The sequence below is a fragment of the Parambassis ranga genome, chromosome 4, assembly GCF_900634625.1.
Source record: "Parambassis ranga chromosome 4, fParRan2.1, whole genome shotgun sequence".
NCBI classification, from domain to species: Eukaryota; Metazoa; Chordata; class Actinopteri; family Ambassidae; genus Parambassis; species Parambassis ranga.
In genome coordinates, this window is record NC_041025.1 from 5,349,013 (window position 1) to 5,421,101 (window position 72,089).

Consider the following 72,089-nt stretch of genomic DNA (forward strand, 5'->3'; position numbering starts at 1 on the left):
TCTGAGACAGGCAGCCTCTCCTTGTGTCCATGGCCACAAAGCGTCAAATGTGGGTTGGGGCCTTTGTGCTTGTCTCTGTGTAGACCCAGGAACAGGCTGTGGACTGCTGGAGCGTGCTCTCTCCCCTCCCTGCTGTCTCTTCTCCCATCAGAGAGAAGGCGAGGAGTCGGTGATACAGCTGACTTCAGCAGATCATCCCGTCCCAGTCTGTTATTTCACGGTTTCGGTGGTTAAGTACTCCCTGTGGAGTAAGATATAGCGAGGCAATTATTCTGTAATTATGGAGCCAAAAGACGAGGAATGGAGTCAAGAGTTACTGGGCTCGTGCACATCACAGCAAGAGGCCGCAAAAACAGGCTGAATAGTTCACATATGTGTACATACAGTCTAGATATAAGTTTTTTTTTTTCATCAATTGAGCCAGCTCTAATTTATGAACTAATAATAACACACAGCTGCCCTTCAAGTGTCCAACTACTTTCCAGCCCTAACAATTTTGACAACAAAAGTATGTCCCAGACGTTGATGCAAACCAATTTAAGGTGATATTTAGCTTCTGTTAATGTGTATTTAATTATTAAAGTAAAATAAGGAATCACCAGTCAACAATGAGGGCTTTTTCCCCGATGCATGTTTACAGTTTACTACATTTTTATATTAGATTATTTGTTCTGCATTAATTGTCTATACATCTGCATTCATACCTCTGCAGTACCGAAGCAGAGCTGCTCAAAGCTTGATGTTTTACTGCTTTTTAATTACTGTTTAAATACAAATGACAGCCAGAGTAGGACTTTAAACTGCTTATTGACAGAAACTGAATGTATGATTATTTTGATAATTATATATAGTCTGTCACCACGGTCACTGCACTCCGCTCAATGCAAAATGAACTCCCATAGGTTTTGCAGACATCTATTGTCCCCAAATGATCTTCTGACTTCAGTCATAATTGGACATTTACCATTTTGGTGAAATGATTCATTGACGTTGGACAGACTCTGAATCATTCTGTCAAAACTGGTATGTAATTATAAAAATGATGTTCTTTATGTGCTAAGTAAATGTGTGGTATCTGAAGATAAATTATGAGTTGTATATTTTACAAAACATTAACTGAACTCATACCAGACTGTCCTGGTACAGATGCAGCAGAACAATCCTAAACCATGATACCACCACGTTCCAAACATGGAATGCAGTGTTTTCTGCAGATATGTTGCAGGTATGTAGCTCATTTGATAAGAACAGATGCAATAAACATCGATCATCTTCACAAAATGATCCAATGTCAGTATCAGTGTTAATAGCCAAAGGCTAATTTGCAACGCCGATCCCTAGATGGGCTTTTAAAAGTTACACCAGTATAAAATGATTTGGAATTATCCTTCAAAATAAGAGCTAACTAAAGGACTATGTACTAATAATATATAATATAATAATAATAATACATATTAGATATATTTAAACATGTCCTAGATTCAGTGCACACACAGAATACATTCAGAAACACATGACAATCAAAGAAACCCAGTCATTTTCAGTCATATATTTCATGTTAACATGTGAAACAGAAAACTTGTCCAACAGAATGAGTGGAAATGCGACTGTGTGATAAATACAAAAAACGTCCTGTACATTACAATAAAGGCACTATCTGCAGAAAAACACCCTGTACTCACACATTCTACTCATCACCTTAGTCCAGCATGTGGTCGTCTTACAGACTAAAAACAGCAGCTGTCTGTTGTATGGAAAATGCACATCACCGTCTGTGATGACACACTGACACTGTGTAAAAATTGAGAACATCTCAGTGGGATAAAAAATTACTGGTCACGCACCAAAGGATGCAATGGTCCAATCTGTGATCTTTTGCTACCATTTGGTCCAAAAATATGCTCAATGCCTGTTAGTACAGTATGTAAAAATGCAGCCATCATAATTTAAATTGTAAACAAGTTTGATGTGTGTTATTAACTAAAATACATTAACCAGATAAAAATGTATTTACGGGTTTCAACTTAACTAATTCAATTTGCACCTTTATTTTGAAATCCAAACACAGAGCAGAGGAAACAAAGGCTTCCTGTGTTTGAATTGTCAGATGAGACACTTTCAGATTGTTTGGTTTGTTGCTGCACCAAGAGCAAACAAAAGTACGACGTATTCCTCAAAGATCCAGCATCAGGTATAGGCTCTTCTTTTTCCAGTGTATATGACTTCTTTCAAAGCTCCAATGTGACGCTGTCAGTTGACTTTGGGGTAGATCTTTTCATAGAAGAAGTTCTGGGCGAGCACGTAAAGCTCTCCGTCCTTTTCCCTGACGGCGTGGGCACGCACAAACTGAAACTGTTCAAGTGCAAACTCGTAAAACTCATTTTCAATTTTCCAGATGTTGGACTGCTGCAGCTTGGTGATTGTCTCTTTGGTGGGCGGCTTTTTCTCCGTGGTCTTTCGTAGATGGGACCTCTTTCCTGGGGGACCACAAAAAACCGTTAAAGGAGTCTGTCCGTGCAACACTCATTCTCATATGAGTTTGAATTTAGAGCTAATAAAGTCACCACAAACGGACATTTAGAGCTGCACAGGGAGTGCCGTGAGCTATGTTGCTACCTGTTCTGTAGAGCTCCGTGGCGCCTTTAAAGAAGCGCGGGAGTGTTGCCTCCAGGATCATGATGAAGTCTTCCAGCTCCTCAGTGACTCCAACCAACAGGTACTCATTCACCAGATTGTACTTGGCTTGTTCCAGAGCCCACCTGCTGCCCACATTCCTGCATGAAAAAATGATATAAAATGGTATATATATCACAATATACAAGACCAGTAAACCCCATCACTGTGTGCATCCAAGCAACTGTGTTAAAGCTAGCTAGCAAAGGCTCAAGGGTCTAAAACTGCAGTCACACAGTAAACATGTCTTAGTTCTTATCCTCAGGCTGACATGGTCAGGTCTTTTTGTTAGTTGCGTCCAACAAAGGACATTGGTCATACTTTGATAATACTTCAGTACTACAAGTGCTATATCGTGGATAAGCTAGAAGTCTAGAATGATGCTTCATGTGGGCAAGTGACAAAAAGTGGGCGTAGCCTCCACACCAGCACTCTGAGTGGTGTCCGCAGAAGAAGGGGATCTGCAGCCAGAGTTTCTCAGGAGCACAGTCAGACCCTCCTGATGACACACATTCATCAAAGGTCTGAAACACAACAGAAGCACCCGTTATCTTAACATCCAAGACAAAAGCACAAAATACCAGCTGAGCTGTAAAAACCTTTTTGTCTCCTTGTTTCCTCCGTCGGAGGCCTGGTCTGTAGTCATCACCAAAACGCAGGAAGTAGTAGTACGACACCAGGCGCTCGACAGGATCCCGCACCACATTGATGTACATGGGTTTACCCTTCACACCATATCTAAACACAAAGAACAGGAGGTTTTCTTCAACAGAAGAAGCCGCCTTTATACACCCACAGTAATCTATACCATAGTTATTGTGTCCACACCTCCACCCGTGAAAACAGGCAGCACCAGAGAGAGTGAGAGTTACCAGGGTCTCTCTCACTGAGAAACACTTAGGATAATTACCTGTAATCACTTAGATGATAGTGTCAAGGAAGATAAGGACAACAATGCTATTAATCAACACTAAAACACGTGTTAGCAATCTATACATGACCTTCCCTCTATTGGATATTAATGGTGTCAGAGGAAATGAAGGGCCTTACTTGGAGAAGTCGAGATAAGCCACATGGCCGTGGTAGAAGGCGGGCTTCATCTGTCTCCACGAGGTGACGTTTCGCACAAAGCGCGCCTGGAGACAAAAAAAAGTAAATACAGAAGACCAGCAAAACAAATGTCAGTTTACTTAACGGAGGAATACCTGCCTCTGTGGTGTGCTTTTTTTTTTTTTTTTTTTTTTTTTTCCCCCACACGCACGTTCCAATCTGTTTTAGCCGTTAAGTGAAATCTGACTCCAGATGCCAGGAGAGGCAACACTGGACACACCCTCTACAGCATCACTAAGGATAAAAGAATCAAACAGCAAATAGCACTGGAACAATGTCCAGTGAAATAAACCACAATTGTCCTTTACATGTGACCAAAGTGGTTCTCATGACAACCCACTTCTTAAACGTTTTCTTTCCTTCATGTTATAGAAGGAGACTTTGTGCTAACTGTGGAAGAACAAATTAAGGCATCCTGGCATCTAATTAAGTTTGATTACAGAGAACACAGCCGGGAACAAATTACAGCATCCAAGCCTTTATACAAATGTCACCTCATGTGCTGACAATCTTTTTATTTACAGCCAACCCAGCAGTGTTTTTTTCAGAGTAATGCCTCCATCAGAAAGAATCAGAGAAAGGGAAGAGTGACAGGAACAGAAAGGTGATCAATGAGTTTATCAAACCAGTCATAGTATGAGCATGGACTCACTGTCCCCTTTTTCTGAGTGCTGCATTTATTCTTTATTAATTGTTGGACAAATAATTACATAGCTTTGAACAGAAGCTTGTGCTTTTTAATTCCAGATTTTCAGTTGTAACAAATTTGTCACATGTTCAGCATCTGTCATACCAACAAAGGATTCTTCTGTCCGAGCTTCTTTGTTGTATATAATACTGTATTATTAGGATCATGAGAACAGTGACAGCTCTCACATGAGCTTAATTGTCTGGATTCCAAGATAAAATGGTTCTCCTTCTTTTCTCTGTTTAAACATGATAAACGTCTCACCTGGTCCTGCAGAGACATGACAGGGTTGTTCTTGGTGGTGTTGATGTGCAGCACGTGAAAGCGATTCTTTCCACACAGGTCATAGGCGATGTTAGTGAAGGATGTGCTGGCCGTCTTGGGCACCCTGTTGTAGATGATGACCATGTCATCTTTTTCTGCCAGAGGCTGCTGTTCCCACCCCCTGCTGTCTTCGCTGTGACGCTGCTCCACTTCAGCCACCTCGTGTCTTGCAATGGTGCGTTCTGAGGGGACAGATAAAAAAAAAATCACAGTCAAATAGTTTCCAGTGTGTGGTTGTGTAGCTTTATTACAATGACAGACATTTAAAAAAAAACTGGAATGAAGCAGAAAACTGAGGCGAATCCTTGATCATTCGAAGTGAACACTCACAAGTCGTAAACATGGCAATCTTCCCTCCCACATGAACGTGGTATAAGGCCAGCACATTTTGTTAGTGCTTTAATTAAAGAAAACAACACAGTCCTCAAAACACAATAACATTCAAATAACTAATTAAGCCTTTGATGATAATATTGACAGGAGGCATAATTAAATGTCTTGTCTCCCTCTTCTTTTCTGCACTGTAATGTTAATTAAAGCCAATTACTGGGTGGCCTGTGAGTGTCTCTTAGCCTGGATTCGTGACTGTCAGCGTATCGCAGCATCCTGCTGTCGAGCCATTGATGTCTGACAATGAGAGGAGAGATGCAGCTGGTGTGATCTGTTTGAGGGCGGAGGGACGAGCATATACAGCTTCGCTAAGTATTATGATTAAACAGCAAGCCTGCTGATACAGCTTAGTGCATGTATGTAGCCTGTGCAGGTATATATTTAAACTATGTGGACAGGAGGTAAGATAGAACATTTACCTTTTATCCATGTATCTGTTTGAAACAAATGACATAAAGGTCCATAAAGGGGGGGGGGGGGCTTACACACATACATAGACTATGCACTGCACATGTTATTGTTCTCAGCTAACACATAGTACCATCAAAGATTCAGATTGATTCCAAAGTCATTCTCCAGCAAGTCCAGACACGCAGTCAGACTCATAAACTGTCTTCAGCCGCAAGCAGTCCAGCAACAGATGGTCTGGCAGCAAACTTTACTTTTTAGGAAGTAAACTTTACACAAAGCACACTGCACAAAAACTGAGCTCATTTACCATGTCGATTTATCCAGCATGAGGATCTAATCTGTACCCGATTATGGCTTTAACTCCACGGACTGTGTTTGCATACAGATGTGAAACTATGCTGCATTGTCAGAACACTCATGCGTACAGCCCACCATCACTGTGGTCTTACCGAGTTTAGCTCTTGACTCGTCCAGTTTCTGGATCTGATTCTCTATCAGGAGCATCACCACTCCAAATGCTAGAACAGCCAGAAGCTGGATCCTGGGCGGCATCATGATCCGTGTAAGCCCCATCAAACAACCAGATGAATCATACCGAGGATACAATAACTGAACACTGACCGCTCTCTGGTCCACTGCTAATGGCTAAGCCAGGAAAGGACCTTATTGCTAGCAGCGACTCTAAACTAATTCAATTATTGGACTAATGGAAATGATGTCGCTAACGCTAGCTCCATCAGCTGATCTAGAGCTCAAAGCAGCTAGGGCTAACAGCTTCCCGTTTGCGAAACAAAAAATAGCTAGTCTCCGCGCTAACAGTAACAAACATTAGAGCCACGTAAAGCTCATACGAACATCATTCTTAAAAGCCGTACGGTGTTAAAGTCCGCGTTTTTAGTTCGTGCTTGGTTTCGTTGAAACGTATCCAAAGCATGCTGAGACCGCGGACATTCATTCATAAAGCTGAAAGAAAAACAAAAGGAACCAAAAGTACAGAGTAAAGTCTTGTAGCTCGTAGCATCGCCGGACTCTTCTTCGTCTTGTTTTTACTGAACGTAACTAAGGTGCATGTCGCCACCTGCTGGCTCACAGAGTGTATCACGGTGAAAAGAAAAGAAAAAAAGAAAAGTCTTTCAAGACGTAAAATCAGTTACTGACTGGTAAAACTTTTTACGGCATTTAATACTAACTGTTTCAATCAGAGGGCCTTAGTTATGCAGTTTATCTTTACATTTAAATGACATGTGAAAGATGTGACAAACAAATTCTTTGACAACTTATTGTTATATTGCAGCCATTTACTAAAATCATTTAGGGTCATTTTTTCCTCATTATTGTACACACAGCACCTCATATTGACCGAAAAACACAGAATTGTGATTTATCTTTATCTTTATATCACATGGTCCTAAGTATTCAGAGCCTTTGCTGTGACAGTCATCTATTGAACTCAGGTGCGTCCATTTCTCCTGATCATCCTTAATGGTTCTATGATACTGATTGGACTTGATTAGGAAAGACACACACCTGTCTGTATAACCTTACAGCTCACAGTGCATGTTAGAGCACATGAGGATCAAGAGGTCAAAGGAACTGCCTGAAGAGCTCAGGGACAGAACTGTGAAGCTGATGTGATGCAGGTTTTATTCATTTTTGTTTTACCATTTGATGAACTCTCAGTGCACTCAAAAATATCTCATTGGATGAACTCTAATTTTAAATTTAATTAATTTTTATATAGCGTCTTATATTTGGAACTGTCTCACTGAGACCCAGTGCCTGACCCGTTCAGTACGACCCCGCTCATAAGGGGGGAGCTTCATGCTGATAGTCAGCTGGGTGGAGGAGAAGAAGATGACAGGACAGAGAGGATGAAAGAGAGAGAGATTTGTTGGAAGATATTGTTGGTATAATACTGGAAAACTATTTATTTGTGTTTTAGCTGATATATTTTAAGTTAATTATTCTAGCCCTAACAGGACACACGCACACAGTTAGTGACATGAAATGCTGGATCACAAATTTGGGTCAGCTTGATGAGGGGAGAGGAAAGAATAGGGGATGGAGGGGTAGAGGGTGGTGGTGGTGTTGAGGGAGTGGAACTGCTCACTGGACCATGTTTTTGTTCTCTGACAGCCTTGTATAGCAGCATAGCTATGATGAAGGCTAAGAGTTTAAAGAGGGTTATAGCAGGGCATCTGGACTTGTAGCGTTGGCTTGAAGACGTTTCGCTGCTCCTCGAAGCAGCTTCACCAGTTCTAACTGTTTGGTGGGGAAACAGGTTTGTGGTAGAAATGTGGTAGAAAGATGATAATTATTTGTTATTTGGTTACTGATATATTTTTTCAATTTGATGGTCTATAGGCTATTTCATCAAACATAACCTTTATATAAGTTTGTATACTGAGAGCTTTTTGGTGGTTTTGTCATAATGCTAAGAGTCTGCGGTGATCACAGAGAATAGCATGATTAAAAACAGATCCTTATGTATCCAAACATATGTTCCTCTGAACCATACGTGTCACAGTTGTTGTACTAAGGTCTGGTAATGAAAGTGTTATGTAAACACAGGGCTGTAATCTGTAATCTGAATTGTGTGCTAGGAAGTTTGCTTCCTCACTGTGTGGGTGGAACAGTGAACACAATGCTGCTCAGACAAAGGATGATGTATCAGAAGTTCTCTGTTTAAGTTTGTTCTGACTCTGACAGCTACTGCTTTATAATGTGACCTTTAACCCCAAAGGAAGCTGTGCTCTATGGCTGAACTGATGTTGCGTTAGATGTTAAAGGACTAAGCACTAGGTTACAGTAACAACACATCTTGTAGATAATGGCGGCTCCCACCCGCAAGCCACATCCATCAGAGGCCCTCGGGAGACAACACTAAGCAAGGCTTGACATCCGCAGATGCACACATCTAGGTCTGTGTAATGTCTTCCATGTGTCCGCTAAAGGCGGTACAGATTAAACCTTGGCATCACATCATCAGTCCATACAGACTGATCACATCCCCCACACGTCCATGGGAGGTGCACTCAAGCATCAGGTTTATAGATCAACCCAACTTGGTGAAAGATAAGAGGCATTGAACATTCTACTGGGTAATATGGTCACTGTTAGGGGCAGAGAAAGTCTGTGAGAGACAATATGGTGCACAGAGGGAAGGCAGGTGTAATGTAAAATCACATGAGTCTGGTCAGGTGACCTAAAAGTGTTTTAAAAGAGTCTGATAAGAAGCGCTGCATACATGGCCTGGGTGTGTAGGTGAGCCAGTAAATGTAACTTGATCACAATGTAGTTGCCACTTCTGAGAGTGATAGGGACTGACTAATGTTTATATAATATTCTTGTATGATAACTGTTTATAGATCCTCGGCAGGAGCATTGAGGAGAAAGGAGGAGCTGAAGATGACATTCAAAACTAAGCTCCAAATGTCCAAGTCACCAAAAATACACCACAAAGCACCAAAGCTATTTAAATATTAATATTATAATAATAATATCAATATTATTATTATTAAAAAAACAGATTTTAAAGTGAAACCTCTGACAATGTGGACACTCTCTGTGTTAACAGAGCAGTGATGCATATCTTAACCAGTAGGTGGAGCCAGAGCTTCAAGGATGAAGCTGTTTTTTTTCCAGCATGTTATAACCTCTTCAAGATGATGTGTTTTTTTCATGTGAATAACTGGAACTAAAAGTCTGTGACAACTGCAGGTATACACAATCCCCATGACTGCCAGATATGAGACACAGAGCCATCAGGGACCAGACGCATGAAAAATACTCACAACACTGCTCAAAACAAGCAAATTAAGTACAGTACACCAAAGTAGTTACAAATTACAAACACAGGTACAAGGTATTACATAGAGCAGGTAACATCAGGCTCGTTTCCAGGGGGACCCAGAAAAGTGATGGACCACCTGACTGGGACACTGTTGTTGTTGCTTTATAGGTGAAATGAAAGCCTGGTCACATGATTCCTTACCTTGTAATCAGTGCTGTGTTGGTCCGGCCAGACAACTTTCATCATATTTTGGGGTCCTCTGGAGGCACTTTGCTTGTGCTACAAATATTTTCTGCTGCTGTGTTCTCAATGTGATGTTTTCTTTGGTTGGTTTGTCTCAGTGTCTTCACTTGCAGTGAGTTAAACTGTCTCAGCTTACCATCCACAGTTTGCACCAATATCTGTGAAGATTTTCTGTCCAAGCTTTCTTTCTCATAAGAGGCAGGTTAGTGTTTGGATATTGAAATTATTATCTACTTTGTGAGCCATAAAACCAAAGATTTTATGTACTCATGAAACTGTATGCCATGAGAAACATAAAATATTTAGTACTGATGTCAGCTTATAAAATGTAGACATTTATTTTTGTTGGAGTTCGTTCTAGATTCATTATTAAAATCCTCTTAATGCCTAAATTAAAATGTTGGTTTCATATATAATTTTTAGATATTATCAGTGAGATGAGCTCAGACCTTTCACAGTCTGTGATAGTTAATAGACGAGGGACTGTCTGCACATGTGCAGGGCAGATTCTACTACAAATAAATTACAACAGTGAATGAGACACTTTTTACTGTAATTATTATTATAATTCATTTACCATACATACGTCACAATGTGTGACTGTCAAGCCCTTTGCAGTCTGTGAAACAGGAACATATCTCTAGGAGTAACAGATCTCTCCGTCTTCTTATTGAGAGATTATCGATGACCGCACAGAGCACAGAGCCCGGTCAGTCAACAATGCGGCTTACATCAAAGATTGCAGCATCTATCTGAGAGGAGGAATTTACTTTATTCAATTTCCCCTCCCAAAAAAATGTGCCGCTGGAGGGCAGGAGATAACAGGTAACTACCAGGGATACACTGATGACCACTGCAATTCAGTTGATAACACTAATAGGATAAACAACAACACAATAATCAATATGAGTGTTTCATATTGAATCAGGTTTTTGGAGTTCTGTTCATTGTGTGTACACGCCTTTAGATTGTAGTGGTCACTGACTGAAACTCCTGTTGATAGTAGTTCAGAGTTCTATTATTATGTTTTATTTTGTGTCAAAAAAATAAAAAATAATCACATTTTAAACACAAAAACAACAAAAATCACAAGAAGCATCCAGAATTTATGATTACATGATGCAACGCAAACATTTCTACCAAATGCACACACTGTTCACATGATTAAAATCACACAACTGCAGAATATAAAAGAGAGGTACTGAGGGAGCTTCTACACGTAGTCAAACTTCTGGTTGGACTGCCTTCCATCCACACTCGGGGCTCTGTAGGAGTCATTGTAGACGGGCCGGGCTCTGCTGTCTGGTTTGTACATAGTGTGCTGAGAGGCAGCCTTGTAGGCCATCCCATCATACCTGAGAAACACAATGACAGCACAGCAATGACACACTGTAGATACACTGATCCCATTCAAAGCATGCAGTGGTCATTGACTACCGTTGTTTGCGATCTGGAGCCAACCCACGGCAGGCCAAGCACATCATGATGCCTCCAACCACCAGGAGGCCTGCACCGACCCAGCCCACAAACAGAGCAGGGCCGAACGTATACCTGCAGACGATGGGTATTAATGTAAACCATAACTAAGATTATTTTTGAAAATAAGTTCATTTGACTGGATGTTTACCTCGGAGTTAGAGCTCCTGTTAAACCACCGACCCCACCCATGCCCAAGCCATTATCAGCATATGTTGTGAACCGAAAGCTCTGCACAATCAGGTTAGCGAAGGCAGAAACTCCAGCGATCCCACAGACACCTGAAACACAGTCAGATGATAGAATCTTTCCAAGATGTTTCAGCTGTAAGACCAGAGCTGAACACCGACAACAAACCACACCTGCAAGGAGAAACATGATCCCAGCCGTCAGAGTCATGGTGGCTTTGATGTTGTCCTCCATGTTCCCCATTTTCAGGCACTTGAGCGCGAATATGGCGATCAGGCAGCCGATAGCTCCCAGAACAACGCCAACGATCATCAGGGCCCGGACGGCCTGGAGCAGGGCTGAGAGGCAAAGTGAATCATTTTAGTTTTATTCCCTTAAGTTTCCATTAAAGTTTTTCCTAATGACATAGTGTAGCTGCACCATGTATGACTTTATTCTCTATAAATTACATGTACCAAACTTATATTTAAGTAAATCTAGTGTTGTGTACACTTGAAAAGTTAAGAAACCATCCATTACTCAATAATTGAATAATAAAATAATTTAATATTTATTCACCCAGCAGTATATGAGATATATTCAAATAAACTTTAGCTCAGTATGACCTATAATAATGCAAGTATTTGACCTTTAAAATGATTTTCATCTATTGAAACACTAGATGTTTCACACAACTACAGAAATGACTCTGATACAAACTTTTACTGAAGATACCGGCTGACCTAAAAAAGGACTTTTTACTTTACGTGTCTAATCCTTTGTGATGAGAAAGCAAATCTAATTGCAGTGAATTCTTTATATTTACTAAGTTCACCTTTCCTTCAAGGTGTTTTACAAGATAATAAACCCAGAAAATACACAGGTCCATGGACACACAGCTCGTAGATACAGAGGAGGAACACTTTAGGCTCTCTTTAAAAGAATGTCTCTTAAAATGACTGGGTCAATTCTCCAGTGATAATAAAATAATATTATTTATACTCACTTTCACTTTCAATTAAAATAAAAGAGTAAAGAAAAAAAGCAGATTCCAGTCCAGCAGCAGTGATCTAAAAACTCATAAATCAAAGCCCCGTGTGGTGAAACATGTTCAACTAAATTCCATCTTTCAGTGTCCTCAGATATTGTACCTGTATTATTCTAGGTTTAAGCCTTTAAGACCTTATGTACAATGTGCTCTACACTACATTCAGCTGTTAAGTACAGAGTGTGGAAATGTACTTTACATTGTGAGACACTCTGGTAAAGCTTGTGCTTGCTCAGCTAAGCTTTGGATGTCTCATCAAATTTCCATTTGATTCTGGAGAGACACCATCTTTTCTGCAGTCGACTGCATTTTTTATGCGAGAGGGGCGGGTGTGGAGAAAATCTGCCCTAAAACCTCCCAAATATTCTACAGCACCTTCCCGGGTCCTTTGGAAAAATGTTCCCCTTAATCTGACGTCTGGAGGAATATTTGATAAATGCACTTTTCTCTCTGAGCGCCTTACCTGGCAGACCCAGGATGGTAAAATAAGGCCTGCACTGTGTGGTGCCGTACGCCGTCCCTACACACGACCTCCATAGACCAGAGTAGGTGTAGACGTTTGTTACCACGGTGAAAGACCGGTCCTGTAAGCTCCACATGTCCATTGCTGTTGCAGCTGATATTAAGAATTGCCCGAGCGCGGACAACATGAATCCTATTAACTGAAGCATTGAGGCAGCCATTTTAGGTGTCAAACTAAGTCACAGTCGGTGTCACGGAGTCATGAAATGGCTGCTCGTTGCTGCTGCTCAATATGTATGCTTGTATGTGGAACAGTCCTTATCAGATGTTTACCGAAAACTTTCCTCCTGGTTTCGATGAGCTTCCCCTTCTTTGAGAGAGAGGGTGTGGCCTGTTCATTAATTTCCCATCACCACAAAGAAACAGCCCCTTCTCTCTAACAACTTGAAGAATAAGCTGCAGTAACACCACCACCATCACCACCACCTATTTCCTCCTATATGATAAATAATGTGGTACCTGGCAGGCCTAGTATGGTGAAGTACGGCCTGCACTCTGTGAAGCCAGAGCTCTGCCTGACGCAGGACCTCCACAGGCCCGAGTACGAGTACACGGCTGTCACCGGGCTGTCGAAGAGGTCCTCCGTGGCCCACGGGTCCATCCCTGTCGCCGCGATTATTCCTGCCATCCCTAACAAACCCAAGAGGAAGCCCATCACTTGACATAATGTGGCTGCCATGGTGCTGTCCTTTCTCTGCAGCAGGAAACTAGCCCTCTTCAGCACTGTGACTATGTTTGAGTATGATATGGGCAGGCGTGAAGTCAAAAAGGACTTCACCAGTGACCCTGTCTGTTTGCACACAGCCCAGTCATGTACAGAGGAGTAGGGTGGAGCGTATCAGTACAAGTGGCCTACTAATACCAGACGGGATATGATATGATGCTATGACTAAGCATCATTCAAAGTGTTTTGCAAGTAGTTTCTAAAATGACGATGACAGAACATTTAGTTAGTTAAAAACATCAGAGGGTTGTGCATCAGTCTGGGTGCTGGTCTGTGTCGTCAGTTTTACATGCAGCATTCTGGCTTGCACTGCATGTGTTACATGTGTAAAAAGGGTTCAATGTTTTGTCTGTAGATTTTTTACATCCTTTGTGACTAAATTTAATTTACTGCTATTAAATCCTGTATGATCAGCAGCCAATCATCAACCAGTGAGACAACAGAAATCCTTGAAAAGAAACAGACCATGTCCACAGCATATGAAGAACTGTAGATTGCTGTGGTGGTGTGCTGTAGGCATAACATTTTCCATTTATTGGTGTTTTTTGTTATCACTGCCTAAAACACATTAGCATGAAGTTATTATTAGTTAGTCCTAAAACACCAACTTAATGTATCTTAGTGATGAGGCAGCTACGTCTATGGTGACACTGAGCTCAAGATACGGCAAACTTTTTTGTGATCTTCAACTTTCTCTTCAGGTCCAAAGGGATTAAATAACAACTTCAATATGAAACCTTGTTAAGATGAGAAACTGAGAGAACTTACTTTGTTCATGGTGGCAATAAGATCATGTAATGAAAAATGTAAACACTTTAATAAGAGTGTGGTTGAGGTGAGCATGACCTTGGTTGAGGTCATGCCCTGATGTTGGTGGGTTGGTTTGTTGTAAAAATTATTCTCATAAAGTGTATCATTTGTTCTTCTGGATTAAAACAGAACCAGTCTTTCTAAAATAAAGCATTAAAATGTCTTCACACATATTTTATCAGCTCAGATAATTCACATTAACACAGAACACTGATACATTAGTCTCCACAAAACAGTATCTTTAGACTTGTTGAAGTACTTCTATCTAAAACACAGCATTTGCAGATTAACCATTGTTCTGTGCCTCTGCCAGGCTGTTCCACCAGCCCGCCGTGGATGACAGAGTCGTCGGGGTGGGTGCTGCGTATCGTTCTGGCACCAGCAGCCAGTCAGGCTAAAGTAAATACTGATATGATTGTAGTGAACTGAAACCAATTTGCCTGTGGCTGATACGTGGAGGGGAACATATGAGACACCAGGACTGCATCGAAACTGGGTTGGAGCTTTGTTCAGAGGAAAACATGGTGCACATTGTGTACATACAGCGCTGTATAATACACACACACACACACACAAGAAGCAATGTCAAGTGTATCAAATCTGATATACCTTTCAATACATACTTTACATTAGACAGTTACTTCAAACAGCTGTATACCATTCGATAGATCAGGAACATGTATATTATGTCACAGGTTCTGCAGGAAGTCCCAGAACAAAGTGTGGAACATAGAGACCTGATTTGATTACTGTCCACAGAAATAACAGTAGCCCACGATGTGCAGTGCTAATGATTTTTGCTGTCTGCTGCGCAAAGCCATTGGTCCCCCAGCAGGACAAGCCTTAAGCAAACACCTTTCCCTGCATCTGAAGGAGCCACTGTTTACTTATCATAAGCTGCTCACACAAATGCACATGAAAAGAGATTTGTTCCTTGAGATCTTTGTTCCTTGTTGCGGCTACAACTGCTTTCTGAAGTAATGTAAGAAATGATCATTCAATGCTGAGTATGTGCCATATGTGGCTGCAGTGAAACACTGGTGAAGGTGTTTTGACACATTCTTTTCAGGTGCCCACCAATGAACGGATACATTTCCTGATACTTGTGCAGGTAACACATGACTGCAAGTCTGTCTCATAGACAGTATACAGTAACTATGGATGAAGCTTCCCTCACAGCAGAAACCTGCAGCATCACAGCTGAAGTGTGAGTAGATCAGCGGGCAGGTGGGATGTTGCAGAAGCAGGGAATTTGAGATTCTCCCTCAAAGTGGTTACGCCCATAATTACGCGTAATTTTAAGTCTTCATATAGTTAAATTGAAACTGTGCTGCCTTACAGTTTGTACAGGCTGTAAACATGTTTGTTTCTGCTGTTGGCCATTTTAACATGGTATATTGGGACTGATTCACTTTTAGAGCCAGCCCCTAGAGGCTGAGTGGTGAACTGCAGTTTAACGCTTACGCAAGTTTTTCATTTCTCAGCCTCAGAGTCTGCTGCTCGGTTTGTCTCACAAAATCACACAGATAAAAAAACAGTGCAGGACTAAGAAACAATGAACCAACCAACCAATTTGAGGAGGGCTAAAAACAAACCAATCAGAGAACAGCTAAGATACAACCAATCAAATTATGGCAAAAAACTCCCCAAAAACCCCAATGAATTAAAGGAAGGCTATGATAATTACGAAACAACCAATCAGATCCAGGTTTAGGTAGACAGGTTTGAAATAATGATAGTGTTAATCCTTCCTAAATGTGAAGGATAATCCATCTTGTGTTGACCTCCTTTAGTTTTTCATGTCCTCTTAAAGAGTCTCACACCATATCCACCAGTGTATCTGTCCACTATATTGCTGCTTTACTGAGAGAACAGGGCAACACCCTGTTCTAGTTCCTGGTCCACAGCTTCCCTCTATGATGGCAGATACAATGTCAGGTGGTCAATGTGTGCATGCAGCTAATGTCGTGGAGATCTGTCCAATCTTTGTTGAAACATAAAAGTGACTTACTGATGGCGCTAAAAGACAATTCCCTTTAGTTACAAGGACTCAGCCTCTGGAAACTTTGAACATTTGTTGTTGACATATTAAGGAGGCCATCTTTAAATTGTGATCACTGATACAGTTCTGTAAACAGCCTGTCATATAGCAGGGCCTGCAGCAAGATGTTTTGCTATCATCTTCTCTGACTTTTAAAAAAAAAAAAAAAGTTTGGGTGACAGACCTTGAAAGAAAATTTCCACACCTATTTTGAACTCCAGTCAAGAGCTCCATTAACACTCGGGCTACAATAAGAAAACACTAGAAAGAGATGTGTTGAAATGATGAAAGGCTGTCTCAGAAAATGGTAGAAAAATGGCCCATTTACTTTCTGCCACCTTTTGGGACTCCAAATGGATTTTGATTCAGTGATCAGAGCACTGCTGCCTGACAGACACTAGAGGGCAGAGCGAGTGCAGAGAAGGGAGGCGGCCGGCCAGTCGCAGCAGGGAGCAAATTTGTGAAGTATGATAAGGAGGCCTTTCACGTAACAGGGCCTGCAGTGAGTGCTGTTTCTCTGAGGGCATCAGGAACTTCCACTAAACTGAAACAGGTCAGGAGGAGGACAGTCTGGACTTCAGTCAATTTCTCCTCCTGTGAATTAGGCAGCATGTGAACGCAATCAGTATGAATTAGCAGTGTGTAACATTTGGCTTAAAAAAACAGTTTAATGTGAGCCAGAAGCCTGTCATAGTGGTCCAGCTGTGGTAAATGAGTCACACTACTTCAAACCTCCAAACAATGAGCGCTACCTGGACGGCAGGGGAGGAGAAGACAGCCCCTGCAGAGTGCTACGTTTTGAAGAATGAGAGAAAACTTTGAAAATCCCTGAGCAATTAACCAATCACAGTCCAGCAGGACAGTGTGACAGAGTGCACACATCATTGGTCGACAGGCTCGCATCCGTTATGCTTTCAGTGGGGCGAGATCTAAATTAGAGAGCCAATTAACTCTGCTAATAGCCCTCTCCTATTTAATCTGGAAGACAATGGGGATTGAAGAAGAAGCTTTTACAATATCCTCTTTCTGCCACGATTCTGAGGGTCTGCGTTTGCCTCCTTGTTTTCACTTCAATTAGCCCAGTGCTTTCTATGATTAAGTACCTATAATTATTTTTCAATTAAGGCTTTGATCTGGTGTGTACTGTATACAGCTGCTTAGCGTGCCTGGAAGAATGAGGATGAAACAGTAAATTTGTTCCCTTCTGTGTTGTGTTGATGAGGGTGCAAGTGAGATTAAGCTCACACAGCAGCCGGGGGAGCGGCTCAGACACAACTTGATCAAGATTCTTTTCAGCATGAAACTTTTTTCATTTGCTAAAATTTCCTCTGCAATATATACACAGTCTGTGCTGTTAATGGCATCTTGTTTTCAGTTGCTCATGTTTACTGTGGGTGCTGCGGTTACACCAAATCAAAACTACTAAAAACTCACTGTTTTGATAACAAAACATTGAGTTTTTGTGCTGTTGATGGACAGCACCCATTCTCCCATAGTGCATAACATGCGCTATGTGCATGCTAATCCCTGAAACATAGTGTTGTTTTCTGTGTCACCCAAAAAAAGTTACAATAGCAACTTTTTCACCATCTGGTGCAAAAGAACAAAACGAGCCTTAAATGAGTTGAATTAATTGTATACATTTGACTAATAGAATTAACATGAGATGATGTAAACCCAGACATATCCATGCTGTCAGATTGCCGTGATGCCCAGGTCTTCACACACACACTGTGGCATACACCTGTCAGCAGCAGGAAGGTTGGTGAACATTAGCTGCCAGAATAATAGAATATATAACTTTGCACTAGTTGATCTGCAGTGTCATTATATATTTGAAGAGAGCACAGTGCATCCTGGGTAGTGCACCAATAAAGATCAGCAAAAGATGTCAGTAAAACAAACAAAACAAGCAAACATGCCCGATCCTCTCATGCGTAACAAGGTACTTAATAACACTTATGATAATACCTCTGTTTACCTGTACCTACCTGACCTGGGGGGGAGATCAAAAGCAGCCTGACGTGCAGGGTAAAATGACAGTCTGGGTTAATTATCTGTAAAGCTGCTGGGATTAGGAGCATTCACAGTAAAATGCAACACGGGGGTGGTGGAGTGGAAAACATGTTTTCTGGAGGAAGACGCCCCAGATCTACTACTAACACTCTGCTGAACAGAGGGGCCGGGGTAAAAGTCCATCTACTCATGCTGCATTGCCTTTAAAGCCAAAAGTACAGACTGTATGTGAGAACAACATGTGACTTTTTGACCTTTGCCAGTAATGTTTTTTCTCCAAAACTAGAAACAAACCTGCTTAAACTAGAATAATAGTTGATGAGATTTAGCTTTAGCTAAAGCTAGGTTTTCCAGCTGCTTCCCTCTTTATTACTGAGTAGTTAATATTATCTAATGATCTAGCAACAAAGGTCATAGAGCTGCTAAATGACTACGACATAATTTAGCAAAATAACTTTAGAATCAACCCTTAGTTTGAATGTGTTTTAGGAAAATAGTGTAAACTTATCTGCATTATATTCACATTAAAGAACTAAATTTGGCTATTTAACTGTCACACAGCTGACAGCATCTACAATTTGAATTGCCTAAAGTGTCAAGAATTGAAAACATTTTATACAATGTCGACAAAAAAAATACATTTCTTACATTTATAAGCACGTCAGCCTTATATTTAGGCCCTCTTCACTCCTGGCTTATGGAAGGAGAGAATCTGAAATCCACCGAGAGGCCAGTAATTAACTCCTTTACTGTAATTAAAACACTTAAGTCTCTAAAGGGTGTCAGGCTCCTAATGAGTTGTGACATTTTTAGAGGCTCTGTGTACCCAAAACTGTACTGTCACCCTGCTCAGGAAAAGTAAGCGTTCACAGTCGTGCTAGGAAGGAAAAAGAAAAAGAAGAAAAAAATAAGGGGAGAGGGGAAGAAAGAGGAAGATGGGACGCTTTCATTGCCCTAGAAGGGTGGAGAGAGGAGGAAATAATGAAATATTGAGGCTTTGTGAAAAATAGAAAAATAAAAATGGGAGGTGCAGGTAGCGAGGAGGAGGGGGAGAAAGTGGGGGAGGTAGGAATTGTGTCTGAAACATTTTGTATGACCTCCTCCCTCGCCCATCCATCAGGCAGGCTGGCTCATTATTCTAACTAGCCAGTTCTTTTCTTCTGTTGCGGGACGCCATCAGCTGCAATCTGCATGCCAATTATCGGCCAGACCCCCTGATACCCCTGAATGGAAAATGATCTGTCAAGGAAAAAAAAAAAAGAAAACGAAAAAGCGAGAAGGCTTGTGCACTGTAGCCCCAATCTCTCCATACCACCCGCCCACCCCAACCCCCCCGTCTCCCTCCTTTTTACACTCTATTCCTCTCTCTCCGCTTTCCTGTACAGCAGTGACAGGGCTTCCTAGAAAATTAATCTATGGAAAGAGAAGAAAAAAAATTATAAATGTAGCTATTCTCCCACTCCGGCCGCTCAGTTCTCTGGGCTCCGGAGGGCAGGGGAAGTGGAGTTTGTGATAATTGCCAGGGAGAGGGGGGTGATAACAAAGGGACACTCTTCCCCTGAATGTTACACTAAGGGCAAGAGGAGCGGTCATGAAGCAACCATCATGCTTTCTATGCTCCCAGGTATGCTCCCTTTTTTTTCTTCCTCTTTCATTCCCACCTATTTCATCATCAAATTACAGATGGGATGAGCTGCCATTTCTGATCACTCTCTTGATCTCTTAACTGTGCTCCATAACAGGAATAAAGACATTTGATGTCAACGGGCCACGAGGTAATCACTGAAACCAGGTGACCTTTGAACCTGATCATAAACAAAGCACTAACACCATTAAAACCAACCCTCTTTTAGACACCGCTACTCTGACATGTCAGTTAAGCAGCGCCAGATTTACTCACAAAATTCTTGGATCATTCGTGCCAGTAAAGTCGCGGCTACTACAGCAATGCATACACCAGGTCACAAGTTCACATTTATATATTAAAGATACACAACAGCAATTTGTAAGCATCAGCATCTAATGTTTTATATTCTATTTCCAGACAAAATGTTTGATATATGAGCCCTTCAGTGCTATAGTATCAGTCTAAAGCTGCTTACAGCACTCTGCTGGATAACTTTCCACAGCACACTATGAACCTGACTTATTTTGGTAACCTCAGGTACCATGTGTTTCAAACATGGTGTCAAATATTTAATATAAATATAAATGTGTAATAAGTGTCCTCTCATAGCACACTAATGGTCAGTTTAGTTTAATCATACCTGTATTTCCTTCTATTCTGCTGCTACCTTCTGGGACATGATTAAGCAAAATTCATCTTCTGAATGGATCAAGCCATCCAACACTGGCAACAAAAAGTTTGCCGTCTCGTCTTAAAGCCAAATCCCTGTTGTCCTTTCCTTATGAGATGAGATGAGGCAATGAATCTGTGAGAATGACAGCTGGAAGAAGGGGGGGTGAAGAAAAGAAAAAACACACAAAGCTAAACCTGATCCTGATTTCAAGCGCTGTAGCCAGGAGAGGAACAGTCACTCAGCAGAAGCAGCGGAGAATTGGGTTTGCTCTGTCTGCCTTTGTGGTGCATGTGTGTGAGCTTTGATTAAAGACAGAAGATTCTTTAAGCACATTAGGGCCATTTTGTCCAATTGTTTCACGCCCTCTTCCATATCCACCCGCACAAAAGACACAGACTGCAGCACAAAGCAGCGCTCACCCTCTTTACTCTGCTCTATCACACTGAGCAGGCCCAGTGCAGGCGCAAACAGGCGACGACCAGAGGAATTATGCTCTTGTGCAGTAGTAGTAGCAGAAGACGCCTCAGTGTAATGTCTTATCACTTTAAGGGCAGATGAAGTATTGAAACACAAAGGCAAAGGAAACAAAGGGTTCCATGTAGTCTCATGTTTGGAGCCTTAAAATGAGACATTTCTAAAGAAACAGTTGCTGATCAGTGTATCTGATTAGGATACAATTATAGTATCTTGTTATTACACTGTGTTGTAGAAGCACTGATAGGGTCAGTAATTCCATAGATTGCAGTGAACTGGTTTGAAATATGTGCAGCACATGCATTTCATTTACAATCATCCCCTAAATTCAAAGTCTCGGGGTCTGACGTGCAAATGCAGTGAACAAAAATGCATTTCAATATTCACAGAGAGGAGGAAAATGACTCTGTTAGCATACTCAGTGAGAGAGCTGAACCCAGGCCAGCCAGCCACCATACCCTAGAGTAATAATTAAGAATCCTGTCGCCGAGTTGTCAGTAGTCAATTACACCTCCTGTTCACTCGGGCGCACGATCTGACTGCAAGCAAAACGAAGACACTGGAGCTGTCATCAGAGATGGAGAAAGAAGGAAAATGACTGAAATGAAGATTACTGTGGAGTGGGGATTTTGAGCAGGGTTTAACAGTCTCTGTCAGGAGGTGAGTGCTGAATGCGAGTGACCAAACGCCCTCCCAAACATGAAACCATTATTGCCGATTACACAGAACGGGGACTTTGGTGGTGCATTAATTGAAGCTTTGGCTCGCATCAGTTTCCAATTACTTTTATGCTAGCCTACGGTTAATGTGCTGACAATGGATGGTGGGAAGACGCTCCACAGACGGACGGCGGGGGATGAAACGGGGGAGGTTCTTGTTGTCAGTGAGGGTGTGGATATTGTCAGATGTGAGACGGTAGCGCTGCTTCTTTGCTGATGGCTATGAGTATGAGTATAGAACATAAACCAGAAGTGGACTGTGCCAAGCACCACCAGCTACAGAGAGGAAAACTGACGTCAGCTCAGCGTGCTATACAAGAGCCAAGAGTTTATAAGGTCAGACTAGTTTTTGTCCGGGTAACATAACCATGAAACAACAGTTCATGCCTTCATGTATGTGCACCACACACCCGCTCTGATGTAAGGGTTAGTTTCCAGTGAATATTTACAATTATTGCCAGCTGAGCGTAACAGTGAGGAAGGCCACCTATATGTATTCCTTGGTATCATTCAGGCCGTGTGAATGTCTCATCTGGCCCACTATATATCACCAATACCACACATTTCACCTCTACTAGCTAGTTTGACATAATTTATTTTCCAAAATGCAAATTTATACAGACAAAATTCATCGGAATTCTGAAATTTCAGTCGACTGTGCAACTTTAAGTACGTGAATGATACCTCACACAGCTGATACAACCAGCTGCTATCGGACCTTGTGCTAAGTTCCTGTGGTAGATGTTAAAAACAAGGGCCCACACATTTCAACATAAACATCCATCCATCATTAGAAGATGCTTTGTCCTGCAGTGCAGGGTCAAAGTGAGCTGGAGCCCATCCCAGCTATCTACAGGTGAGAGGCGGGGTACACCCCGGACAGGTCACCAGTTCATCACAGGGCAACATACACAGACAGACAACCATTCACACCTACGGGCACTTAACCACCAGACCAATTAACCTATCAACAGGGAGAATGTCCAAACTCCGCACAGACAGGAACCAGTCAGAATCGAACCAGGAACCTTCTTGCTGTGAGGCTTCAACATAAAAACATAAAATCATCCCTGACAACTACCACGTGAGGTTTTACCAATGTTACTCTGTCAGTATAATATCAGTGGATAAACTGGTATAAGTATCCTTTTTACATAAATATCAGCATCAGTCCCAAAATCCCAATGTCAGTAGGGCTCTATAAGGATAATATTCAGCAGCTATTGTAAACTGTCCAACCCTGCTACAGTTGTGCTCTGACAATTATACAACAGCTAATTCATCATGCTAGCAGCAGAGAGCTGTGTGGAGGCTTGTGCTGTTGCCATCTCAACAATTTATAGACTGCAATCAAGTTTATTTCTGCAGTAAAGCTTGGCATTTACCACAGAGGTCTGTGTGGCCAATAGAGGAACTGCAGTTTGTGTAACTTTCCTGTATTGAGGTTGTCATGAAATTGTGTTTAGTGTATGGGCTGTGGGCATAGATTGTGGTTACATGATTTGATAACTATTTTACAATGGAGGTCTTAGGTTGCTGACCTGCTTATTAGAAGCGGTTCAGTTTTTGACAGTGCGCTGGCTCCATTCCTCAGCCCCAGAGGTTGGCGCTTGGTCACGACACTGTTTCGATGGCCGTCAGTATATTTCTTTCTTTTCTTTTTTTTTTCACTTGTATTTCTGTAGCCCAAATCTTTGTGACTCAAAGACAGATTAGAGCGACAAAATTGGGGCTTAAATGTTTCTTCTATTTACAGAAGTGCAAAGAGATTTACTGCGGTTTGTGTGCCTTGCTCAAGGGTACATTTACAATGACACGACTGTGAAGCAGTCTACTTTCTCTGCCAGCGAATTCCAGCGCAGACCAGAAAGAAGAAGTTTCAGCAGAGTTTTCACGCTGACCTAGTTTCATCCTCTTCTTCTCCCATTGAAAACTGAAGTGGCTGTAATTATTACCTCTACAGAGAGCCACATTTAATACCCTAATGTGTTATTACCTGGATTTACTACAAACAGATTAAACAGAAGAAGAAAGGCTTAGGTAATTTGATAATTGCTTTTGGCACCTGCGTTTTGTTCTCCCCTCCTCTGTAAGTGAGCGCTGAGGATCCCTCAGAGTTTGGTAGTGAAGAGGAGGAGAAGGATGAGGAGCGGCTCAGCACCCAGCTGCTGTGTGACGCACTGAAAAGGGCTATACGCTCTGGTGTCTGCTTCACATTTGCCCCTGCTCAGCATGTCTTAGATCCAACCACATCCAGATTCTTATCAGAGTATGAATTAAACCTTGATTTTCTGTCCAGTCAGCAGAGAGAGCTGCACATCGTTTCACACTCCGGACAGGCAATCTGCCAAGGTATATGCAGAGGAACACAACCTGACTTCCCTTTTTTCCTTTTTTTTCTTCTTGCAACTGCTTCAAAATTGCCATAAAGGTTCTTGACACTGATTTGTATTTATTTATTTCATTTTTCACCTATCCTTATATTCACAGCCTCTCTCTCTCTCTCTGTTTCCGCCTGGTCTCTGTGGATTCTTGCTTGCAGGAGTGAGGGGGGGGGGGGGGGGGGGGGGGTGAAAAAAAGAAAATTAAAATCCATCAGCTAATGTGTCGCCTGGTAATGAAATAAGAATCTGACACTCTCTCGCATTGAAATGCAAAAGAGGTGTCCTGGCGTTACCCTAGCAATTTATCATAAAGGCCAGTGAATTTCTACTTAATATACATGAGGTACAGTAAATTATTACAGGGCTTGCCATTATAACAAACTTCTCAAAGTGCACAGACAAAAGGGTCAAGTATATTATTTTCCCTTACGTCACTGGGATGGATGATCTAAATGGCTTTCTGAAGTTGGAGAATTTCATACTTTCTTTGAATATGTTTGATACTTTGTCCCATTTTGCACAAAGCAGCCCTTTTTACCCTCTGTTCCCTTTTTTTTGGGTGAAGAAGAAAATGGAAGAGAGAGTGAACAGAGAGGCAGGGCGAAAAAAAATGTCACCTGCTAGTATCTGAGTGCTTTTTCCACAGCTCTAATTCATCTCTGCCAGCAGCATGTCTCCGCTTTCCTTTTCTCCTCAAATGCACCAAAACCCAGTCCACTGAGTCACTCAGCCTCTTTAACAAATGTACAAGTAACATTAAAAAAACAACTCTCATGATGATTAATCATTTGTTCTTAATCTCATGATTCCGCCTGGTTAAAATAATCAATAGTTAACAAAGCTTGTGATTGATATATGAGCCATATTCACAATGGTGAATAATGCTCAATAATATCAAACCTGCTGTACTGTATCATTTGATTGATGAGTTGTGTTAAGCGACAGTCTAAAACAGTTTGTTCATCTGTCAAATGTTTGATGGATGAAAAAGAAGTCGGTATCACCTCAAACAGGATCCGTCTTCGTGAACTGCCTCCATCGTCAACATGTCCGCCAAATAATGGTCCAATGATGACACACTGTGTGTAGTCTGATAAAATTCAATAGTCTATGAAGTGTCATTCAGCTAATGAATCCTGTACATTTCACCTTTTTTTGAATAAAAGTGAGCTGGATGTATAATTTATAATCAAAGGCTATACTTTGAGCTTTGATAGGTGACCCAACCACTGAAAATGCATTAGAGGTGACACATCCAAGTGTTTTTGCCCCAGACTGAGGCTTGTCATATGAGCATATGATGCATGTAGTCACTGATAATGTATAATTTATATGACACATTTTCACCGAGGTGGGCATAATGCCATTATCACATTGGAGAATGTCTTTAGTTCTCCCAGGGGACATCTCAACAAATCACAGCGTCTGAAGCAAAAACCAGGGCCAAAGATTAATGATAAACATGACAAGGACAAATTAGAATATGGAAGTTAGCAGTCACGCCAAATATCCCGGAGCTACATAAATACACACGCTTTCTGATCTATTCCCTGTTGTACAAATTTATAAATATTCCTATCGGCCTATTTATGAACTACTACGATATGTGTTTTTAAGTGGACAGCGGCTTCTGCTGTCACATGTAATAATATAGCAAACATAATGTGAATGATTAGCATGCACCTTCATTTGTCAGCTGCACAACCAAACCTGAGCGACAACAGTGGAACGAGATCTCAGATGACTTTAATGATGTCACAGACCTGCTATAAGCTTTTGAAATGTAGCAACATTAAAAGATCTGAAAGTCTAACTTTAACAGACTAACTCAACAAACAATGACGCTGTGTGCAAAGCTAAAGTGTTGACGTCATCAGGTACTAACTATAATGTAGTAATAGCATTAATACCATATGAGCCTTCAAAGTCCAAATGTAAAAAGTGTTACCTCTCATGTCTATATATGAAGCTCTGTCCAGTGGATGCTAGCTTAACTTAGCCTAGCTTACAACAACCTAACAGGTAAACAAAACTGAACTACAAAAAACTGAACTACAAAAAAAATCCTCCTATAAGTGTTTTCTACAGCTTACACATTAGTGTCATGACTCGGTTTCTCTAACTAGCCTGTCACCACTTATCTAACACTATGTTGGGTGTGGGAGCTTCTTGATAGCAGCCATGACAGTTTATTACGTCTTCTTCTCCTTCTCATTTTGCCGTAGCACAACAACCTAACAGGTGGAGTGAAACCTCCTCGTTTGTGCCTACGCCACGTTAAATAACACCATTAACTAAAAATTATTTTAGTTAATGGTGTTTTGAAAATTTTCTTTTCTAAATAAAATAAATAAATCTCATGTTACACTTTATGAAAACTGAAGCGTAATAAACTCTGAGAGGTTTTCATGCAGCTTATCTTATGTCCTGGTTTGGACCGTTAGCTTGTGTTGTCACACTTTCACCAGGTCATGTTTACATTTGAACAAACATGATGTAACATCTGAATTAGCTTTATTTGGACAGTATGCTAATCTAAGCTACCCTACCTTTCCAGTGTATTTACAGCAGCTGCGTGGCATTGTCCCATAACTATTATTGTTATGATCATCCAATAGTTGTACATAATATAAAATAATAGAACTGTCAGAAAATGGAAGCAGCCTCTGTGTTGTTTCTGTCTGTCCCTTTGCAGAGAGGTAACTTGATTGTTTTTGATGGAAAGCATAAATCCCAATAACCATCAGCAGCGAGTGCTGAACCATTAGCCCCCCTGAGTAACTGTCACATCCAATGGAGAAGCTACTCCTCCATCTCCACCTGTGAGGCCCTGGAGGATGGATGGCCTGCCTGCACCATGGAGCGCTGGCTCCATTTCTGCCCCGGTACAGAAGTCAGTGCTGATTAAAATATCCACACCGGGTCCTTATTTCTATTACCAATTCACTCTGCCAACCCAGACCCTCTCAATTAAAGCACTTGGGCCCAGATGAATGGAGATGAGGGGGTGAATGGTAGCTGACAGAATTACAAACGCTCACAGTCACAATTTATCCTCCTGACAATTAGGAGCAATTTGTTTCATGCTAACTCATCCTTAAGGTTTCAGAAGGTCTTATTTGATATCAACAGGAGTGGCTGCAGCTGTCACAATCCCCTAAGTGCAGCGCTCTGTTTTGATTATACACAGTCCACTGCACTTTACAGTACATGTAATGGTGGGTTCAATCCTGCACTTACACCTAAAGGAAATCGGTTTGGAACATGTTTATACAGGCTGGGGGTGCTGGAAAAGATTAAGAGTCCAGGACACTGATTCTGTGCAGACCTTACTTTATATATAAGTATATATATATATATATATATGCCCCCACACAATTAGATTCACAACGGTAATTATTATAGGAGGTTATAAGGCAGCACAGAAGTCTGTAAGCTTTTTTTTCAGCAACCTTTTAACTCCAGCTATGAAAAGTGAAAAATGATGGTGACTTTTTCAGCGAGAATGTCTTTGGCTAGGCACAATGCGGTAACAGCTCTCAACGACTGAGCCACTTTCTTTAGCGGAACCGCTAAACTTCTGTGGCGATATTCCCATTGTGCTTTGAAAAAGGGGCTTTTGAAATGCATTAGCACTACACACTTTTCCGAAGAAAGAGCGAGCACGGATTTGAAACACAGCGATGTGACAAAAAAAGAAAGTAATAAATAAATAAAATGGGATGCAATCATTTTTTTTAAAGACTTGCCCGGCCCCTTTGAGATCTCTCTTTTTATTGTTTGCTGACGACTTGATACTGCAAAGTTTGATCTTATTTTTCTTTTTTTTTCCCATGCCGTAGCAAATTTGTTTTCAGGCTCCATAAAATAGCCTTTTCTTATTTTCAAGCAGCAGTGTATGCAGTGGAAAATCTTTCACATAATATATCCTTAAAAGCACATTACTGTGTCCCATACACCGTTAAGAGTTAAGAACACAGTTAATATTTACAGTTGGAATAAAAAAAAATAAAAAAATGGGAGAAAAGGAAAAGGATTTTGCCAGGGAATAAAACACCCCCACCCACGTATACACACTCACTCTCAGTGCAGCAGTTGAACAATTGCTATTCACAATCCTATCCTTAATGCCTAAGACCAACATAAAAGAGGGGAGTTTAAGAATATAGGGATAAGCCCTTTCAGCTTTTCTAAGTCTTAAGGCTGGTTTATGCTCCATGAATACTGAGCATCGGCAGCCAGTGCTGTTGCCACTCTAAATAGATATTACAATGATTTGGGAACAATGCACTCGACTGATTCCCTCAGACACAAAAATACATATATGTGTATATATAGTGAATAGGAGGCAAACATTAGCGCTCCCTGACAATACAAGCATTTTTGATGTAGAAGGGTAGAGCAAGATTAATGTCTGAGCGAGAGAAAAGGCGAGATACCACTTTGGGTGTTTGCTGGGAAAGCTGCAGCGGGAAGATGCTTTGAGAGTCTAAATCCCCCCCTGAGTACAATGCAGGGCTGCTGATACAACCAACAGACACGGGGTCACCTCCCCTCAGGGAGACAATGGAAGCACAACAACAAACTGGAGTGAGGAAGCACCGGGGACTGTGGCTGCACAAAGGCACTGAGAGGAAGGCAGGGAAAAAAAAGTGGGAAAGAAAAATGCAATTTGCCAGCGTTTCCCATCACGATTATTGCTGCTAATAACCATCAAGGGCTGCTGAATGTCAGCATTTGAAAGTGACCATTCTCCCAAAAAAAAATCCTAACATTACAGGCATGAAAATTTAGCCTCCAGTGTGTTTAAAAGATGGTGGCGTCGTGTGATTTTTGAAGAGGGCCGTCTAACAGCACAAGAGAGGTATGGATAAGCAGTCCTTTTTTTTCTTGCCACTTAAGCTTTCCAAACGGCCTCAGGGCTCCAGAACAACTCCGACCCTTGTGTCTCCTCTCCCAATCCAAGATTAGCCTGTCTTCTTGTCTTAATCCAGCAGAAACGCTGCATCCTGACTCCAACACCTCTCCACAATTACTGCACTCCATAATCCCCTGCCTGCCTCCATTTTCCCTACTGCTTTAAGAGGGGTAAAGATCAGGGGTGAGCACTCATCCCCGAGCCCTCCCCTTGCCTCTCACCATGGCAGTTAAGTGTCTGTGGAAATCACAGAATGAGTAAGCCTTGTGACAGCTTATTAATACTTCTCTCTTCTCTGGGGGTTTACCAATGGTCAGTCCTTAAGTATACTGTACTGGATTAAAAGGATTTGCTTGTAGCTCAGGTTGGCTTCTGCAAAGAGGTATTTCACTGCAATTCTGCCGCTCCTGTTCATACTAAGATGTCACTTGAAGGGTCTTGAGTCGCATTGTGCGCTAGGCTGATGGTCTATGAGATATAATGTGGAACATGAGGCTAAGGTCTTTTTCATGGTCACTACCTCCTATGATTTCAAGAGGCACTTGATCCTCTTTGGGGAGCAAAAGCACTCAAGCCCAGGTCTGAAATACAGCAAGCAGACGAACTGAGCCAGCAGTTCTTTATTCAGCAAACTTCGATAGTTTTTACTGTTGTTCCAAAGAATGACCAGCGCAGTTCTCCTCCACTTAAAGCTGCTGTTCACTGCAGTGTACACAGCTGAGCAACAATGACTGTGGCGCTTACAGAGATGTGCTTAAATGAATCATCCTGCTGGCTTAGCATAGCTTGGCTGCCTCTGTGCTCTGGATGTCTTTAATGCGTTTGTTTGCCTGCAGGCCCTCTCCGATTCTTTCTCCCTGCTTTCTCTGCTTTCTAGCCCAGATAGATTATATGTTTTTTTTTATATATATACATATATTTATTTCAAAACCTAAATGGACTGGAATCGATCAATACTTTATTGTGTTGTGTGACGAAAGCTGCACAGGAGGGGGGCATCCAATATGACAGATGTTACAATTCAGATTTTCTTTTCATTCTTTTTCAAGTAAACACAATGGCATATCGAAAGGCATTTCAAAAGCTGTTTTAAATTGATTTAAGTTAGCTCCTTGTCATAAAGCTGTGTGTTCACAAGTATCACAAAGATGACTGGGAATGGAGAAAGAGAGTAAAAGAAAGCAGCCTCCTCCGAGGAGTCTAAGCCATTGTAGGCTTCTACCCAAGCCTTAGATTTAAAAAGGGACCAGGCCTGGACAGATTTGCTCAGAAGTCTTTTCAGAAGATATTTTTTTTTTTGAGCCGGAGATAGTCATCATGGAGAATAAACAACTTACTTTCAGAGAAGGGAGGGACATGAAAGAATATGGAGGCAAAAATGTCCCACTGGTAACCAAATCAAGGAAAATAGAAGGGCATCAGAATCCTCTGAGCCTCCATATCAAATGTCCCACCCGATCTGGAATTCACAATAAAAAAGACAGCACTTGTGCATAATATAACGATTGACATGACATATCACTACAGCAGAGGAAGTAAAATGGGAAAAGGAGGGAGCCTTTTATGTTCAGAAAATATGATATGATTAGGGCTTTTGATGCTGGAAGCTACTCATATTTTTCCTGCATCAAAAGGTGAGATCTTAAGTTTTCTACATTTCTAGTCCTCCATCATATCGCTCAGTATCTTCAAAAATGATTACTGCCGCATAACTGAATTAATCGACAGAAGCACAATTGAGTTGGAACCTCTGTTGCCCTAGCTACAGGGACAATACGGCGGGTTTTCATCCAGTCTCATCTGTTCCATTTACATGATTTTTTGGAACTTCTAATCTGCCGTGCCTTTTTTTTTTTTTTTTTCAGGCTCGACGCTGACCACAAATATGCTGCGAACTGTGATAGATGGGGGAGGAAGAGAGGAGAGTTTCTTGGAAAGGAACGAGGGAGAGATGTCTTAGGCTCTTCCACCAGAGAACAAAACATGCAATTAGAGCAGCAGTACACTGTGAAGTGGTCATTACTAGAGCTAATGAGCGCGCTATCTGTCCGCACATTAAAGTGCTTGCTAACGAGGGCTTGTTCATCATCGAGCAAACACAAGTCATCACATAATCCTATCTCCTGTCCTCTCATCCCCATAGCAGGGAGAGAGAGAGCCTCATTTGGGCAAGAGGTGGACAAAAGGATGCAAACAAGGATTTGGCTTTGGAGGGGATGATTTCAACACTTCAAACTTGACCAGAACACTCATCTTTCTTCTGCTTTGCCGCCTTTTTTTCTCTCTCTCTCCCAAATCATAAATTCTAAAGAGTTTATCAACATTTTAAAAGTGTTTCAGTGTCTTTGCAGAGCACAAAAGACGACATAATGACACTTTTTTTTTCAACTTCAGAGACACTATTTGAGATCTTTCACCCAACTTTCAACAACTCAAATGCCACCAGCTGCCACAAGAGGGCACTGCAGCCAAGCATTTTTCACCCTCCAACATGTGTTGCTGCTGTGTGGTATCCCGTACTGTAAGCTGATAAAGAAAAGACAACCGATAGTTGCATCAGATAAAAGGGAAAAGAACGCACTCCACAGGGTTCACAGATTCTTAAACACTTGTTATCTGTTTGATTCATTCCTGATTGCAAAATATTTCAAATCCTCCCACAGGGTGAGCAACCTCTTGACACCCCTCTCCCCCGCCCCCCCTCATAAAATAAAAAAAACATCCCAACACTTTGTGTCCCTCTATTTACCCAGGAAAAAGAGTTTTGTGTGTGTGTGTGCGTGAAAGAAAGTTTAGTCTGCCTCTGTCTCTGAGCAGAAGCGGGAAATTTGTCACAATAAGAGTGAAATCTTTGTGCATTCAGTAAGCACAGCTTTACTGTACAAAAAAAAGTCAACACGAGCAGTTTTTAAAAAGAGTGACTGACTGACACAGGACTGAATACATCTGTATTCACATAAAAGAATGAAAGAAAATAAGGAGATGAATTTGGATTTATTTTTTTTTTTCTGCCTATGTGTTTGTTTCCCTCCCGTCTCCACAGGGCAATGTTCTGGCAGTCACAATCGGATGAACAAGTTTTTTCCTTCAGCATTGTTGAGACTCAAACACACTGTTGTGACTCATTTCATACCCTGTAATTATGTTGGGGGGAGAAAACAGACTTTAATTCTTTTTAATTGTGTGAAGCTTTAGCAACTAAAACTGCTGCCTGACATGAAGTGTTTAACCTTGGACAGCGATAGCCTCACATAAACCAGATGAAGACAGCTGGTAACATTTTCTGATTTTACTTTTAATTATTTTAATTCAGGTCAGTGTGAATGCTTTTTTATTTTTTTTCTCTCCCTGACGTGAGACTAATAACATTTATAAAATCTAATTGTTGTATGGCACTGTGGCAGACCCTGTGGAGAGAGGAGCGTATCTGTGGTGCATCTCCAGAGTGCTTCTGATTACTTCCTCCCTATTCATCATTTTGTCGTCTGGCCCCAAGGCATCAATAAACAACTGTCATGGATCCAAGTGATGGCAAATCAGTCAGCTTTCACAGCACAAAGCCACTAATGCAATTTTATTGTTCATTACTTTATCATAATATTATATCTAACAGCCAGATTAAGAAGTCTCCTGTTTGATTATCATTCAGGTGAGTCTGTGTTTCCATGAAGGAGATTAGCATCTTACAAACCTACTGTTATCTCAATCACTTTTTTTTTTTAGCATAATCGTGTGTGATATAGTCTATCAGCTATACCTTAACTTGTGTCTGTGTGTTGTGTGCACAGATAAACACACACACACACACTGATGCACGGCATGATGTGTGATCACAGGCATCAGAGGGTTGCAAGTAGCATTGCCCCCAAGGGACTGCTGCTGTGCCTGTGCAAACATGTGGACCCCGCTCCGCCACCTGGGAGCGCAAAAAAGGGAGAAGACAATCAAGATCAGCTGCCCAGATAATCTCTGTTTAGGACACTACATGTATTTAGGCTGAAACGTGACACTACACGGTAGTTGTTTTTGATCTGTACATGTTTGTTCAGCGTTTTACATCAGGCTGGTTTCTGCAACAGTGGAGTGAGGGGGGGGGGCTGGAAGCTGAAGTGGCTGATTCTAAAGTGAGCATGCTCACTAGCCAGATTGAGCTCAAATAAATTCACTATTTAATAGGACTCCAGACAAAAAATCTGTGCGCAGAACCAATTTCAAAGCACCCATTCTGAGGTCAGCCTCATCTCAGCTGTGCTGGGCGGCAATCATGCTGCGCACGCACAAATGATGCTTAACCACAATTAACCTGGAGGGTGTGCCATGTACACCAGGACCATTCAATCTCACTTTCATATCACCAAGAAGTTAGAAGTTAGGAGATTGTCTTGGCTCCTCTCTCATCAAGCATCAATAATTGATTGAGGCTTCTGGGACACATTGTGCATTGTGTCGCTGGGAGGTGATCGCCAAACGGACCCTCAGGTGGGAGGAGAGGGCACCCACACCGGTGCTTTGCTTGACCCAACCGATCTTCTATTATTTATTACAGCAAAAAGGATCCTGGTGGACGGGTTAAGGAGGTCAGTCCACATTTAGTGCCTCCATGACAGACGTCCGCACTGTGTAGATTGAGCATTTCGCGCTACGCTGCTTCTCCCCACAGGCACTGATTTGATATTAATATCAATCTTTTTTTTAACCCTCCTCTTCATTGAGATTAGTGCCTCTCTTTTCTTTAACCCTATCTGACATTCATTCTGGTTTAGGAGGAACATTGGGAGACATACCTTGGTCTTCAAGGAATTGGTATTTTGTTGGTGCACATGTCTTGTTTATGCCATGAAAATCAACTCTTCCCTTGTTCAAGTTTCATCTTGTAGCAGTCAGCTGGAACAAAGAGAAATAATCGTGACTGATCAGTCAGACAACAGCCTGTGGTTTGTGTTCTACCATGCTGACAGCAAGACCCAAAGGTTAGACCAAAGGCCTGTGGCAACGGCCTCCACCACGCCATATCAGTCCACCCCGCCACCCCTCTATTGTTCAGTGCTGACAACAACATCCCACTCAGACATAAGCAGGGTCAAAGTTCAGACCTCCAACACTCAACTCGGACGCTAACAAATGGCAACAAAGCTTGACCTTGAGCCCCAAGGCTAAAACAGTCAGGTGAAACCACGCAGCTCCCTCTCTGCACTGTGTCACAATAATACTGTATGAAAAGTTGGACCTGTGAAATAATGACATAAAATCATCCATCAGAGGCTAACAAAGCTGAGGCCAAAGCACTGCGAGGAAGACGCTGAGAACAAACCTTAAGTCCCTTATCAGCTGATGAAGGAAATTACACGGCTGCAACCCTGAAACATTTAATTAGCAGTTTACGTACTATCATGCTGTATCACATCTCTGCCACCACTTCCCTACAATTGCTCTAAAAGCCTGGAGCAGTTTTCAGTAGGTTTGATACTTCACACTTCTTTCCTGTCTTTTGTTTCTGTTGGTGTCTGCCTCTGTCTCTTTGTCAAGTCTCCTTAAAGTTGATTCCTGTATCAGATATCCCCATTCCAGAAGTCATAACTCCGACAACAACCGAGGGGACACAACAAATTAAATTCAACAATGTGACAGATTTTGGAGATTTTCTATACCGCACAGCTTTCCCCAGCGATCACAATCAAAAATGTGTGAATGTGGATGTGTGCGCTTGGTAAATTTGTCTTGCTGGGTCACCTTGAGCGTTAAGGCACACATGGCATGAGGGTCCCGTCGCTGTCTCTGGCGCGCTTCACTGAGTACTTCCTCAAGCGCGACACTCCCACTCCAGCAGGGATTTCCACACACCAATGGCTGAATCTTCCTCTGGGCCTCCATTGCTAACCATTAGTGGTGGATTAGGTGTGCGGGTAAACGGAACAGGAAGGGCCCCGGGGGCGAGCTATCAGGTGGCTTTCAAAACTGACATCCTCAGATGACCATCCAGGCTAAGAGACCGGCTCAGTCCCTGTTTTCAACTTGCAAATAAAACTGACATTTGCAGTCCTCAGCTAATGTTTCTGATTAAAAAACAGCAACGTAGACGCTGGCCGTCATGTTATTTTCTTTAAAAGTTGTGTAAGCCTTGAACTGCTTGGGGTGAAAGTGAACAGATTTACTCTGACAGGGAGCGCCTGCCTTTCCACTCGGCATTAACTTCTATCATTGACAGTGCCAATACACTAGCAGAGCATAAAGGCAAAGTGGGTGGGAATTGATGGTTATGGTATCGCCCCATTTAACAAGTAAAGACTCTTCTCTGGCTTACAGGCACCTGGCTTCATCTTCATAAAAAAGCAGTTGAAGCACTACAGGGAAGATTATATCACTACCAGCTGGTAAACAACCCCGTAAAACTCAAATATTTCTCTGACTTTTAATCAGGAGATTGAATTCCTGAAAGTTTGATGAAAGAGCCCATTTAGAATACTGAAACTGAGGAAAACCGCAGATGATTGGAAGAAGTGGTAGATAAAGAATTCTAAACAGCCTTGAAAATCACAGTTAGCATATCTTTAGCTTCCACAATATGATGCATTTAGGATGAAGACCAGGAACAAGTACATCATTACACATTTAAAAATGTTGTTGCCAATCACAAGTCAATGGAGATCTAGCTAGTAAGTCAGTTACCATTAGGGTTTGGGTACAGGTGCCAAAACTAATTGGCTAGGTTTAGCTTTTATGAGTCCCACTGTGACCTGTCCTGCCTCCAACTTTTTTTGGGGGAGAATTTCAGTCGCCATTTCAGTGGCTTCTTCCAGCACACCTTACTTAAAACCTTTCCGAACTCTAACAAGCTTCTCTGCCACTTTCTTAGCTACCACAGTGGTGAGTCCCATCACAACTGAGAGATGTACATTCATGCACATTATGCAACAATGTGCAAAGCTTGACGTAACTCTTGCTTTCCTGGCCAGCAGTTAGAAATTGGCATCTACTCTGCTTCTAAACATCTGATTAATGTAAGTCTGGCTAATATTATCTGTTTTGTTGACATTCTAAAATGAAATCAAAGCTTTTACTATGCTGAAAAGCTCCATAAGGATGAGCTCAACAGCAGATGATAATACAATAATTCAATGATGTCAGTATGAGAGACAGCTTTCACATACAGTCCAAGTGTGCTTTTGCTGCACCAATGACACAAGTAGTTCTAACAGGTTCAAATACATATTATAGACTATGTACAGAAGTTAATAAGATTTTTAAGACAATGAATAAACATAGTCTAGCAGAACCCTTAAACCTGATCAAAACTCTAGGTCCAAGAGCAAAAGCTCTTTCTAGAATATCTTCGATGGAGGCAGACATTGTGGCCACATAAGGAGCCCGCAGGCCTCACAACTAAGGGCCACTGAGGTGTAACCAAGCGAATCTGAACGTTGAGCCTCTATTTGTCAAGGAGACAAAGGTCTGGTTTTCACGCCGAGGTCACAGTTGCATGGAGAAGAAAGGCGGACCCCGCCAGGTAAATAGGATGTCATTGTGCCGCAACAAAAGCATAGTCTTAACCCTGTGACCTCATCAGCTTTGGGGAATGCTCCTCTATTCTCAGTCAGTCATCAGAAGAGGGAGCCGCGCTCTTTTCAAGACACTGCCCAGACAGCACAGGTATTAGTCCCCTCAGGGCCCTCTGCCGCACTGGCAGAGCAGGATACGATCGCAGCAACTTGTGGCAACACGAGTGTTTACTTAAATGGCTTCATAAAGGAAGCAGTTAAGACACAGAGAAGCATTTCGCCTACCGTGAGGTTAATAGTCATTTATTCCTTGATATGATGATATGCTGATGTCGTATATCACACATTTAAAAAGACATTTCCAGGCTGCTAAAAAAAACTGTACTCAGAAACTTAGAGCTGCACCCGTCTGATTTCCTGTTCCCTCACTGCCCCACATTTCCTTCAAAGCCCATCAAAACGACTTTCAGAAAAATGCAGTATCACTTGTTCTGTGATCACACTAATCTGAACGCTTTAGCAGATTGAGAGCTTCGAGTGCTGAAAGCAAAGGCAACTCAATCTTAGAATTTAAAAGGCTTTTTTTTGCCTCATGCAGCCTGCAGCCAAATGGCACTTGTGTTCTGACACGGCACATAAACACACACAAAAGAAGTTATTAGCGTAGATGCAAATCAAATTACTAGCAGTGTAAACTGCTATTCCTCCCTGCACTTGGGCCTGTAATTACTCTGGCTTATAGGACTATAATGAATGCTAATGACACACTACTGCAAGGCCATCAGCCTAACACTTGTGTGAGGTTGGCTGATTTTCACTTAAGTTATGAAAGCCCATTTTGGTCTGCGGTGCTTCTCCTGCGTTCTGTAAGATTAAAGAGTTTTTGTGAGGAACACTTGCCTGGAATGTGTTTCAACAGCAAATCATTTAAAAATTAAAGGCCATAATTGGATGCATTCAACCATATCATATATAAAGCACATTTTTGCATTTCAAAAGGGATTACAAATTCAGCTACACAATAAGTGCTTGTGGAAACGACAACAGTTGCACATGCTTCAGAACAAGTATCTGCCAGTGTTTCTCATTGAATCTAATTTCATTGAGATGATATTCACTTGGGCTGCTGGAAAAACCAATCCACATATGAATGGGAGGACTGTAACTACAGAGTGGAACTTGTTCATGGTTAGTAAAAGGAATGTGTTCAGAATGTTTGTGACACGGAAAACTGCTGAACATAGCCAATATCAAATAAATGGAATAAGCAGGTGTGCATGGAAATCATGAATGATGATGAACAATGATGCAACCCAGTTAAAACAACCGCAATGCACTCCTGAAACGATAAACATGTTTATGATATTTTGATAAAATGTAATATTTTAGTATATTGACCTCAACATGGTAAAAACAAAATACAACTGACAAACTATCATAGTCCTAGCATTGCTTAGACAGGAAAACATATTAGTTTTGTGTGTCACTGTTATGTGCCTCTTCTCACTTTCTCTGGCTGGCTGACTTTTTTAGCCATTCTACCACGGTCAGTGCCTAAAAAAGTTATTATGTGTCAGGTTTTAATCCCTGGACTCTCTTGTCACAGTTGTGAGTCTCTCTGTTCATGCTGGTAATGGTCAATTCTTCAATTAACTTTCTCTACACAGCGCACGGCCATACAAAATAAACATCAAAGTGTGCATGCTCAGAGGCTGCAACATGAAGAGCAGACACCGGAGCCCACAAATAATCATGTTCTATTCCACTGTTAGTTTGTGAAAACTGGTTGTTAGGAGGTGAGCATGGTGGTAAGACGGCACAAAGGCACAGCGGAGCCCCGCCTAGGTCTCCCAGGCACAACCCCCCCCCCCCCCCCCACCCCCATTGCATTGTCACAAATACTACAAACATAACGTTTATGCCGTCTGCACCAAAATGGAAAGTGTGTGTCACTATGTAGGAAACAATACTTTCAAAATTACGTGACTATTACATGTAATGGGATGAGGCTGAGTTGGAGCTGGTAACTGTCATTGGCTTTTTTCCCCCCACACCTTCTCACATCTGGCCCAAAGCCTCCTGGACTGCAGGAGGCTTCAAGCCAGACATTATTAAAATGATGTTACATTATTCACAACTCGTTACAAGGACCCTCTTCCGTCTGCAGGCTCCCCCAACATTTTCTTTGCTACCATGGTGACACTTTCACAGTATACTTGATAAAGCTATGTGGTGTAATGCTAACGCTAAGTGAGCAGTAGAAAAACATCAGAGGGATAGAGAGCTGTTCTGTGCTATGCAGTTATTAGCAAATGAATTCTTGATTTATGTATTGTGTATGTATTTTATCCATGTTGATCAGTTCCACTTTAAGTCAAAGGAGATGCGTGTATCAAATTTGAAGATGTTTCATCAAAGACTAACAAAACAAGACTGGAACAGATAGACAGGCTGAAAACATAATCCTTCGGCCATGACGGACTCTGCTGAGGGACAAAAATTTATAGCAGATTGAGTAAATACTGACCTTGGTTGCAGGTAGAGGGTTCTAACAACAGCTTCACAGAGGTCTTGTTTTAATGGGAAAAGGCATCTTAACCCAAACTAATATGAGAAATGCTTTGAGCCCCACTCTTCTTCTCTATATTAACAAAGAAGAGAAGAAGAAAATGTTGAATAAGTAAGACAATATCTGATATTTAAAGTTTTTTCCATTTAATATTCTTAAATGGCATTTAAATGGTTAAACTAACAGCACATGCTTGCACAGTGTATTTTTATCTAGCATGCCTTTATGCCTAAGTGGGCAGATTTGAATACACTGTAACATGTGCTCACCTTGGTGTCCTGGAAATATGCTTATTGAATGATATCATGGACTTACTGGAATACCAACCATCACCTCTGTAGATTTATTTCCACAAACAGAAGAGCGAGTCGAAGTGCCCCATCAGCTGCCTGAATAAGGGATTTCTCCTGACCTGCAGCTAAAGGTCTGCGGTGCAGAAGAAATGCTGCAGTGGAGGGAATGCAGGGTCCGCTCAAGCTGGTGCGGATGACCCACAGATAAGGACCGGAGGAGGACAAGGATTGGGTGGGCGTGCATCACAGTCACAGGAGCTTTCTAGTTACTAAGAGGGTTGAAGATAGCAGGCGGTCAAGGAGACGGGCTAGGCATCAGGTGAGCAGTCTCCATTGGGCAGAAGCTGGTAGCTCCTTCATGACAATGTCTGCAGACGTGATGTACTGCGTGTCTCTGTCACCGCATTCCTCCTTTGTGACAACTTCTTCTCAGACCTTATACTCAACATCCTGTGTTTTAAAGACTCAAGCCCATACTTATAGTACTGTTCCTACCAACAAACAAGACTGTGGCCATGTGACACTGTCTTTGTTCAACTTTCTAACTTGCTATAAAGTCTTAACAATAGTAGAACTATTACATCAAATTGGATTTTTTAGTGATAGATAAATTGGTAAAATTATTATTATACTTGATTATAGTAATCAATGGTAACAAAGCTGTACAGGTTTTGAGCAGAGCAGCATTTCCTTTGATACTACAAGGCCTGTAAGCAGCAGCTTTGCAGCGAAATCATCCCAGAGACTACCAAGGATGGTCCAAAAGTCAAACTCTATCTAATTAGAATTAGAGACAGAGGAGTTAGATGCCAGAGATCATCACAAAAGCATTTTTCCAGGATGAAGTGCTCTAAATGCTCTAAAGGTCTGCTGAGTGACTTATCTTCCCATCTATATTTGCCTGTAAGACAGTGGACTGATGACCAAGTACGTGAATGCAGTTGAATTTACTGAAAGGAAAGCTCTCTGAAATGTAGCATCTGTCAATCCATTCTCAGAAATATTATCAAGTGTTCAATGATACACTGAAATGGCAATAATATTATTTCAGAAAATGGGTCAATTTGCCTTGTATAAGTAGCAGATGGGAGCGACCTAAAGAGTAAAAACACACCTGTTCATTTAAAGGTTTAAGATCTTCTAGATAAAACGTAATCATGCAGAAATTTAAGGAAATTGACCTGCGCAGTGAGGGCTTTATTCGGGGGTGGTAGTTTTTGTTTTAGTCTTTAGTCAGGTTGTTATAAAAGCAGAAGGAAAGACCAATTGACAGTTAATTTCAAGGTGAACGCTGCGTCAAGATCAAATTAATGTCATTCTGGACTTAAAATGTATTTCTGCTCTATACCTTTACTCTTTAAACATGTTTTTTGGGTCATTTCTGGTCAAATAATTACACAAAAATTATATAAACCAGCTTCGTTTTTGTGCAGTGACTAATATAAAGCATACATGTACCTCTGCATCCCTGTCAGTAGTGGCGGCACATTTTCTCTCTCACTGCTGAGGATCAGGATGATTTTTCAGACCTCGGTGGACAAAGCATCTGCAGTAAATCTCAGATCAAACAACATGCTGAAAAGTTGGCTTCCAAAGTAATAGCTGCCGTCAAAGAGGCTGCGGGTAGGAAAAGGAAGAGAAGATTGTCTCAAATGAAAGACACCCCAGTGAAATCCTATTGAGCTATTTTCAGGGAGGGCCCTAAAAAAGCCAGAGAAAAGGGTGCACTGGTAAAGGTCAGCATGAACCCAGATCATAGAACCTGAAACATGGCACAAAGATAAAGGGCCCGCTGAGAAATATCAATTACGCCTTGACATTTTCCAAAGAGACAAAAGAGACCTGTATAATGCCCAAGATGGTGTGGTGCTATGGCCACTGCAGTCTCATCAACACTTTGTCGAATTTCACCCCTGCTGTTTATCAAATCATATCACCGCTGTCAATATCTTCACAGTTATGTTTGCAATGATCAAAAACACTGATATACATGTAAAAATCATCCTCGTGTCTGGCCCACCCATGTGCTCAGAATCCTGGCCTGTTTCATTTCAAAGAGAATATTTCCCTTAGACACATTTTCCATTCATTATATTCCCATGGTGGCCCAGCAAGCTGCTCATCCTTGAGTTCTGACGCACCGGGTCACTGCAAGGTCAACTCAACAAACCACTTGTAACACAGAGAGAAAGTTACATGTAACTAATGCTACATTGTTACCTAGTAACTACTACATGTTTATTTCATCCACATTCTTACAAGCATATGTGAAAGAGTTAACCTTCAGGCCAAACAGCACCACTAAACTGCTCCATAAAACAGACCTGAATCTGGCTGGCCTGTTAGCAAGCTGCTGCTGCACGCTAATTATTTTCTCATTTGACCATTTCTGCTTATTCCTTATATCTGAAGATCTATGTTTATGTGCCAACATTCAGATTTCTGAAAGGAAGCAGGATACATAAATATAGAATATTGCTTTTGCCATTTTATCCAGTTGTTACAACTATAGCACAGACAGGAATCTGTCAAATTTAATCAGGTGGCAAAAAGCAGCACTGGCATATCAAGCAAAGACGAGCGTTGTTGTGCAGTAAGCTGCATCAAGTAAAGAGAGGATGGATGGACTATTTCAAGGGGGTCACCTATAGGCCACTAAAAGTGTGTTTTCAAAGTACAGTGAGAGTGTGTGCAGCAGCCACTTCACGCTCGCTGTTTGCTCACATGACCTAACATGATTTCCAATCTGTAGTGTTCTGGTTCTATACAGTTTGGATCCGTAACTCACAACAACAACAACTGTAGCCTTCAGCTGCAGTAGGTTCCACTTTATTTAGAGGGGGAAATAATTATTTTTTATAGCAATAGCAAGATTAAAAAAATCTCATTTCACATCTTTACTCCTCAATAGAATAGTTGAGTTCCTCTGTTATAGTATAAGAACACTCATATAACACTATAACATCTAATGAGAGTCGTGTAGGCTATAACTGCATTTGCAGACATATGAAATAAGATAATTATGTGTGCCTTCCTCAATAACATACACCACAGCCAAGAGTGCATAAATTCATATTTAAAGTTACAGTTGTGCTTTGAAGGTTGTACTATAATGACTTCTTCTAATAACTCCCCCTCTAACAGCCATGTAACAATTGAAACAATGCAAAATTAACCAAGCATCTTGTATGAAACTAACTATCATGTCATGTACTGGGAGGCACCTGAATCCTATTCAACAATACGGTAAATCAGACCTCTCTACAAGGCTATCTTATTCATCTGCTGCTCTGTGCTTCCTCAAGTATTTGCTGGCATAATTAGTTGGCATAATCAACACTGTACAGCATTGGGGTGATAACAGCGTTGTACAGTGCACATGGTTTTGTGCTGCTGAGGACTGAATGGAGAGTAGAGGTGGCACCTCTCATTCAGACTCTCATTCAGTGCCTGAGCCAAGGTAAATCAATAGAGCGGACCGAAAGACCGCTGTATTATTCGCATGTAAGGCTTCCTGCTAACTATCTAAATGACATACTGACTACAATAAAACAATCAATGTGATTTGAAATCACAGCTGTAAGGCACTCAAGGCCGTTCTTTTAGTCTCATCAGATGCCCAGCTCGGGGTGTGTCACGACATGACCGCATGCATTCATCCGCACTAAATAGCATAAATGGGCAAGGACAAACAAATGTTAACACATCAGAACAGGTTCAGTACACTGGAACAGCCGGTGTGGATAATAAGAATTTAAAGGGCTCTTACACTTAATGAATGCTTACTTTATAATGTCTAACAAACAGGGTTTCAATGAAGTGTTCAAAAGTTTTATATTTTATTGCATATACTTTTGGTCAAAAGTGCAAGCTGTTATGTGAACTACCAAAAATATGCTTGGATCTAAAATAATAGGAAGCATCTAGATCAACAGGAACAGGATAAACAGGATTCATGCACAGATCTCAGATGTCAGCTGCCTACTTATAACACATTCATATTCGTTTTGTCTAAGATGCCATCAAAACATTCAATATGGCATCCTGTGGAAACCCATATTGTATGTTTTAGTCTCTGGTATAACAGGTATTACAGGTAGCTATTTATTTTAGACCCATTTTTTTACCTTCATAATAGAAACAGGAAGGAGGGTGGCGAGACTTGCAGCAAAGGGCCTAGGCTGGAACTGAACCGGGGACTAAACCATTACTTCAGCTTAATGAGATACCATGGAGCCCCGGATTTATATTTTCAAAAAAACAAAACCATCTGAGAGGTCTTGTCTTTTGGCTTGATGGAATTAAGATGACCTGAACAGTTGCTGTAGCATGTGTCTTTTTACACAGACAGACAAACCTTCCTCCATCCAACATGGTGTCAATGACAGATCTGACTGTCATATATCTAATAAACTAGGTTGAATCTTCAGGAAAATGCTACAGGAATAAGTCTTGGCATTTTAAGTTTTAAGAATTTTTTTAATGTGTTTTTGGTTAGATCCATGAAATAATGCAGGTGGTTACCATGCACTAACCACAGACATTATGTTTTATAATACACAACACAAGGCTATGTCAGAGGGAGTTTGTTAACATGAGGCTAACAGAGACAGTAAGGGACGTCATCACAGCACACAGATTACACTGAGAGGAAAGGCTTTTGTAGAATAGTCTAGGTTGAAATGGTCATCTGGGAGTGCTGGAACATGATTCTGGTCCATGTTTATGTGATAATATCATGGAGTTGTTGCAGATTTGTGGGCAGAAAAAGATCTGGCGTCAAAGTTTAACCAGGTGTTAAAGTGGCTAGTGAGTGTTTGTGCATAATTGATCCTTTTCTATATGTACTCATGTTCAGATTTCCAATTGTTTCTGGATTATATTGTCAAACAAGTAAGTGAAACTTGGATTAAATAACTTTTTAATGGAGAAATGAAAGATTAGACCAGTCAACTATCCTACATCCCTTCAAGAAATAGAGATTAATTTGAAGGTAATCATAAGTGTGAAAATTGCTGTTATCTTCTCACTGTTTCTTTTGACTGCTAACGGCCTGTCTGGCTCTGAAGTCATCCCAGTAATAAATATTCATTTACCTTTCAGGGTCTTTGTTATGTTGACTACCTTCCATCAGTCTGATCTGTTGTGGCACAGGAAACACAAATGATGAAAATATACTGAGTAAAAAAAATCTAAGTAAATATATAAATAATGAAGACAATAAGTGAGGGAGTGGGGGGGGGGGGGGGGTGAATTTGGAACATCAAAGGCTCTTCTATCTTTGTAGCATGTAAACAGTGCGTGCCTTCAGTGAGTGGAAGAGCCCTTTTTAATGATTCCATGGAAGATTGCCACATCGACAAGCATCCTGTAATAAATAAAATTAACAAACATTTCTGTAGGGTCTTTTCAAAGGGAAAGAGAGCCCAATGTTTTTTTTTCAGATAAGTGGTCTATACATCCCCTGCTCCTTCCTGATTAGTCTAATCCAGTGAGAAGTGCGTGCAGGGTTTTGATTGAGTCAGCCGTCGAGGACCCCGAGGGGAACCCTCCTGATAAGTGCCTTTACCTTTCACCTCCAGAACCCCACGCACGTCGTTTCGCCATATCCCACTCTCTCTAATCTCATTTGGCCCAGGAAGACATGCTCAGGCACAAGAAGAAGCTACGATTAGCATCCTCTTTACCGAAGGATCCCATTGGCTCGGACTGCCAGTGCTGCCCTCAACCTGAGTCGCTGAAGGCACTAAATCAGCCAGGTAGTTCACTGTGTGTGTGTGTGTGTGTGTGTGTGTGTGTGTGTGTGTGATCTACTCCTCGTCAGCATGTGTTTGACAGCTAGGGTTGCTCCATTTACCTATGCGCTCAGCTATTCTCCTTTATTTTAGGACATGAATGCAACAGCAGGGCTGCAACCAGGATTTCAAAATTACTGAGGGCTAAAAATTAGGACTGGCTCCGAACCAAATCAGGATTTTTTATTCATTTAGCTGTTTTAGTTGGGCATGTGTGGTTTGGTGGGAAAAAAACAGAGTCTCTGAACTCCCCTGTAAAGTTGTAAGATTTTTAATCTGCACAAATGTGATTTAATTCCTCTTTCTATTTAACACTCACCTCTGTCACAGCCATTGTGGGGTGTTCTGTAAAGATGAGTGGAGGTGATTGCTTGGGTTAAAAAGTAACCTGTGATTAAAGACACACATGTGCTCATATGGGACAGAGGTCCTGTCTCTACAGAGTGTCCACAGGATATCACAGTTTGTGGGCATATCATAACATCCAGAATGTTTGGAAAGAAACCAGAAAAAATGCAGTTTTTGTGGAAAGTGCAGGTTTATTTATATAGGATTAAATGAAGAAAGCAAATGGCACATGTGAGGTAAACACATCTAGAAAGGGGTTTTTAATGTAGAAAAATAAACAGGTGATATGAAAATGACTGTAAATGTGAAGATCTAGCTTTGCTTTGTTTCATTGTTGACATACATAAACCACACAAGGGTCTGTGCATGATGACTCAAAGAGCATGAGAAGGATTAAGAAGCAGACAGCCTCGCTCAGCTGCATGATGTGACCTGTGGAAAGTTTATGAAAATTCAAAAAGCAGCAAAATAAATGAAGAACATGTGCAAACAGAATGTTTAAGAAGCGATGTCTCATATAGAGACCGCCTGAGCAGGCAGGAATAATAATAATAATAATAACATTAATAATAATATGTTTTAAATTAAAAAATACATTTTATATCTCCACCTGTGCTTAAAAATATTTTTTTTATTTTTAAAAAGCGTTGTATTGAAATGTTTATATATCCTGAAAATTCATTTCATTTTTTTTGCAAGTTTTAGCAATTTAATACAATAATAATAAAGTGAGTTTCAGAGCGGAAAACATGAGTTTGTTGCGTTCAAAGGCCTGAGAAGCTGTGGGAAATAATAAAATGCTGGCAGATAAACAGTTAAGTGAGGACAGAATGAACTTTTGCGCGCACTGTCCAGTGCTGAAAGTGAACCGTGAGTACACTTAATCCTGTCGTTGCCTTCACGTCCGGTGTGTGTGTGTGTGTGTGTGTGTGTGTGTGTGTGTGTCCGATAAATAGAAATAATGAAAAAAGACACGCGCTGTCTTTATATCAGTCGGGGGGAATAAAGTCTTGCTGTAAATCACTTTTCTGTCTGGCGCGGCGCATTAAACAACCGTGGCATGATTCCCTTTCTCTCAGCTGCACCCTCCCTCCCTTTTTTTCTTTTCTTTATCAGCTCCTTCACCATTTATTTCTTTCAAATGAGAATTCAGGGACCCCCAAATTCAAGCCCCCGCGTCTTCAAACAACACAACTGTACGGTTTTACTTTTTCTCCCGTCAAAATGGTATCCCAGATTCAATTTTAGATAGACTAGGATTTAGCCAGTGATGATTTTTTTTTCTCTTGCAGAGACAATATTTAATATGCTGAAATGAGATCAGTTTCAAACCCCCCCACCTAAAAAAAAATCTCAATATATTGTGGCACATCTCACGTTGACACGAAAATGAATGAATCTTTGTTTTTTTTTTTTGGCACATTTTCCTTCTGATCTGTCATCATCAATAGTGGCACTACCATCATCATCCTCATCAGCCTCCTCTCCTCAGGGGCCCTTTTTCTTCCTTTTGATTTAGGAAATTAGCACGCTAAATACAAAACCACATTCTCAACAGCCACTTATCAAACTCCATTTACTGCTGATGATTTCAGGGTGACATTAAAACACAATAATGGAAATGACCCATGGCTTTTAATTAAAAAATGTCCACCCGCCCCTCTGCTCCCCAGCCTTTTTTTTGTTTCTCAACTTTAAAGTGTTGTGGAGGGAATGGAATCATTATAAAGAGAAGTTAAAGCGCCTGCTTCACTCTGTGTTTCCCCTCCTCATTGACTTTTATCACTAAATGAAGCATATAAATGACCTGAAAGCGCTGGCTGTCGCGTTAAATTAAATAAAATAAAGAACAATTATCCTCTCCTTTTTCCTCTGATCTCGCGCTTGAAAAGGAGTCCTGGAGAGATAAGACAGATTGAATTCTCTCTGTTGTGCTCCAATAAAAACGTCAAGGGGGGAAGAGAGATTTAAACACACACACACACACACACACACATCCTTTCCCCCTATAATTTCAAATCATAATTCCCCTCCCATTATACCTCTCAGATGCCGTTTATCGTTATTTATTTTAGGGCGTTGTAACCACAGTCAATTCACGTGACTAAGTTGGATAATTACAGGTGGATCCTACCAGGCACAAGTTAAAAATATAAAAGTCCTGTTTAACAACACAGCAGTCTGCTGCTGTCCTCCTGAAAGCAACGGTCTCATTTCAAAGTTACATTTGAATGCTTTAGGGGGTTTGATGTAAAACTTCACATTCGGTTCAATGAAGTATCAACCTAATTTACAGCTGCAGATAAGGACTAAGTCTGTCATAAAGATCTGCCCCCCCTCCCTCCTCCTCCTCCCAGTTCTTCCTCCCAGGATTGAATTGCACCTTGGGCAATAGTGCAGAATGGTAACTTCTCTCCACATATGTTCCTGGCAGATAAGTAAACAATTTGGATGTGGAATGATTTTTTTTAATTAATACAGTATTAATATGAGGCAGCTACACACACACACACACAGGCGGGTAAATCCTCCATTAAAGAGGAGAAGAGAAGGAAGGAGAAACCCCCGCGCTGGATCCACTGTAAACTGTTTAATTCCTCCTCGTTTTTTGGTGCTGTTGTAAATCTTGTGTTCATTCTCCCCTTTTGTGTTAATGAGAGCCGGGGCCGATTTCATTCACAGGTCTGTGCAGGTTTAAACACGCGTGGATGGTTTGTTGATAATGGAGGTTTAGTGTTGTGTTTTTTGTGTGTGTGTGTGTGTGTTGTAATAAAGTCTCACACTCAACCAACCGCAGGAGGCGGTGGGCTGAAAGTTGAAGCAAAAATAAATAAATAAATACAAACATACATAAATATAATGAATAATAAGGAAAAAAAATCACCTCACATTCACTGTGTCCCATTTGTTAAACCTATAATTAAGCAGTTCTTTGAAGTGATTAAGCAGTCAGACAGGTCGGACGGGCGGAATCCCTCCAGGGAGGCCTCTGCTGAACTGTCAAACACCCAAAACCGGTTCACCCCACTGTCACGAACACACACTCACCGCATCCCTGCTGAACCTTCTCTGTGTGATGATGAGAATAATAATAATAATAATAATAATAATAATAATAATAATAAGCAGCTGAATGCAGCCTTGGAGGAGTTTGACAGCTTCAAAGAGAAAGCATCGATTTCAGGATTGATTTTAATGTTATTGTTCTGATCCAGCCTGTAGTCTATCAGCTGTATTGATAAGCTTGTGTCTATTAGAAAATTTAGAACATATATTTTTTTTAAATTATATTTTAATATGTATCTTAATTAAAACTGTGTTGTATTCTTTATTTTATTTTGTAAAATGGAATTAATTGGGCTTTTATTTTGTCAGTTTAAACGCTCCCATTATCTTTGTCGTCTAAATAACCTCCAAATACAGGAAATTGATATGGTTGAAGACAGATTGTCTTTATTTGAAATGTCTTTGCTCAGCACTTGAACAAAGAGCAGGAGGTATCAACCTTCTAGATACATTATCCTTTCCATAACATGACAGGTTTTAAATTACCATCTTAGATAGAAAATACACATAGAACTCCTTGAATTCAAATAGAAGTTATCCTCAGAAAAACAAAAAAAACAAACAAAAAAAACAAACTCAAATGACGCGTGTGACTATATTAGCACTGAACCACAGGGGAAAAAAATGCAAACAGAAACATTTGGATGTAAAAAAAAATTCTTCTTTTTGTCATCTTATATAAACCGTCTAGTTTTCTGTGCCAGTTGTTTTTTTTTTTGATAAATATAAACAATATAACCCGTATATAATCCAGCCTATATGTCCTGATTTTGACCCTAAATCCAGAACATCATCATAAAATTGTCAAAATGTGGACTAATTAGGCTTATACAGGAAATGTGAACGCTAATTGTGCAAGCCAAATTTTCAAAATAAAAGAGTAGCCTATCAATAATCAACACAAATCAGCATATCAGCATTGAAATGTACACAATAAATAAAGTTAAAGGCCTCCTTTTCTGGCTGCCATAAACGTTATAACATTTACATTTCTTACAGTTCACAGGGCTCCGTCCTTTACGCCAAACTCCAGCTCCTTAGCTCAGGCAGGAACTTGTTGGAATTTTGGAAAAGTTTTTTTTTTTTTCTCTTTTTTTTTCGCCATAACAAGTCCAAGGCAGGTAACACTGTTCATGCCTCTCTAATGGGCGCGCTGTCCGTATTATATTTACATGCATGTCAGTATTCAAGTGAATTAAAAAGAGGGAAAGAGTCTTGAGGGTTACATGGCAGTGGCGTGTGCGGATGAATATGGGTCTATCCCAGTCTTGGTCATACCTGGAAAAAGTATGTAGGCCACCGGGGGCTGTAAACTTGACGCTGACCAGGCTGTGCAGTTACACGGAACCACATAGCCCGGGTTTGTGGGCGACGGGTGGGTGTGGGTGTGCTGACTGGGGCACCCAAGGGTGCCGAACGCGCCGTTCTGGTATCCCAACGAGGACGCGTACGGCAAAGTGCTGGTGCTCAACGTGTGGGGCATCTCTGTCATCTTCTGGATGGCGCTGGAGCTGAACTGGCTCGGGTCGAGGAAGGAGTACGGGGCGGACGTCGGCGGCAGAAATGCCCTGGCTTTCTCCGAGGAGCCCAAAAGAGTGTCCGCGGCCGACACGGGAAGTCCCTTCAAGTGGTCGGTGTCTCCGAGGTAAGGCAAAGGGAAAACGTAGCGGTCCTTCTTTAGCAGGTTTTTGGGTTTGCGCCTGGGTCTGTACTTGTAGTCGGGGTGGTCCTTCATGTGCTGAGCCCGCAGCCTCTTGGCCTCGTCGATGTAAGGTCTCTTCTCGGACTCGGAAAGCAGCTTCCACTCGGCGCCCAGTCTTTTGCTGATCTCCGAGTTGTGCATTTTGGGATTGTCCTGTGCCATTTTCCTCCTCTGGCCCCTGGACCAAACCATGAACGCGTTCATGGGTCTCTTGATGTGATCGCTGGGTTTTGACATCTTAAAACTGTACTTTTATCCCCAATGTTAACGACGAGGAAAAGTTTGAATCTGAAAGAAGAGAAACTATTCACCTGCCTAGATGCCAGATAGCAGTCATGCCCCGTCTGGGAGGTTCAGAGTCTGAAAAAGCAGCAAAAAAATGAAAATAAAAGAAAATAAAAATCCAGCGCCCGGTTTGTTTTCCCCCGAGTTAAAACAGTGATGCGCGTTGCTTAAGTCCAGTCAGAACTCTGTCAGACCTGAGGCAGGAAAAAAACACATGCAAGATGCACACACGTAAAAAATCCACAAAGGTGAAAGCGATGTTCCGCAGTCAGTTTGCAGGAGTCGTAAAAGTGTTCAGTGTTATTTTTTCTGTCACACACACTCTCTCTCACTCTCTCTCTCTCTCTCTCTGAGGTTTGTCGTCAAGCACCTGGCTTGGAAATGAGCGGAAGAGCGTGAATACGAGCCAAAAGCGGTGAAGTTCAAAGGCTGGGCTGGTTTGGTTTCTGCACGCAATCTGACATAATCTGCAGGGCGTTCACTCACCAACCTGAGCGCCCAATCAGCACGGAGACCGGCTATTATAATACCTTCACCCAAATATATGTACATTACAACATAAACAAAGAGCGGCGTGTAGTAGGAGAAAAAAAAATAAGGAAAGAGGGTGTGTGTGTGTGTGTGTGTGTGTGGAGGGGGTAATACTCAGGATTCCATTTAATGTAATGAATCCCAACAAACATGGACCTTCAACCTCTTTTCCAGTTAAAACCTGACTTCAATCCAGAGAGGTGACTATTCCGTGCAACCAATTTACTGTACGGCTTTACGCAGCGGTGCACTTTGCAGGGGTTGTCCCCAAAAATAGGCTGCATGGTCCTGCCTATAGCCTATATATATATATATATATATATATATATATATATATATATATATATATATATATATATATATATATATATATATATGTATACACTATATGTGGGCCATAATGGACAGCAGCCGACTTTTAGTTTAACTTTTTATTTCTAGTTTTCTTGCATTGCAACAACAATATGATAATAATGTAATAAAAAGAACTTTTCCTCTTAAAATGGCTGACCTCTGTGACAACACACAGGAGTCGTCATGATGAGTTAAGATGCATTAAAAATCGAAAGTTTCTTCATTTTTTAAAGATTTCTTCTCGTGCGTGTGCTGCGTGGCCCCCCAAAAGAAGACGCGCGTGCACTCTTGTCGCCCACTTTGGTCCGGCGCGCACGTTTTGAGGCCCCGCGCGTTAAGAAAAGCTCAACTTTTACGCAGAGACAGAATTACAAACAGCGAGAAAATATTACATCAACTACAGACGTTTAGCGGAGCCGTCATTGTGAGTCTGTAATTGTTGCATTAGTTCACATCAATTTGACAGTGTGGTTTTAAGGAGGCACAGAGCGATCGTTTTAAAATGCAAATTTCAATGAGGACCATTGCCTAATAGCCCTCGGGCTAATGTGCGTGATATATGATTCCTTCAGCTGTGATTATTAAACGAAAGGCAGACAGATGATTTTCTTTTGCAACCCCCCCCCCCCCCCCCCCACACACACACACGCACACACACTCACTGTCAAAATGCTCAGATACAACCATAAGAATCGTATCTAGTTAGACACAGCTAAGTAGATGTATTTAAGGTAGTCTTTGGCCTACATTTCTATAGGCCTGTATGTATATACATATATATATAGATATACACACGTGTGTGCAAATCTCACTTCATCTCCCCCCTGCTCTGTGTAGGCTGTTACACAAAGCTGCTCTGACATGCTGTGTTTTTAATATGTTGGCATGACAAAAAAATAAAACAGCAGCAAACCCCGTGATATTTCTTCAAATCGACTGGATGTATATTTTCAGATATTATCCCACACAAAGGTCACACTCATTTATTTTATTTATTTTTTATTTTTTATTTTTTTTTAGGTTAGAATCAGCGCTTATTTTTCTGCAGCTCCATCTGCGTCTCTTTCTCACGCTCTCTCTCCGCTCTCCTCCACACACGCATGCGTCAATCGGCAGCTTGTAACAAGAAGATTTCCATCATATCTTTCCTCACAAAACCTTGAAATTATCGTTAAAAAATGTTCGTTTTGGGAGAGAAACATCCTCCTCACCCTGACCTGCGAAACAATCAATCGAGGACGCCCCCGAGTTTTTTTTTCTTTCTCTAAATACAAGCGGCGACCGGATGCCTGCGAGGAAAAAAAAAAAAGAAATAAGTCCTGAAATCCTCCCAGCCGGCAGGCGATGATGCTCCCCTGCAACCGCGAGGTAGTATACTGCATGTTTGCACTGTATATTTCGGCTTGTATTGAAGTTTTAAATTGTGTTACGCTATCTTACACAGAACAGCATATGCAATTTGACATGTAGCCTTCCGTCTCTAGGCTGCTGCATGCCCACACCAGCTTCATTTTGAGATCAATGAATTAGATAAGAGCAAATTATTTTAGGGGCTGAGCCTCCTACTCACGAGGGAGAAGTCAGCTATGTTTCTTATTCAAAAACTGATTGTCTAATAAATGCACGCCTGAAAGTTCCCTCGACAATTTAACGGCATAATGAGAAATGCAATAGGTTTGGATTTGTCAGGGACTGAGATGATGATTATTTCCATCTGCTGTTTCTCTTTAGTTTTCTTTAACATTTGGCGCAGTCGCTTTCTGAGATTTTAAAAGAAAATACATACAGTTTATAATAAAAAAAAACAAAAAAAAAACACCTGGCTGCGCGTCACAAACCTCCACCTCCATGTCCAAACTTCATGCATCTGGACATGTCAACAACACAAGTGAAAATATACCCATGGAATCATCTGTTTGGTTACAAGCTGAAAGCCAAAGTTGAGCAAATTAATAAAAGAAATAAAACATGAGGAAAGTCTATGTGCGCTGTTATTTATCTTAATGTTCTAGTAACACACAGGCAGCCGGACACACACACACACATAAAACTGGGATTATCTCAGGACACATGTCCATCCATCTCGCCTTAAAAGTGAACGGGGAGCGGCCTGACACACAGAGAGCCTATTAGCCAACTTGGGCTCCCGTGGAGAGCATTGAGGTAAGCTCCCCTACCGTAACTGTCCATGGTGCTGAAGCGGTAAGAGGTTTTCTTTACTGCACAGATGCGTCCTCCCCTCAAAAACTCTTAAAAGCTAGGGTTGACATTTCAATGCCTTTTATTGTATTTCCATCCTATTTAGTGATGGTTCTCTGTAAAAAAAATAAATAAAAACTGAGACAACTCACACAGTCTGCAACTTTTTCTCCCAGCAGAATGTTTTTAAGCCTATTTTTTTTTTTCTCACAGTGTGGAAGAACTAATGTTGAACCACATTTGGAACTAATAAATTATGGCAACAAAAATTATCACGGACACACACACACATTTTTATGTTGTCAGAATAGCCAGTCTGTCCCCCCACTAAGGCATGTGTGGGATTAAGTGTAACTGAGTCAGTGCAGGTTGGATACAGTATAAGCATTGTTACTATGGATAAATTCTCTGGTAGATGACTGTGTGCTGCTACACATTTCCAGCAATTAGCCAGTGCCATTTGCAGAGTATCTATCTAAACTCAGCTCAAATTTCTGTGTACCATCTTCACTTTAATTCAACTGTGTGAGAACTTGAAATGTTCAAAATACACACACACACACACACACACACACACACTCTTTGTAATCCACTCATAAGCTTGTACATACCAGACTCCTCCTCAAAATTTTAAATTTGACTGTAAAAGCATTTAACAAAGCACAGTTCAGCCTTGTTTACAGAAAATATTCAATCTGCCTCATTTATACACACACACACTCAAACACTGTGTGTTCATGGTCAAGGTATTTCTACCCGCTGATGGCACAAACATGTACATGTACACTTGAATTGTTTTTAATTATAATTGCAATGTCTAATAAAAAAAAACCAAACCAAAACTTTCCTTCAGCATCATGGAAGCAATTTTAAAACTCTCATTTTGCTCACAATACCACAGATCTTTTTACATTATCCCCTCACAAGTACCATTCAGTGACACCAAGAAGCAATCAAAACAGCAATGAGCCCCATTTAAGATGTACTGCTAGCATGTGGACTAAATTGCAGAAAAGATCCACATATTATATCTTTGTGGCAAAATAATTTTTCCATCAGACTTGAAGGAAATTTAAGATGACTGAACTTAAGCTGCTCTCTTTTCTTCTGCAACACTGGATATTACAGAACAGAGCGGAACAAAAATTAACAGTGGTTCAAGGCATCAGGTAATAATGAAAGGATAGGGCCAATACTTCAAAGACCAGGAGGTCCACATCACACAATTATACAATACAATTAGGATTAAAGGGGCAAAACAGAGATAACAGCAGATAGGGATAAATTATCACAAAAGGAAAGATGTGACTCTCTCCTGACCTTCATTAAGAGAAAAAAACTCATTTAGAGCTGGGGGATTTCAGCCTTTCACATGAGACTGCGACTCACTAGATAAGTATTATGCAGTATAAATTAGAATCTAATAAACAATAACATAAAATGTATAGCCAGAATATATTCGTGCTATACAAAGATCAGTCTCCAAGCCACTCAGTAATTCATCTGTGTATGAATACATTCTCAGAATATGTAACCAAAAGATGCGACTTTGGTTTGTAGTCCTACTGGCCAAGCAAAGTTCAGCAAGCTTTGGTTGATCAAGGCAGAGCATCCTCTTTCTTATATTTTGTTATATTGTATCTATTTAGCTAACATGCCGCATTTGTGAAACAAATGAGTTAAAGTACAATATATGTATTATAGCTATTTGAAGAATAAAAGTTAAAAACACTCTAACATTACCATCTTTTGCTCCAGTGTGTATTGTGTGTGGTAGGGATATGATCTGCTCAGTACAAACTTGTGAGTCATAATGACGGACAGTTGTCAATGTAGCACTGACTGAATTTCTAGTCTGTTCTAGTTTTTTTCTAGTTTGTTTAGCTAAGTACATACCTCACGTGTCCTGATGCATCGTCTGTGGCCTGGTACCTGCAGTATAAGCAGAGGCTGCATAGCTTGTTCAGCACAGTGCAGGTCAGTTGTGTGATGATCTCAGAGCCATACACTCAAGAGTCATGGGCTGTAGAAATGAAAAAGTTAGAATTAGAAACAAAAAAGTATCAAACAAGATCTGAAACAAAACAACAACGCCCCCTATTTGCCAGTCAATATGAACTATGTCTTAGTTCAGATATCCAGCATCTACCTGCCAGCACCAAAACGATTGTGGCTATCTTTTTATAAAAGTAATTTGTTTCAAGGCCTATCAGAGTAACTTGATAAAAGCCATGTGAGGGACACATGAGTGACCACAGCCACTCAAAAGCAGTTTCATTGAACTTATTAACTACACTACAGCTGCAACAGTATCTAAACTAAAGAGAACAGATTTCCACTAAAACCACTGCTCGTGTGAGTCCTTATAGTTTCGAGATAGCAACCAGAAAAAACGGGCAGTATTCATCCAGAACCCCTGCCTTTGTTTACATTGTCCTCCACCCTGAAGTATCTCAAAATGAAATCAACCACATCTTCTAACAGAAAAATCATCTCCTGGACATAAGGTTTTTGTCTTTCGTGATTGCCAGTTAAAGTCAGCCTCTTCCAGCCCCCTTTCCAATATTTGAAGGAAAATGTTGCATAATGCCTTTGCTCACCTTAAGTCCACTCACTAAGAAGTTTCTGTTGCAGATTTCTCAAACCTGGATGAATTCCTAAACTGCACTGTTGCTTGCTGTACTGTAGTTTCTAATCTTGGACACACCTGACATCAAACTACTAGCGAGAAACAGACGGTGGGGGCCTCCATTTACTGTGGCATCATAAAATCCTCCAGTGTCAAACGTGTAGTGTTGTGCTAACAGACTTAGAACTCCAAAACCTGCAGGATGACACCTGGAGGTAAGATGGAGTTCCTCCAAAATCCTGATTACACGATACGCCCTAAAAGTGTGTATCATTTAGGGTTAATGTGATATTTATTCACATGTTTTACTTGTATTTTGAAAACCCAGATTATAAGAATGCTCCACCTTGTTAATGCCAAGTAAACCTGGAGGTAAAATCCATTACATGGCCAACACGATGATGATGCTCAGAGCTCATCACCGACAAGAGCTCCCCAATCATAGCTCGTTTTACTCAAATTACTACATTTTGTATTTGAGGGCATTTTCAAATTAAATAACAGCTGTTTTATAACCTTTTCAGTAAAATATTCATGATAACACCTATGACACATTTATACTCACTCATTACCTCTCATTATAGCCAGGAGCCATATCTCATCAGTGGATGTAATTTGTCTGTTGGAGTGGATGCCTGGCTTTGGCATTCAGGCTCCGTCTGTGCTTTTTAATTATTAGGAAATACTTTTTAATAGAGCACTTTATAAAATATATATATGATTAATTGGATTTTGTGGTTGTATAGGAGAATTGCAGACTTTACTGAGAAAGCTGTCAAGCACTAACTATCAATAAAAGGCCGAGCCACCCCCCACTTAAATCATTTTAGCATTGTAAATTGACTTCTTTTTACCTAGTGTCTTTGTGTATGTCACTGCAGGAGCACCAGAGCCTCTACTGATCTGGGACCTGACCCTCAAGATGTGCAGCAGTCACAGCAGTCAGGTGAAGAATTCAAATCCAAAAATCAATAGCCTACGCTGAATTCCACATATCAATCTGCCTCCCTTTGTCCCTGTTCTGTCTGTTTTGTTTACAGGCGTATGCATCCTGAAGGGGGAAAACATGCATTGAAAAAAAAGTGCTGCTTGCCCTACTGTAGGTATTGTAACAGAAAAAAAGAGCTGACTCAAATGTGCAATAATGAAGAGGAGACAGTGAAAGTGTTTAAGAATGGAAGAGCTTTTGAAGCTAAGCAGATTGACGGAGAGAGAGAAAAAATACAATTCTACAAATCTGTATCAGTGAATGATTAATTAATTTTTGTTGAATGATCTGTCCTAGCTTTGTGAGATATCAGTTTCCATTTCTTTTACATTTTTTTTACAGAAGATCTCAAGAGACTGGTTCAAAAGGCAGTTCAATTTAGAGCTCCCATTGGAAATGGCTTCAAAAAGTCTTTTTCCATACATCAGGCTTTGATGTGTTTTAACTGTCATAATCTCACTGTTCAGAAAATAAATGTGTTCTATTGTAAATGACCCTTTTTTTCTAACTTCACATTTCATTTAAGATGCACCACACTTTTTGCATATCTCCCGTGACATTTGAAGATTTTGATTGAATCACAGTCGTTTCCTAATCTACTGAGCTTGACCTATACCGTGTTGCACAAGCAAGGTGACTCGCCGTCAAAGAGGTCATTTATTAATCAAAGCAAAGATTGATTTCCTGTCATTTATTCCACTTTTTTTTTCAAACTAGTGGGGGCTTCTGGTGGCTGTATGCCCCCTGCACATTACTTCTCAATAAGTCTCACATTTAGTTATATGCATTGGCAGGTAGATCTCTAGAAGCTGTTTATTAAAAAGCAAACAAAACTTGAAAAGGGGATATAACCTCAAGTCAGAACTCTGGAGGGGTGGACTAAGATTGAAATTGGTCTGACTCTCTCTCTCTCTCTTGAATTGAGGGTCCATTGTAGTACGTCAAACAAAAGGTTTTTATCAGAGGCTCTTAATGTAACCCCCTCCCCTCATCTCTCTCGGCCACCAACTCGTTCTTCTCTTCCTCTCTTTTCTCATTCATTTATTCCACTGTGTGTGGAAATAGGCTGGGCAACAATTAATTTCAGAGTGAATTCAGGCAGGATCTATTACCCCTCTCTGCCTCTATTGCTCTAATGGAAATCTATTTCACTTCTCTTTTGTGTCCAATATAATTTAATGCCCATTTTATTAATGGCCTGAAATAATTACGGAAGGCTTTTGTGATTCTTGAGTATGTTTCATTTAATTGTGTAATAAATGTCTAATCAGAGCTCCCATCTGAAGCCATTATGGCATTAAAATTAACAATTACGCCACAAATGTCTTGGTGAATGCGTTGGGGTCTATAGAAATCGTAGCTGATAACAAGACACATATAAATCATTCATGAGAATTTTTTCAGAGAAAAGCGGTGTGAGAGATAGGAGGATGGGAGGGAGAGAAAAGAAGTGGAGGAAGAAAAGAGGAGAAGAAAGAGGCTGAGTTTTCTTTATTCCATTGAAAAATGGGGATGGCCAAAAGATAGGGCATTTTAAAACTGTGTCACCCTCTCCAGTTCCTTTCTTCCCCTGTCTCTCTCTATCTCCCTTTAATTTGCCTTCCTCTTTATTTTTGAAGTGACAGATTTCACTTTGGGAATTCATTAACCGTTAACTTGGGCGATAAAATATCTATCAGGCCCTCTGCCCGAGTCCTTTGCTAAGCTGCGTGGCGCTCCGGTTCAACGTTGTGGGTGACCGAAGGCAATTAAAGAGGCTTCACACTCTCTCACTCCCAGTGTCACTTCCCTCTGTGAAAACAGGAAGGCTGCTCAACGTACCAGCAAGAATTGTTTTCTTAGTAGCCAAGTATACAAATTTCATGGTATGGCAAAACTCCATCTGCCACTAAAAAAACCCTAGTCAGTTCCTCTGTGTCATTTCCAAGCTAATATACTACAATTGGTTTTGGTGAATCTATTTTAATAGCATAAGGTTTTGGCCTTCTTTGTTCTCTATTACCATGATGCACAAAGGGCCTCCCCGGGCAACGGATTGCACCCTGGTCATGACCAGACTCTTTTAAGTGACGGAGACGAGGAAGAGACTTTGATGTAGATGATGTCTCATGTTAATGAGGAGGTTGATTTTATTCTCCATCCATCAGACACCACCCTTTGAACCCAGCAATCTTGGATAAGTTGTTGGATATCATCCATCTCAGTCTGTGCCCACTCAGAGCAGAACAGACTGCAGTCGTGAAGCACCAGCACAGAATGAATGTGATTGCACGTCCAGTTCACTCGCAGATATCACCTGGCAGTGGTGGAATGTTTTGACTCGGTGCGTCATTTCAATGTGGCTTACGTTGAACTAAAAAAGTGAGATTTATTCCAGCAGAATCTGCACATATTTATTCATAAAACACTCTTGAATATTCCGAAATGTCTGTGTTTGACAAAGACATACCAAATATAAAGACTTCTTTGTATTTGCACAAAGTATCTGACCTAATACAGGTCCTGCAAAAATTCATTTGCTGTATTTTACATGACATCAGCCTGTTCTGAATCAAAATTGACCATGGCAATAAGAGATCCTACTATAAAAGACCGCATTCACCAAAAAAAAAAAAAAAAAAAATCATGAGTAACAAAAAAGCTTTAAGTCTTGTTGAGGGGTTAAAATAACATTTACACATACATTCAGCAAGGTTCCTGTTCATGTCCAGAAAAATATAAAAAGAATAACTTTTATCAGACTGCTTTTTTATATTACAGGATATGCTTAATCATTCAAAATAAACCTTCAACATCCCAAAGAAAATTATTAATACATTCTGTGCTGTTGCCAGCCTATGCAGATGAATGGATCCTGTCAGAGTTCTGTTCAGAAAACCTAAGAGCATGACACAAGAGGCAGGTTGTACAAATAAAAAGTGAGCTTTACTTACAAAACACCTTCAAGGAGAAGGCTGGGACAGAATCCAAAGCAGGCAGGGTAAACGAATATATCTAATCGACAGAAACAGAACATTGGGTTACTAAGGTGCTCAGCACAAAGACAATTTGGCTTTGACAACATTCCCACAGGAGGGCAGACATGTTGGACCACTGGCAAAGGGGAGGTAGAGCAACAGTGAAGGCCAGCTGACTTGGGGCAGGATGTAGAACAGGCAAAAGGCTTGACACCAGATGAGCCACTCACCTGCATCCTTCAGATACAACCACTGAAGGACGCAGCATCCAAATTCAGACAGGCAGTGTAAGTGAGTACATTTGTCCAAATTGGCTAGTTAGCTGTGGCTAGGTGCTTAGTAACTAGTAGCACTGTAATGGCCATTAAAGGCTCACTGATGCTTGAGGCAAGTGAAGGCTGGCCCATGTGATCCAAACATGGGAGAGCTAATCCAAATAGCAGAAAATATTAATGATCTCATTTATTAACCTAAAACTGAATCTAGTGTGGACATGTAGCAGCCTAGAGAAGGTCAGCATCTATCTGGCAAGAAGTCAGGCAACAGCCAACTCTGAGACAGGCTGAACTTGGCAAGGAGATTACTCTTACTAGAGGACTCTAAAGCAAGATGGAGGCTTGTCAGGAGGGTACACACTATAGAACAGGCTTGGCTTCTTCCACCTGCGGAACAGAGGGGGCGCCCGTCATCAGTATTGGAGGCTGGTCACATTGAAAGGTGGCTGGTGCCTAGCAGGCCTCTTGCGAGGGTTACTTTGAGTTACTGAAAAAATAAAGCTTCTTGCAATTACACTTTGAGCCAATGTGTTTGACAAAGCAAATCCTTCCTCTGTGGTGGGCAGCCTTTCAAAGGGTAAACTCAAGTCTTTGAGCTTCTTCAGTGTGTATATCTATCCAGATTGTGTCTGCTTTAAGGTCCCAAAAACACAACACAAAAGACAAAACAGGGATTTTAAGGTTACAATCTGTAAAGCGCCTTGAGACAATTCTGAAGGTAAAAAGAGCTATTGGAATGAACTGAATAACCACAAAGGCAAACAAAGCAGAAGAAGGAGGCTGTGATAGAATTTAAGGTGGAGACGAATTAAAAAAAGTAAACAAGCAACATCTTAACAGACTGCTCAATAGTTGTAACACATAGGACAAAGACTATGTAGCTGATAATAGAGGTGAGCTGGTGAGCTACATATTGCAGGGACTGTGGTGAACAGATGGGGAAAAGAGGGGTGGGTGGAAGACACGACTTTAAAGTCAGAAAACTAATCCAAAGGCAAAACTATGACAGGATCCATTTTATTAGCTTTAAAGGTAGGGTAGGAGATTTTGAAAACTCAGTAAGAGTCAGCCAGATTTTGAAAGTAAACACACGCCCCCTTTCTCTCGGAGTTCACCCCAAAGCCACGCCTCCCAACCAGTCTGTGACTTCGGCCATCATGCACGTACCTCTCTGGTGCATGCAGAGCAGGAAGAGAGTGACAACCAGCCAATACTCCGTGCAGGGGCGCCTCGTAGGATTGGCTGATGTTTTTAGCGTTTTATAGCTTCCACAGATGATTCATATTCTTCGTTTTAAAGCGAAACTGCTGAACTAATTGGTTGCTACCGGATTGTAAAGAGAAGTTACACTAATTTAACAAAAAGTGCATCAGAATGAAATCTCCTACCCTACCTTTAAATAGACCAAGACTGTGTGATTTGAATGATCTTTAAGTATATTGTTAGCTAAGAAAAACCTTGGTAGTTGAAAAGGTTGGGTGTAGTGAAATATGGCAGCATTGTGCAGGTAGGACGTATTGCAGCTCATTGTGATCCCATACACTTTAAGTATTGTACATGACAATTCAACAATCCTTGCAAAGCTCACAGTCACAATACTCTGTTTTTTTAGCAAAGATTTTTAAACTGATGACTGCAGGTGTTAATCTGTTAATTAACACCTGTTAATCTCCACAAGAGCCCCTGACTATGCTAACATTTTTCCAAACTTACTACAATAAAGGCTAAACTATTCACTGTGATTGATCAAATAGCTCAAGCAAGTTTCAAGTTTTTACTACTGCCTTTTCACACTGCACTGACATCACTGAGAAACCAGTCAGTGCCTGAAAAGCAGTAACAAATGGAAGAAGTGTATTATTGAGACAAAGGAGATTCTAGCTGGGAAGATAACCTTGACCTTAACATTTAGTTGAACACTGTAATAATGAGTATTAGAGTCTCTGTACTGTTCTCTAGGTTGAGCTGTAGTGTTATTCAGTGTACCCTTCTTTTTTGTTACTCATCACAAGCTTGTTTCAGCATGAGCATGTTTCAAGTTCTTTGAAGGACATGGCCTTCTGATAGTACCAAATGTTATTAAATGAGATGGTCTGGCCTATGGAGAATTTTGTATTTGCGTCACCAGCTGCCACAATAGACTTCTGCTGTCAACTTAACAGCTGCAGCTTGAGAGTGTAGTACACTGCTGCACAGTCATGCTTGTGATTGACTGGACTTTTGGAAAAAGAAGACTGGTATAACTGGTCCAATGGTTTTACATAACAAAGAAACAGGATGACATTTTCATGAATCCAATAAAGAGCATCACTGAGAAAGAACTGCCAAACAAACACAAATCTCTAACCATCATAGTGATGATTTTCAGACTTTCCTTTGGCCAAACAAATCTTCCACCATTTAATTATGTATTTAAGTGATGTGCAAATTAACCTTGGCATGATCACAAAGACACTTGTGTCTTTGTGATCATGCCTCACACCTTCTCCCCTCCTCTTCTTCCAGCCAATTTAATTCTAAGCTCCAGATTTCATGGTCAATTTTATCTCCCTCACTCTCAAAGAGTCCATCATCAATTCTTCACAACTTTTCATGTCCCCTTTCTCTGCAGATTCACTGCGAAATTGCCTATTCAGCTTGTTAAATAACTGTGACTGCTATAAATTTATGGCAACACCCAGCACTTTGATTATGTATTTTAAATGCTGACCTCCAGCAGCAATTAGTCTTAGTCTTTGTTTATCCTTTTCACAAATCACACAGCTCTTTTAATTCTTTATTTTACACTCTTTGTTAGAGATCTAAGACAGTGTGTGCCAGCACACAGGCCTCCACAAAGCTCAACAACATGACTCAATGCACGTTCTTTTACACTATCGCAAGCAGCGCAAGCAACAAGCGAGGAAGACAGATGAGCAGCTCCACAGTGTGAATGCTGTGAGTCATCACCAAGTCCCACAGAATTCATAGATATATATAGAAATGTGAAATTGTCTCTAGAAATGTAACAGTGTGCAATGGTGTCTATTCAGAGCTAACATGGTGTCATCTGGAAGAGAAGCATAAAGAATGGCAGAAAACTGTCCCAACCGCAGCATATCTGTTAGCATGTAGGTGGTAGGTAATAGATTGTAGCATTTTGGTCAAAGTGCTGAATAACACTGTGATTCTGTTTACAAGACAGTTTAACTCTGAGATTGGTTTTAAGGTAAAACAGCTGACATTGTATAACAGTGAGATTATGAACAATTTAAAAATGATTACTTTGACATGATAAGCAGCTAACTTTACACAGATCATTTCTCACTTTGTCAACTAATTACTAATAACTAGAAGTACTGTTAGCATTACTACTACTACAGCTACTACTACTACTGGTATAGCATTAGGTGTCTGCTGTTTAGTTTGCTAACTCAAGGTTAATCCAAATATGGTCACAGTGGTGGAGCAGACACTTAACGAGTGACCAATATGACACAGACAAGCAGGCAGACCCATCATTATGTATAATGTTAAACCTTAGTATAATTAAAACAAACGAGTTCTAAGCAAGCCTCACATGGACACTAAAGGGACTGCAGTTTTTAGTAGGGATGTCCCGATCCACGTGATCGGAAATCGGGCCCGATTACGTGATTTCAGACTCGATCGAAATCGGACATTACCTCCCGATCAGGACTCTATATTTATTAGGACTCTCAAAGTTAACACCTTCTGTGCAAGGTGGCCCTGTGTCCTGTAGTGTAGGGGTATGACAGTCGCTTTTGGTGCGAGAGGTCCTGGTTCGAGACCTCGATGAGCCGCTGCGTGTGTGAAATCTCCTAGCGTGCGCTCTGGACACACACACACACACAGGTTTTGCTAGGATCGGATCGGGACTCGGTATTTGATCAAAATCAAATGACTCGGACTCGGACTCAGGGGCAAAAAAACCTGATCGGGACATCCCTAGTTTTTAGTACTTTGCAGTTGTATAAAATTCCACGTCTGTCCATATATTACTGTACATCAATCTAAGGGTTTCTACTCTTGTGCTGCACACACATCCACATTTCATTGTTTGCTAATGGGGTACACATTATTAAAAGGGCCTTGGTTAGCATGAGGGTTCATAACGTCACACTGGCCAATTAAATGTAATGATGTATTGACCCTTGCTATATGTTTGTTTGTCTGGAATAAAGAAATACATTTTTGGTTTCTTGTGCTATTCTATACTAATGGACAGAGTAATTAAGATAAAAGTAATATCTTTATGACATTTAGTCACAGAGTCTAAGTCCTTTCCTTTGTCTTTAAAGACACCACAGGCTATAATTGGAGACCAGTGCACATCGTGTCTCAGCTGAAAGGGTAAATGAGGGATCCCTAGACTCTGGGATTACCCTATTATTGAGAAGACGTTCCACTAAGCCTCCACCACTGACACATATTCCTGTTCTATGGCCTATTCACTTTGAAATATGTCTTGTCAGGGAGGCTTACAGAAATCTACATAATCCTTTTTCATCACAATTAAAGATACCACTGAACAATAAAATTGCTTGCTCTCTGGTTTGTTTCATCTTGCTTTGAGAAATGCAGCTGGGTGTCGCTGACGGCTGCAAAGGCTGGGAAAATGTGGACTGTGTCTGGAAAGAGCAAAGAACTTGATAACATCAAGTTTCATGTGAAACATATGATAAACAAACTTTTATCAAATGATAGTTTTAGAAAATACCATTTAAATGACCTACTGTAGTCCATTAAATAATCCAGTGTATTCCTGTCTTATTAAAGTGGTGAAGACATGACAAAATCAAAAAACCAGAGACATAATCATCAGTCACACACACATAAATTCATCATATATAAATTCATCCTCAGCCTGTTTGTTACAAATGACAGCAATTAACCTAATGTTCAGAAAATATAGCTTATTTATCACGTTCTGTCAAAAGCTGCTTCTTGTGTCTAAGATGAAGCACAACCTTCTCATAACAACTGGTTTTACTGCAAGTAGACTTTGGAAAAGGTCTTTCAACATGTCATCCTTCACAGTTTGATCCCCTGTTACTTTTGCCAAACTAGTGCCAATTGGACTATAGAACATGAGCTAACTTTCTTCTATAACACATTACAACACACATCATAGAAACCAATAGTGCAAACTCAACTGATTGGACAAATATTCTTTTCCATGGGCTGTCTATGGATCCTGTGGACACGTACCATCAGGAATGCCTTGAAAGAATGTATTTGAATTTGCTGCACATATTCATGTGGACACACAGATGAACTGGTTAGTATTTAGTGAGAAGTTAAGTTAATTTTCACCAACTGTCCAATAGGACTAAATGAAGATTGATCTACAAGGACAATTTTTTTTAAATACCTTCCCAGTTTCTCCTACATACACTACTTATGACTGTACAGACATGGGTGTTGTCCAATGATTGGGTAACAGAGGCATGTGTCACAGCAGTTATACTTGTTTTAGACAAGTTATGACCAAATGTGTGAGAACTGTAGTACATATTATGATTTGGCAGGAACCCTAAAACATGACACACCAGGTGCCTGCCTGCAGTGACACTTTGTGGGGTGCAGAGGGTTAACTGCCATTAGATAGGAGTCAGTAAATTGCAGTGTTTTAGGAGATCTTACATGTAGTGCTAGTTTGGTGTCTTATCACAATAAAGTCCCTAACAAAAGAAGAGTATGTTGCATTGCATTATGGTCTACTAAGTGTGCAGTGCATGTAGGAACTGGCCCCCCCCTCCCTCAGTGGCAGCAGTGAGTGTGTGAAGAAGTCCTTGCTCTTTGACTCTGCAGGACTGACACCAAAACATGACATTTAAGACCCTTGTTCTCCTCCTTCCCTATGACCTGTAATAAACATTTACCGTGTCAGCCACGTTTATTCACAACCAGGCGACACCGTTGCCTTCCATTCCACCAGTTTCTAACCTTTTCAAGGAGTAGTAGCAGTAAAGTTAACAAGTAAGAAGCAGTCCACAGTCTCCTGCAGGATTATTTGAAGTACAGTGCAGTGAGGAGGGCACGAGGAGAAGGGCAAACATAATCTTGCTCAGAATGCCCAAAAGCCTGGGTTTTACATCTGTTGCTTCTTTCATCTCTTGTATCCACATTCTTCCGGTCCTTACCTACAGTACGAGGTCAGCTGGTGTCATGGCAGAGGCTCTGGATGCACGCAAACTTCTCTGTTACCACACCATACCCTTCCACCTTCACCTCGTCTCTCATCTCTGCCTCTATAGACAGCTTGTTTGCTGTGTTGTAAGTCATTGTCATTAGCTTGTGATTCCTGATCGCAGATTGTGGCCTTAGTGTCACATATGTTGTAATTTATTTCATATATATCGAGTTGTTTTCCTTCACTTCAGTTCTATAGAGTAAACAGAATTTTCCACATTCCACACTTTTTCCATACAAATTTCTGCTAATAACAGCTCAGGTTTGGGATTCGTGGGGAGACCCCAACAGATACTGATATATAACACATGGTTTTTACAGGCTGTTTATACATGCCTAATAAATATTCACAATAATTTATTATACAGCTGTGATGAATGATCAACTGTGATTGGACAGTTATAGGTGCTATGGATACAGGTCTGGTCACCAGGGATGAACTGTGCTATCCTACTTATTACACAGCTAGTGTAGTAGTAGTAGTAGTAGTAGTAGATGAGGTCAGCATGGCAGTGCAACATGAAGGTCTGATACTTTAAAACAAACACTTGTATTTCTCTGTAAGAGTTTATAGGGAAAAACCTGCATAATGAAGACTTCAAGTGTAAACCCTGTATAATAATATGCATTCACTATACAAAACTGTTTTTCACTGATTTGTATTTAAAACTGCATTATTCAGAGTGTGGTGGCATAACACAAGACTTCATATCACTGGCATCACTAAGTCATTTGTTGACTTTTCTCAGCTGTAAACAGAGGAAGACAAACGGAGGACCTTGATACTCATTGTTTGTTGAACACACGGAGCTCCGAGCCAATCAAACTGAACTGATGACTTATGACCTTGATAAAGGGACGCTGAACCCCTAAGGTCTCATAAGCTTTGTGTTGATGGGTCAGAGAGAGAGTTAGCTTAGCATATAATTAATGTTTAATAACCCCTGGTTGTTTGTCAACACTTTTCCCACTGTCTTTTTCCGTGCCTTATAATCTTCAGAGTGCCTGCAGGCACAGCATTCTCTGATACCATCTTAAGCCTCTTGTTCCAATACCCTGGCCTGGCAGTAACAACACTGGCCAGTCACTCATTTACAAGCAAAGATAAATGCACAGTCCTTAATCTGTCTCCAGTTAGGGCTCCAGCAGCACAACACAGGCCAGGCCCACGCCTTTAACTCCTCCTCAGGCTTAGCTGCTACATCAGTCCTGATGCTGCCACGAAGGCTGCCTCCACTCTCACCTCTATCACCTGCCACACAGGTACTGGGTGATAAGCACACAGCCTCGGAAAGCTCTCTCAGTAATTAGGATGAATTTAAAGGAAAATTTTACAGCTTTAGCCCATTATTTTATCACCACTGAAGACCTGGTGGAGTGCACAGTCTTGTTTTACTACGTTTCTTTCTTTAACTTCAATTGTATGTAATTGAATGTAACACTCTTCAAAAATAGTTTGTAACAGGAGAAACTAAAAGTGTAAATAAAAACATTGTATCAAAAAATATCTATCACCAGAAACAACAGATACGTTAATGTTATTAAACCTGAAGAAAATGTGCAGTGCAAACCTAATGCATGTTTTCCAATGAAAGCCATATTTATCATAACACTATATGGCAAGGAGAACATGAGGTTAAAACATTTTCACCATCAATACTTGTGGCAAAACAGAAAGCATTCTTATTACAGGTAGCCTGTAGTCAAGCCTGACTACAGTTTTTTTTGCTTCTCTGCCTTGGTTTATTCATTTTTGGTTATGTTCAATGATATGTAAGATCAGAAAACAGCACGCAGTCCAACGACCTGAGAGAGGTGGATTATAACTTTTACTTCACTCTTTTAAGTCATATCTATCTAAACAATTGGATACTGCTGCTTGTCATGAAGCCTTTAAGTCAAACATGAAGGAAATGTGTGACTTAAAGGCTGAATTTACTGACTGATGGTTCACCCAGGAGTCGTATTGGATTTTTGGGACCTATACTGATATATTGTATCTGTGAATAAAAACAAACCCAGCTAACAGTTAGTCCACATACAGTTCTGCCTTATTGGTAATGAGTGTGCTGTGGTTATGTAATATATTGCAATGGTGGCTAAAAGCCACGTCGCTCTCCAAATCTTTACATTTGTTTAACAGGTACTAAGTATATATATATATATATATATATATATATATATATATATATATATATATATATATATATATACTTTTTGATCACCACAGTTTAAACATATCAACAGTAATGGTCTCTGATCTCCCTCGATGCTCTCTGCACATGATATGAAAGCAGAGCCAGTAAAAACATTAGTATAATTTGATGATGTGACTGAGCACTGAGATGCTGCAGTAGAGTTTATTCAGGTTGGTAACTATTTTTGTCATTGATTCGTGTTAACAATTTTACCTGTTTGTTGCACCCCTATACACAACAGTTGAAGCAGCTCAAACTATGTGAGACATTTTTCAGCATTGTGTTTAGTAAATAAAAATAAGATAAACACAATACTGTAATAGGCTGCTATCAGCCAATAATATCCGGCTCTCCTGCTCAAAACTCAACAGAAATGTTTCCGGTGACCTTAGAAGTTGGACCTGGCTACGACATAAAATGCTAATGAATGCAACTAGGATATTCATCAATTCTCACTTTGATCTTTAAAAACTTCAAAACTCACATATCACTGATAAAAACTCACCCACAGCTAATTACAAGGAGTATTTTGTAATTAAATTTTGTGGCCTGCCAACACCTCCAAAACCCACTAATTACATTTTTATTAACTTTTGTAACTGAGTCCATACACTCACACTAACAACAGAATATGAAGTCCAGCTTACCAACAGCCAGCACTAACCAATTTTAGTTTGTGTCCCCAATTAAAGAATTCACAAACATTATAATTCAGCAGCATATTTCTATATTATTATTAACCTTAGAAAGCCCTTCTAGGTTTAAACAAGCCCACATGCTAAGATAGAATTGGTTGTAGCTCTTGTTGGTTGGATCTATTTACTTTCCTTCCTTCAAATATCCAGAGAATATCCTGGTTTTTAATTCTTCCTCAGTCTGAATTGTCAATATGAGTTCAGGCAATTTAAACAGTCAGGCAAGCACAACAAACTTACTGTCAGTGCCATATAATTATTGAGGAAGAAAGAAAGAAATAATTAAATGTGAGTCAGTTACACAAGCTCATTAAAGCTTATGCTATCCACTCTATTTTCCTTTTGGTTTGAATGAGACAAAGGGAGAACAATATCCCATTAAAGGCTGTTTCCACATCCTATTCATTTGAATTGGTAGTGAAGTGTCAGTGTTTTTCTGTGGATTAAAGTCTGATAGCACTCGCAGGAAGAATGATTCCCCCCGTTTGAAGACTTGTGAATACACACAAGGCGAGAAGGCAGAAGAGAAAAGACAGAGAGAGAAACGGAGTGAGAACAGATGAGTGGGAAACATAATGGAAGAATGCTTCTAATGCACTGTCTGTAGAGGGTGAATTAGGAGGCAAATAGTGTGATTACTGTGTGATGTGGTGGTGGTAGTGGCGGTGATGGTGGGATCTTGCCAGCCCCAGGATGCAGATAGAAACCACCAGGGGTACAGGAGGGGGAACAGGCAATTGTGATTTATGGGTAGCAGTGGGCTGATAAGGCGGCTCCCTTCATTTAATGCCTTATCGGCTGTGTTAAAGAAAGGCCACAATTTGCAGCATTCTTAAAAGCCCCAGATGTGACTAATCTCTGCAACCTTCCAGACAATCTGTCTCAGGAAAACTATAGATCACTCACTTGTCTTACTGATCTCAGCCTCTTCTCCTTTTAGTGTACCCACAGGAACGAGGTGCAGGGAAATGTGTGTCTGTAGCCTATAGGTATATGCTGAAAGTAACAATACAACGCCTGGAACTTTCACATTAGAAGTCAACCTAATGTAAAATTAAATTCATTTGATACTATTTTGCACTACATATTCTAATTATATCGACAAAGCAATGAGAAAACTGACCATATCTGCACAAGTGCAGGGGCAACAACACTACAAATGATTTTGCACTGGTAAGATTTTACATTCCTGCCACTATTTTTAATAGAACAGGTGCCTATTTACATAATTAATTAGAGGAAATACTTTGCATAGCCACTACATTAAGTACAAAGAATAATGGAAATAAAGTGGATGAAAACATGTTGGTTACTAACAACAATTGTTTTGTTGATGACACAACACATGTCATATACAGACATGCATCAGGCATCACTTGCAAAATGTATTCAATGCCAACTAAAACTCTAAAGGGCCATTTAAAATAATGTCAATTTCAACTGTGAACAATACACTGAAAACTTCAATATCAGGGTCACATTGTAAGTAGATACAAATCAACCTTTGTCCTCCTAATTTTGCAGAACTGAAAGTTTAGTGACCAAATTTAGCCAATTTACCACATGCATCACATCCAATTTTATTGGGTGAAACTCAGTATGTATATATTTGTAAATCTAGACATTATTGCCAAGCTTGTCTGCAAGGAATCATTTTTGCAAATGACAAGCAAAAATGTTTTTCAAATATTACAAATGTGCTGCACGTTGCATGTCATGTCTTGCATGCACACTGTGGCCCATTTTGCAATGGTTTTGGCAAATCAAAGCCATCCCTGTCACAGCTTGATGAAGCCAGCAATATCACATATTGTGCTTGAATGCAGATTTATTCAGCCTATGTGGATTTTGGACGAAACTCATTGCATCAAAGAACATATTATTTCACTTGCTTGTTCAAATCTTATTTACAACATGTCCACATCTCTTCGGGAATCTGCTTGAACTGCGTGTGGACATGTTGGGTCTGGCCACTTCCTGGGAGAAGTCCAAAAAATATGAGCTTCAGCTACTGTAATTTTTTCTGCCTAGTCTACTATGCTGTTGCTACTTTAACATGCTGCCTTCACTGTGTGGATGTGAATTCCAGTATTAGCCTTGTAACACAATATTAAAAACATAATTTCTAGGTATGTTTTAAATAGCGTCTCATTAAGTGTGCAGAAGAGAAAACAAAGTTCACCTGAGTGAATCAATTTTTTTCCGTTAAGTCACCCCACACACACACACACACACACACACTAACAGCAGTAATATAGAAACTTGACATAGCCATGCTGCTG

General features: G+C 40.7%; 3 protein-coding genes across 4 annotated transcripts; all 3 read right to left on the reverse strand.

The window, feature by feature from the left end:
- Nucleotides 1-1,534: 1,534 nt before the first annotated feature.
- hs2st1b (heparan sulfate 2-O-sulfotransferase 1b) lies at nt 1,535-6,626 on the reverse strand. The gene is made up of 7 exons (XM_028404697.1): nt 6,046-6,626; nt 4,736-4,977; nt 3,724-3,809; nt 3,273-3,411; nt 3,100-3,197; nt 2,617-2,774; nt 1,535-2,477 (listed from the first exon to the last, which is right to left on the reverse strand). Exons 1-7 carry the CDS (start codon nt 6,167-6,169, stop codon nt 2,251-2,253), a joined length of 1,074 nt encoding a protein of 357 aa, XP_028260498.1. The 5' UTR covers nt 6,170-6,626; the 3' UTR covers nt 1,535-2,250.
- Nucleotides 6,627-10,628: 4,002 nt separating this feature from the next.
- On the reverse strand, nt 10,629-13,635 carry LOC114435200 (claudin-18-like). 2 transcript variants are annotated; one of them, XM_028404831.1, is made up of 5 exons: nt 13,306-13,635; nt 11,471-11,635; nt 11,260-11,389; nt 11,070-11,183; nt 10,629-10,987 (listed from the first exon to the last, which is right to left on the reverse strand). In XM_028404831.1, exons 1-5 carry the CDS (start codon nt 13,523-13,525, stop codon nt 10,846-10,848), a joined length of 771 nt encoding a protein of 256 aa, XP_028260632.1. In that variant the 5' UTR covers nt 13,526-13,635; the 3' UTR covers nt 10,629-10,845. The 2 variants fall into 2 exon arrangements, with proteins under 2 accessions (XP_028260632.1, XP_028260633.1); XM_028404832.1 differs by lacking the exon at nt 13,306-13,635 and adding an exon at nt 12,788-13,282.
- A 35,866-nt stretch (nt 13,636-49,501) lies between these two features.
- Nucleotides 49,502-51,145, reverse strand: sox14 (SRY-box transcription factor 14). Its single transcript, XM_028404035.1, has one exon. The coding sequence runs from the start codon at nt 50,736-50,738 to the stop codon at nt 50,022-50,024; it is 717 nt and encodes a 238-aa protein (XP_028259836.1). The 5' UTR covers nt 50,739-51,145; the 3' UTR covers nt 49,502-50,021.
- Between the last annotated feature and the right edge of the window lie 20,944 nt (nt 51,146-72,089).

Bases quoted from the DNA above. Each gene is read 5' to 3' on its own strand.
- hs2st1b (XM_028404697.1), bottom strand. From the start codon at position 6,169: ATGGGGCTTACACGGATCATGATGCCGCCCAGGATCCAGCTTCTGGCT. The intron at 4,978-6,045 runs GTAAGACCACAG...CTGTCCCCTCAG, and splicing joins CGAGTCAAGAGCTAAACTCG to AACGCACCATTGCAAGACAC. The intron at 3,810-4,735 runs GTGAGACGTTTA...TTTTGTCTCCAG, and splicing joins TCATGTCTCTGCAGGACCAG to GCGCGCTTTGTGCGAAACGT.
- sox14 (XM_028404035.1), bottom strand. From the start codon at position 50,738: ATGTCAAAACCCAGCGATCACATCAAGAGACCCATGAACGCGTTCATG.
- LOC114435200 (XM_028404831.1), bottom strand. From the start codon at position 13,525: ATGGCAGCCACATTATGTCAAGTGATGGGCTTCCTCTTGGGTTTGTTA. The intron at 11,390-11,470 runs GTGTGGTTTGTT...ACTGTGTTTCAG, and splicing joins GATCATGTTTCTCCTTGCAG to GTGTCTGTGGGATCGCTGGA. The intron at 10,988-11,069 runs GTAGTCAATGAC...TGTGTTTCTCAG, and splicing joins GCTCCAGATCGCAAACAACG to GTATGATGGGATGGCCTACA.